Source organism: Notothenia rossii, assembly GCF_949606895.1.
Source record: "Notothenia rossii genome assembly, chromosome: 2".
NCBI lineage: Eukaryota > Metazoa > Chordata > Actinopteri > Perciformes > Nototheniidae > Notothenia > Notothenia rossii.
In genome coordinates this window covers 48,181,652-48,242,599 of record NC_136904.1, presented here as the reverse complement: position 1 = coordinate 48,242,599, position 60,948 = coordinate 48,181,652, and the positions used below count along the sequence as shown (strand labels likewise).

At 40.3% G+C, this 60,948-nt stretch overlaps 1 protein-coding gene across 1 annotated transcript; it reads right to left on the bottom strand.

Moving 5' to 3' along the window:
• Positions 1 to 23,815: 23,815 nt before the first annotated feature.
• On the bottom strand, positions 23,816 to 26,001 carry LOC307030316 (general transcription factor II-I repeat domain-containing protein 2B-like). Its single transcript, XM_079666658.1, has 2 exons — positions 24,711 to 26,001; positions 23,816 to 24,507 (listed from the first exon to the last, which is right to left on the bottom strand). The coding sequence occupies exon 1, from the start codon at positions 25,984 to 25,986 to the stop codon at positions 24,715 to 24,717; it is 1,272 nt and encodes a 423-aa protein (XP_079522784.1). The 5' UTR covers positions 25,987 to 26,001; the 3' UTR covers positions 23,816 to 24,507; positions 24,711 to 24,714.
• Between the last annotated feature and the right edge of the window lie 34,947 nt (positions 26,002 to 60,948).

Genomic DNA, 60,948 nt, shown 5'->3' with positions numbered 1-60,948 from the left:
AAACATCTGACAGACTGGTGTAACACCAACAACCTGATCCTGAATGTCGATAAAACAAAAGAGATCATTGTCGACTTCAGGAAAAAAAAGCACTGTCACCCACCACTCCACATCAACGGCACAGCAGTGAAGACAACAGACAGCACCAAGTTCCTGGGGGTGCATATCACAAGCAGTCTGACCTGGTCCACTCACACTACATCACTATTTAAGAAGGCACAGCAGTGCCTACACTTCCTGCGCAGGTTGAGAAGATCACAGCTCCCCCCTCCCATCCTCATCACGTTCTACAGAGGAACCATAGAGAGCATGCTGACCAGCGGCATCTCCATCTGGTCGGGAGACTGCAACACCAAAGACTGGAAGTCTCTGCAGAGAGTGGTCAGGACAGCAGAAAAGATCATCAGAGAAGAACAAGAGGTTCCGCAGCATTAAGAGCAAAACGGTCAGATTCTGTAATAGCTTTTTCCCCCATGCCAACAGACTGCTGAATATTAAGTAGACCAGTAACACAGATTATATTACGCTATGTAAAGCGCACATATTTTCTATTTAGTATGTCTATTTTATTTATATGTATAGTAAGTCTTTATATATTAAACACACACTTGATCTTTATTTATATGTACAATTTTAGCAAGTTTTTATATTGTCCTGTTCCTGTAAGCCAGTACAATGAAATGTCGTTTTAATAGTACACTCTGTGTCTTAATAAAGTATGTCTAAGTCTTAACCACTAGGCGGTGCGGGTTGAAAAACGGTCAAGTTTACAGTGTTAACACAATAAATTATACTTTCCAGTATAATTTCCAGTTTAGTTTATGACGGATTTATTTTGTTATCCACACATATATTGTTTTGATATTTGCAACACCAAACGGACAGAAAAGATGGTCTCAACATGACCCAGTGGTCTAGTTAATAAAACATAATAATATCAGACATAATATTACTATTAACTTTATTGTGAAATTAAAACAGTACGGTAAAGAAAAATACAGTTTCAGTCTCTCGATTTGAAGCTTATGCATTGTACCATGAATCTGTATTGACCTGTAACAGTCAACTGGTGAGGAGTTGGAAAGGTAGTTTCTGAAGATGTTACAAATAACACACAGCATACAATGCCATAATAACTTTGTATTATTAGTAACCCTAACCCTAACCCTATAACATCTGAAGATGTGTAGTTTTATTCATGTTTTCACATAATTTTACAGGATATTGCTGTACTATTTCACATATTGTTGAATATCTGATTTGTAAAACATCTCAGACAGAAAGGTATATCCGTCATTTAATGGTAAGCTATTGACATTCTGATTGCATAGATGTGTCTCCCATCACCCAAAACCCCTGGCTATTCTCTCAACTCAGTATTTACATTCTTATATTCAAAGAAAATCATTAATATCTTTAAAAACGACAAGTCCCTTTCTATCAGCTGTGCACCGTTATGGTGTAAATAAAGCCTATCTACCATTTGGTACCGTATTGTGTGAAGAGAAATTGAAGATGTTGTTTAATTGCTGATATATTTATGATCCACGTCACGTATTCAGTTTCCGTGGCAGTTCTTCCAATTTGTCTAGAAGTCTTCGAAACAGGGCTCTATAAATAGAGAACTACGGTAGATACAGATGTAGCGATTCATTTCAGACAGTTTGAAACGCGAGGGCCGTGATTGGTACGTGATCTGCCCTCGCTCAAGGGAAAACCTCCAGCTTGACTTGAGACCGCCCCCGTGATAGATAAATGTAATTATAATGAAGCCAGCTGCAATGGATCATTGATCCACCAGGGGGTGCAGTGGGGTTCCACACTGGAGCTCATGTGAAATAAAGTGAGATACAGTATGCTGGATGTACAGCGGAACTTTGTTAAGATCTATATGTCACGGATATCATACTACTGTGCTAAATAAGAGACATGTAATCATTTACAAAACATCACCATATTGTTATTTAACAAAATAATTGTGTTATTCGAAAAAAACGAACGGGAGGAAATGCAGCCCGGCTCTCGATTTTTAATCCTAATTTAATCATCATCTTCACCACGATCATTTATGTTTATGTTCGCCGAATTGACATGAAATCACTGACACATATGAATATACTGTATTCAACTTCATTAAAACGTTATTAACGTGCCTAAACTCAGTAATTCACCAAAAATATGTATATTTTAATGGAGTTTCGTTGGTCGATCAGGATCCCAAAGTGTAGCGGAGGGATCCTCATTTGGATGAAGGGTGTTATTTTCCCCATAAAGAACAAGTCGCTGCAAATTATCCCGCTTATTACATGGCCACATTCTCAACAAAGTAACGACATGACTCCCAATATTAATTGAAATGCTTTTATGGATTTAGAAAATGTTTTTATTGATTTAAAAAATAGTTGTATGTATTGATTTAAATTCACATGCATCCGCTAAGAAAAATAGTCCGTTGTTACAGTTTTTTAAACAGACTGAATGAAACGGCAGCTCTCAGCTGTGTATTTACACAACTAATGGCCCATCAACCACAACAACAGAAACGCCAAAGAGTCACATCTAATAGAAATATATAAAAGCATTTATTTTAAATTGTGGAGCAGTCAGTTTATAATTTTGGCAGCACTGTTGAGCATTTTGAAAATGTATTTTCATGCCTCTGTGCAAGGCTTAAGTATTTTTATCTTTATAGTCACATGGTGTAAAGTAACTACGTTCATAAACTCAACAAGTACTATACTTGGGCACAATTTTGAGATACTTGTACTTTATTTAAGTATTTCAATGTTTTGCTACTTTGTTCTTCTACTCCACTACAGTTCAGAGGTACATGGTGTACTTTGACTCCACTACATGTATTTAATACCTTTAGTTACTTCACAGATCTGGATTAATTAAGTGAAATATAATCAAGTGTTAAATCAGACTTTAGTTCCACCTAGAGTAAATCCACAAGCTACCCTGCAGTATACAAAGTCATTCAAACTAGCTGCACCTTTAGCAGCTTTGAGAACACTTTCATGATCAATCATTATAAAACAAATCATATCTATTATTCTGAAATGGACCAATCTGCACAATGACTACTTTTACTGTCGCTACTTTCACTATATTTTGATGATAATACTTTTCTACTTTTACTTGAGGAACATTTTGAATGCAGGACTTTTACTGTAACAGAGTATTCCTACACTCTGGGACTATTACTTTTAGTCAAGTACAAGATCTGAGTACTTCTACTTTTACTCAAGTACAAGATCTGTGTGCTTCTACTTTTACTCAAGTACAAGACCTGAGTGCTTCTACTTTTACTCAAGTACAAGAGTTGAGTACTTCTACTTTTACTCTAGTACAAGATCTGTGTGCTTCTACTTTTACTCAAGTACAAGATCTGAGTACTTCTACTTTTACTCAAGTACAATACCTGAGTACTTCTACTTTTACTCAAGTACAAGATCTGAGTACTTCTACTTTTACTCAAGTACAAGACCTGAGTACTTCTACTTTTACTCTAGTACAAGATCTGTGTGCTTCTACTTTTACTCAAGTACAAGATCTGAGTACTTCTACTTTTACTCAAGTACAAGACCTGAGTACTTCTACTTTTACTCAAGTACAAGATCTGAGTACTTCTACTTTTACTCAAGTACAATATATATACTTATACCACCTCTGTTTATAGCCTATGAAAAAAACTATTAGAAATAGAAGGCTTAAGCTAACATTAGCAGATAGTGACAATGTAGGCTAGCTAGCTAGCTCAACGATTCCTTAAATAATATTGCCACAGAAAAACTTTTCAGTTCACATCACGCTCTGCCGCTCCGACAGGGAGCTCTGCTCTGAACACCTGAACAGCCCGTTCTAACAGCTGTTCACCAGCGGTCCAGTCTGTGCCACAGTGACTCCGGACGCACAGTTAATATTAACGAACGCACCCGTAGGTAATGTAGCTGCTGAAGCTAGACCATCATCTCGGAGCAGCAGAGCCTTATTATACATCCATGAGCAGAGCCGACAGGCAGGAAGACTCGAGCACACAGCTCGTACTTCATTATAATATATAAAAAAAGAACACCATGCGTGTCATGATGGCACATAACAGCTCACGGCCGCAGATTACTCCGGGTCCCAGCCCCCCCCATACCCCAAAAATATTTGTATTGCAGATCTACATGAATCACACAAACGACTTATTTTCGATTCAAAACGGCGAATTTCGCCGAAAGGTGACAAGTTTGCATCACTGAACATAGACAGAGCACAACTGAAACATAACATCTGAAACGATGTAACAACATAATACACTTGTGGGGATGCTTGGGATGTGAGGAGTGAGGGACACGGATTAGAACGGGCGTGTCGCCTGGCAGGACAGGAGAGTGTGTGCACCAGTCTGCCTTGATCTATGAATTCATGTCCGTGACACTCACTGCTGCCCACAGCTGTTTTATAGAAGGAAATTCCTTCACTTCATGAAAGTGTTTTAACCACACACACCTCTACACACACATGACGGGTGTTATTTTCCCCATAAGGAACCAGTCGCTGCAAATTATCCCGCTTATTACATGGCCTAATTCTCAACAAAGTAACGACATGACTCCCAATATTAATTGAAATGCTTTTATGGATCTAGAAAATGTTTTTATTGATTTAAAAAATAGTTGTATGTATTGATTTAAAAAATAGTTGTATGTATTGATTTAAATTGACATGCATCCGCTAAGAAAAATTGTCCGTTGTTACAGTTTTTTAAACAGTCTGAATGAAACGGCAGCTCACAGCTGTGTATTTACACAACTAATGGCCCATCAACCACAGCTCTCTCCCCCCCTCCCCCCTTGATCTTTCTTCTCCAGCAGCTAAATTAAAGGTAGGTTACTCTGAGTGACAAGCTTACAGTTAGACACAACACTGTCATTGCAAGTGACCCTCAGTTAGTTGACTTTTATGTTCAACTGCTAAATTCGTTACTGATAAAAAAGGGCTTCTACTGTACCTAATTACCTTAACACTAGAACCGCCAGAGGTTTTTGTATAGGCCTACCTAAACCTGTCAAATCCCGCTATTAGAATGCAATTTTTAACAACATAGGGTGCTACATAATACACTTTCAGGAAAAGTCAGGGACTGGGAGACTTTAATATTTTATTGAAAAAAAGTTACATTGCACACACACAACACACATCACACAAATTGACCCGATTGGCGGTTCTAGTATTAAATAGACTCACTAATTAATGAAACCAGTTCAATACGCATTATTCTTATTCTTATCATTCTTTATGTGCGCAGAAATAGTCTTAAAATCAGATCTGTTTTTTAAATGAAATCTGACGGCAGGCAGTTAGCTCTGATCACCTATGACAAATGCGCCGCACCTAATCGCTGGCCATTCAGCCACAGACACTGTTCGAAATGGGGGGGAGCTAGGAGGAGCTTGGCTCCCCCGAAGAGGGAGGGAGCTCCCCTGAAGGCTGACTTTGAGATAAATAGGGGGAGCCCAAAACAATCGTGCATATATGTGTCACACAGATTAGAAATGTTGAGTTTCTGTAAATAACAGTTCTTGAAATAAATAATAGTTATTATTCATTACAGTTTCTGAATATTTGTTTTATATTTGTGAATATGTCTGGGTGTTGCCATCTGTATGTGGCGGCGTTGCATTCTTACTTACGTTGCTATGATTATGGCGGTGATGCCGGCGCGGTATTTGAAATGTTCATATTGACATTTTTTTAACTCTGGCTGTGTAATAAAAGAATATGGCGAAACGAAAACAGCCAAGCGTCACAGCTTTTGGATTCACAAGTAAAGAAGCGTCTAAAAATGACAACGTGAACGGAAAACAACTTTTAGTTGGCCGGCTGTAAGCGGCGTTAGGGTCGAGTTTGACAGCTCCACACCGAGGGAGAGGCCTGCCGATGCGGAGCCTGAAGAGGCTTCAACAACGGCCACATCCGCCGGCATAGTGACACCGTCTGTATTAGTAGAAGAGTGTTTTTTATAGCAATTGATCGCATCCGCGCTGCTGCGCCAGTCAACAGAGCGTGCGTGTGACATATTTAGTAGCAGGATGTGCTCCGAAAAATAGGGCTCCCCGAAAGCAAATGGGTAATTCGAAAACTGACAGAGCTCCCTCTATACAAATCAAACTGTAGACGGTGTGAAAGCACCTATTGTTTTAAATAATGGTCGGAATGTGACCTGTGAGCCTTCTGAATTACCGTGGGACAGCACATTCTAAACTAAAATGGTCAATCAATAAAGTAACATCTTATCTATTCTTAATAATATCTTCATATTAATAATAATAATAAATCATACAGTATGTGTCCGAAAGGGAGCAGGAGGAAGCAAACACAAAAATATACTGCATATTAAAGCAAACGATTGTAAAGGTTAAAGTATGAGCATAACAAATAAAGAAGTGTAATGTAAACATTTACATTATAATTATGATTATTTAATATATAAAGACTATATATTATTGAATTACAAGATTAGATACACTTTAGTTGATCTAAAATATTGATGTGTTCAAATGCTCTTCAAAACACAACAAAAAGTCCATGAAACTTGTCTTTCTGTATTTGTGAATGAAGCGCCATCTCCTGGTTAAAACCTGAAATTGGCAACGCCCTCTTGGAAAATAGTGGGAGGGCTTAACATTCCTCTATACTGGTCTTTGGCAGGCCGTAGGCAGGAAGCTGTAAGCTGGAGTCCGAAATTCAGTGCTACATCTGTATGTAATATTTAATGCAGCCGAACCGTGTATTACAATGCCGTTATGTGATGACTTTCAAAGAGAAAAGCAAGCACACTCGGAATAAAGTATTATTATTTTTATTAAATGTTTTCGGATTTCACATTGCATAAACACCATATCCCAATGTGCATTGCGGCTAAAACATCCAAACACAGAGCTTCAACGATAGCTGAGGATTATGGGTAGTTCGATGTTTTAGCCTAACAAAACCTCTGAAAAAGGAAATGTGTCTCTCAGAATCGAAAGAGAAAAACCTACGGGAAAAGTGTACACAATTTAAAACAATTAATGTTCTGTAAATAACAAGGAAAAACTGTTTTTTAGTGGATGAGTACTGCAGATATCACTGTGTAATCATTTGACAGTGAGGGGAATAAGGTTTTATTATGAAAACTTCGAGACCGGAAATACTGTTTGTGAGGGTTGACGCCAACTTTACATGGATGCTGCCCTCAATAGAAATGAATAGGGGGAAAGACGTAGCATATACACGTTCTCCAGGCGAGACCTCAAATCATCTTCGTAATATCTATCAAACTATAGATCCTACCCATCCACTGGATGGGGATTCTAAAAGTGCAATATGTGACCCGCTCTATCGAAATCAGTCGGAAGTCGCAACGGCTCATTTCAAAATAAACGTGGATTTGCGTAAAAAAATAGTTTTTCGGGGTTCAGGTGTTTTGTTTGATTTTAAATGAACAAAGTCTTGGCTTTCAGAATATACATTTTTTATTTCCAAAATCACACAATAAATACATGTTTGAAGCTTATAAAAGGGAAGAAGACAGCTCTCCCTCTCACTACTGCTGTTCCATAGCGCCGCCCCCCCCCCCCCCCCCTCCGGCTGAAATTATGAATGTAAGCGTATAGTAATCATAGATAACACGGCAGGGTCCGTTACAGTTTGTTTTCATCTGATTTCAAATAAACAAAGTCTTGGCTTTCAGAATGTTAAACTTGTTTCGGCAAATTCAGATGATAAATACAACTTTGAAGCTTGTAAACGGCATAATTACAAGCGGAGAACGGGGTAAGTTAACGTCACAGCAGGCATAACAACAGCCGGTGTTTCTGGTGAGTGTTTTCCCCGGGAAACAAACACAACACACACAAACGCAAAAATACACACACACACACACACACACACACACACACACACACACACACACACACACGCACACACACACAACACACACTCGCGAGCTTCCCCCAGACCAGTAATCCAAACCAAAATATCTTCCCTCCTTACTATTTTGATCATTTGCTCCGCTAATAATCAATCAGATCAATAGATTCCAGAGAAGAGAAAACTTTGAAGGCCTTTTTCTCAAAATGATGACTCGGTGACAGTCATTATATAATGTGACATATTTTGCTTAATATTTGGAGTACAAAAACAATCCCAATATCATTAGAAAGCTAGGAATCTCCTCTTTCCAACAGTGTATACAACTCAAAATGTATCTTCGGGTCAATGCGACTGATTTCGATGGAGCAGGTCACATATACACTTCTCGCTAGAAATCTAATCAAAAAGCATTTTAATGGCCAAACTATCCTACAATTAAGGATTTTCCAGAGAGGATTATTTGTGAATAAACGACCCACCGGAGCATTTGCAGTCAACGAGAGCACTAGAGGTCGAAAACCTTAAAACGTGATTATAGGTCGTAATAAGCGCTTGAACAATCGACCTATTTGGTCGTATGAGTTGGAGGACTTGTTGATTGCTGCATGTTGTAAGTTTAATCAGAAAGACAGCTTTAATTGGGAATAAATCGTTGAACCCTCTGTATTTACAGTGCAGGAGGTTCCTCATGCCTCTTCAGGTTTTTCTCTGTTGTCCATCAGAAAGCCATGTAGTTTCTTGGACCTTACGTTAAGGAAAACTGGGAGTAAGTTACAAGCAACAGCGAACATGAAATTCAACATGTTCTGAAACCTCCAAGCAAAACTCCATTCACTTGGGAGTTATCACAGGAGATTAGCTTAAGGCCCAGGAACATCAGCAGCGCCTGTATTACAGAGAGAATGTACTGGGAGATAAGGTATTTGTATGACTTCCATTCTCTAGCTCAAAGTGAGTGTCTCCTCCACAATGAAACGGCCCCAGGAGTGATGATGCCGGCTGCCTGAACACAAGAGAAAAATTGTTCAGGCGGAACTTCCCAATATGTTAAATGTGAGAAATCAAAGGGTCCAACAGTGCACTCTAAAAACGAATTCAGGCGACCTTTCACCTCCACTTAATTAAATGCATGGTTGCAAGATAAAAATGTGAGTTCATTGATTTAGATAAACATTTTAAGTTGCAAACATTAATTTATAAGTTGTGTTGACGTAATAATGTTGGTAATTACATCAAATTAATATTGTGTGTAATTTGAACTCTGATTTCTGCGTTAATTCTCTGAAAACTAAATTCAAATTGTAATAAGTAATGCAATTGGCTTGATAACTTAATTGTTCTACACCTTGAGTTAAGGATTTCAAGTCCACTCCCACTTAACATGCCTGGACAAGTTCCGACAGTTAAGACAAATAGAAATATACAAAGGACATTTTAAGGTGAGTGTCATCTTTTGTTGTTCAAATACAGTAGATAGCCTTGTAGTTGCACTGTATAGGCAAATTGCTGTTTGACCAAAATTAGCAGCCTTTGAACTGTGAATAGTTATGTGAGAGAATACAAAGTAGAGGCTACTGTGAGAGTAAAAAATACTTTGGTTACTATTGTGATATCGCTTTTTATTAAACATGAATCTCGGTGAAGCAGATCAAGGACATGCTTCTTGAGGTAGGATCGTTATTTAGAGTTGTCATGGAAATGCAAGTTGTTGGCAGTCACCCATTCAGAATATATTAATTTAGGTAGTTTCTCTTTTTTTCCTTTTTCAAAAATAGCACAATACAATTGAAGTACGCAGAGAACTATAGCCATCCGCTGCCTTGTCGTGTACCTTGGAGAAAAGGAAGAGGACCTTTTCAAGGAGTTTAGCGACGTAATTCAAAATCTTGAAAAAAAATAAAATCCATGGGCACATTGACACAGGACAAAAGCACTGCTCTCTGTCAGTTGCATTTTGAAGCATATTGCACTTTTGGCCACACCCCGATCAATAATATCTTAGCAACGTTCAGCATGGATAGGTGTTGACAGCAATAGCATGGGAAAAGGATTGTTTCAAATGTGACAAGTGGCTTTTGCTCTTCACTTAACCAGTTCACATATTGTTTGGAACCTGCAAAAAAAAGATGAGAAGGTACACTAAAACTTGCACGGTTGTGATTGAAAAAAATCTGTCCACATGCATTTAAACACGAGGCAAAGTACTCAAAAGCACCTCTGTGCGTCTTCAGGACCACATTGCCATGGTGACACACACATGCAGACTCAATAGGTGAAAACAATACCAGCGTTGCTTTAGCAGCTGGTATTAATGGCTCTGAATTCGCGAAGAGCGACAGTTTAAAAAGTATGCAATTACCTAAGTCATTATCTCGAATGCGCTAACCTATTATTTAATGTGCTTCAAAAGGACATGAATATCGCCTTCATCAGTGACCGGTCCACCCCAGGATCTGACCATACGATGGCAACCATCGTGGTCGAGGGAAACAAATGAATGAGCAAGCGTTCTGCGTTAAATGTGTTCATACTGTTTGAAATAATGAATGTCTGCAGTGTAAACCTCTTTGTTACATCCTTTGTCAAATTGATGTGTGTGATCTGCAGATTGATGGCCATTGAGAGTTTGTTTCTGTAGTTCTACAAAAACTTTACAGATTTTACATATTTGGCACTGGTTTTAAATATGCAAAGGCCTCGAACTTCGTTGTGATAGCAGCATTTATTTTCTGTGTCCCCATTTCCCATGGTAACATGGCTAATGTGTTTATTTATTATTTGTGGGGCAATTTTTATTTGTGTTATTTATCTTTTTTTTCAAGATTTAAATGAAGCTCAGCGCAAGTTCTTTCAGGAAGACTGGGTGTATATACATTCACTCCGCAGCTGCATATAATCAGCTCATCACAGGCGTTCTCTTTAACCTATTACATTTCATCTCAATCTCCAGCAGCCAATCAACGTGCTGCAGCCACACTATGAAATGGTTCTCCTCTCTCCTGCAGTCAGCTGTGATTTCAGGTGTTCATGCACCTTATCATATGCCATGTGTCAATAAATGTTCAAACTAAATTAATTCTCTCCTGATTGAAATATCATATGTTGAAATAAACAACTGCAGTTCAAAATAAAAAGTGAATTGCCTAATATTTTTGGTGTGGAATCAATTAATTTCTTTCTTTAAAGGCAAAAACATGAAAAAGCTAAGAAAAAAACTATTGAATACAATATACCTGGAGCAACTTAATTTATAAATGGTTGTCAACTTAAAAACGTGTGTTCACAATGATGGTAATTAAGTACATACAACTTAAAATTCCTCTTAAATCATACGGTAAAACAAGTTGGAACAACTTAATTTTTGGAGTAATCAACTTCCAAACTTGTGTTTATGCTACCAATCATTAAATAAGTGGTAATTAAAAACACCTCTGATTGTAGAGGAAAAGCCTTCTCCCCTAACTCAAATAACTTTGTTGCTTTAAGACAATTTCATTAGAAGTTGTCTTAACTCAATAAACATTGATGCAAACTGTTGCGTTGATTTTCTTTGTTGAGTCAAGGCATTTGTTTTTAGAGTGTGACTGGTGTTGCCCCATGGTGCTGGTACGCAAGTGCAATGGTTCAATAAAGTTCTGTTGAGGTTGTTAGGAGCTCAGAAACCTTTCAGCAGCTCATCATCATCTGCAGCAGGAGAGGGGGGGGGTTCCCAAACTTTTCAGCCCGCGACCCCTAAAATAACAGTGCCAGAGACTGGCGACCCCCCTGTCGACGGGGGAGTTTTCCGCACTCTCGCGGGAATATCTCCGCAATGGAGCGATCTTAATTAATCGATTGCATGATATAGCCCAGCGCAACACCTCCGTCGAGCATTTTGCCACTTGTTTGTACCATTTTCAGGCGATTTGTAATCTGTTCTAGAAAAACGATGTGTTTTTTAGGATTTCAAGAAGCATATAGAAAAAACAATGGATGTATTTTATGAACATGTATCCATGCTGAAAGTAGATTTAGATGTGTTAGGAGTGAGATAGAGATTATTATCTAATATATCCATCTGGTGAAGCATTGCATGAAAACTGTTGATGATCAGAGGCTGTTGTTGGGGCTGCATAAACGTTTTTTTTATTTTTGTTTTGTAGACAGACCATGCAGGCCTCAGAGAGTTAAACTTGGGCCTGCGACCATAGTTTTATTGTATTTTGTTTTGAAAATCAACAGCGGAGGTTTGTGTCGTACTACATGCGGTGTATTCTGCATATCTCTCAGTCGCCAACAATCTGTGAGTCTGTTGGCTCGGACATAAACTCGTGTTTAAAATAATACTACATAATAAATGTAGTCTACATTTCACAATAAGAGGTGTAAAACCTGAGAGGATTTTAAATCGCATTTGAACTAAATGCTTATACAATCTGTAGTTGTATTTGTATTGTTGATTTAATGTGTGAACGAGGCGATATAGAGAAGGTTAAGCTGTCATTATTAGGCTGTAATTTATTATATACTGTTGGAATGGGTAAGCAGGCCTATTGTTTTTGGATATTTGTGGAGTTAGGTGGTCCATGAGTGTTTTTATTGCTTAAGTGGTCTTTGGTATGAAAAAGTTTGAGAAACACTGCGCTAGTGGATTGTCAAAGGGGGAGCCTCGTTGCGGGGAAATTATACAGATGGCTAGTCCGCCCCTGAAAATGTCTATGCAAACGTTATTATTAATAATAATTTAAAAATTAAAAAAATGAATCAATTTTTTTTTATCCATTTTTTTTTTTTTTTTTTTCCATTTTTATTTTGTAATCATCTCGCGACCCCCACTCGGGGTCTCGCGATCCCCCGGGGGGTCGTGACCCCCACTTTGGGAACCCCTGCCTTAGAAGAGCAGGACTCACAGCTGACCTGAAGAGGTTGAAGGTGAGTGGAGGCAGCTGTGACGCTGGCTGGCTACAGAAGCTTTATTTCAGCCTTTTCTGAGTTGATCAGTTCCCTGAGAAGTCCCCTATACAGACAGGAGGCCAAACACATAAAACCTATGAATCTCCACAATCGATCTTCAAATTATGTCGTTTTTAAAATTGAGTGAGCAAGAATTCTCCCATTCCGGTATATAAAGCTGTAACTCGCAAAGCATAATGTTTACATTTAAAGTCAGCTTTCTCCAGTTAAATTATTTTTTGAACGTCATGTAAACATGAAAGCTGGTTTCTGTAATAAGGGCAAGAATGACAGAAACATGGTTTCCCCAGCAAGAGTTCTGCCATGTTGACAGATGAGCAGTTGTATTAGAAGCTCAGAACATGTGAGCATCTGTAGGACAGAAGCCCAGAGACAGGGAGAGCATCAGCTCGGTAAAGGAGAGAGCATAACACATGTCATCCTGATGTCACACACACACACACACACACACACACACACACACACACACACACACACACACACACGAGAGGTGGCAGAGCAGAGAGGCTGCCAGGTACCCAGTGCAGAGGGAGCAGTTTTGAGGTTAGGTGCCTTACTCAAAGGCACCTCGGCAGTGGCCTTGGAGGTGAACTGGCAGCTCTCCAGCTACCAGCTCACTCCATCTTTTTTTTTGGTCTGAACGGGACGTGAACCGGCGACCCTTTGGTTCCAAGACCAAGTCCCTACGGACTGAGCAACTGTGCCGTAATACAATCTCAGGAAAAACTGACTTATTAAGAAATGTACAGTAAGCAGGTGTCTACTATGTATGTAGACAAATTCTCCAATTCCATTGTTGGTGAATTTGGAGAACATCATTTCCTGCAGGGTGATTGCAGGGGGGGCAGCACATTCTGGTTCAGTTGCACACCTAACTAAGCTAAACAAACTGGATTCAAACCAGGTTGAGAGGGTGCACCGGCCCCTGAACAACAGAATCACAGTGGAGTGTTGGTAAGACTCTCTGAAGAATGATTGCTAGGATACTCTATGATAGTAAAATATATATAAAATACAATGTCTGTCACCCACAGAAAAGCACTTTAAACTTGCAGCTGGTGTGTTGTTCAAGTGTTCTGTAAGTTTGTGTTGTCATGTCTCTGCAAGGCCTCTTCTCCCAGGGACACACCTTTAGATGTGAAGTTCAGGTACACATGATAATTGTGGGAATTGCGGGGGAGTACTGTGGAATGAAAGGTAACACATACCAAAACGGTGACAAAGCACAGGTAGCTGCAAAGTGTGTGTGTGTGTGTGTGTGTGTGTGTGTGTGTGTGTGTGTGTATGTGTGTCTACCGCCATTACCAAACAATACATGGAGGACTTAGGTAAGCAATCATTGCGTGCCTCTCACACCCACAGTGTGTGACCTATTTCTGCAGGGTTAAACATCCACAGGCCCATAAAGCCACAGGTTCCTCTGGACCTGCTGCTCTGAGCACGAGGTGTGTCTAACTGGCTGGCAGCAATTACACTAATAACATATCTAAAAGTTGTTTGTTGGGCATTTTGACATCAATAAATTGTAATCACTGTACCAAGAAGATATTTTGTAAAACACGGCTGCACCGCACAAACCATGTTCTTTTGAATGTGGCCTTACCTGTAGCACCCCTATAGGCCAACACACCAAATGTATTAAGCAGGATTTGAGCTAAATGCTAATGTCAACTAAATGCTAATGCCAACATGCTAACATGGCTTCAATGACAATGTACACAGGATGCCGCTAGACAGGTATGTTTATTGTATTTACCTTCAATCTTACTTGAGTGTGTTAGAATGCTAACATTTGCTAATTAGCAACAAACATTGAAGTAGGTTAAGTCTTAGCTGTCACACCGAGAATTCTGCATATAAAGATCGTTCAAGTCTATATAAATATGTGCAGGAACACAAATATACTGTAAAGTTGTTATACTTTAGTTTTTCTCCAAAACAAATTGGTGCTACATTCATGCACAACACATAGTCACAGTAAAAAAAACCGATGCCTCAAATACAGTAAATGGAAAGGAACACTTTGAGGGAAAAGAAATACAAAAGATGTCAGATTTCTGTATCTTACTTTCAAAACGTTTCAAATTTAATTGCAAATTGGGTGCATGGATGAAAATGTGTTCCGAGTTTTGGAGATTTGAGCTCAGGAGTTAATATATAATAAAATAAAATAATTGTTATGTTTTATTTTAGTGTGTAAAAAAACCTGTAATATGACATTTTGTTACATTATTTTTAGTTTGTTGCCTTTCCTGACTTCATGTGCCCGAGCTTCTTGCTGTTGTTAACTGTGTTCGTTATTCTCCCGACCAGGAGAGAAGCTTTAAAATAGGAGACTAAATGGAGTCTCTGTGAAAGTTCAATTGGGTACTTTAATTTAAAAAGGCGCGGTAGTGTTACAGACAGAATATTGTTCAGTCAGACAAACAGCTGTGATCTGGCTCTCCTCGATAGGGAAGAGAAGAGAATGGATCTCTCCTCCGGTGCTGTTTATATATCCTCTGCTGGCTCCTCCCCGCCAGACGGCTCGCCTCGTCTCCAATGTCCGTTATTGCATTTAAACAGAGGATAGGTTCTTTTCACATTCAATATATGCTTAACACGCCGTTTCTCCTCATATTCTCTTTCATCACTTTTCATTTAACACATTCTAAACGCTGTAATCAATACTCTAAACAATACTTCTCGGCTCGTTTGGTTTCCGGTCATTCCGGATGTTGTCACATGCTACTCTCGTCTGTAAACAATAATGTATTCAAATAAACTGTACTTTCATTTAATATTCAACATGGTAGTACCTCGACATCTATAGTTGTAGTGTTAAATCCGTAGGTTTTGGTTTGCACCACTCCATATCATTTCGCTACTCAATTCACCTCTTTAGGAAATCGTATATTAGCCACATGCTAAATGCTAACCGTAGATGAAGGATTTTCAGAATAAAAGCTTAACTGCTTGTGCACAAGAATTTCTGGTTTTTCAGTATAAAAGAGCATTAAAACTGACGGCATGTTTAAACTACATTTCCCCATTAAAACATTGATTTTAATTTCTAACAGTCCCTCCTTACACACCTAAAAGGTGTGTATAATACTGAAATCAATGAGTTATTCATCTGAAATTTGCATATTACATATCTCATATTAACAAACATACAATCAAATGGAATGGTTTTACAGCCGGCTTTACAAAAATACAAAATAAATTCTTGTCTGTGTTCAAACATAAAAGTTTTCCCTTGTGCATAACTTCTAGTGTTTACATTCAATATCATTCTTCAAAATAGCAGCAATGGCTTGGTAAAAGAACATTTCTTCGTCCCTCCTTTCACAGAAACTGTTCTCATACCACGCTCAGTGTTAAGGCACTTGTTTTTACAAAGTGAAAAGAAATAAACCATTTTAGAATAGCAATAAAATAGTAAAGTCAAATAAAATAGACCATCTTGGTATAGTATAAAATAAATTGAAAATAAAAATACACTATCTTGGAATAGTATAAAATAAATTGAAATGGATTCACTCCATTTTAGCATTTTATTTTGCTCACTTCTTCACATGATTTCATAATGTAAAGAATCACATCAGCTGGACATTCATTGATCAATCTCATCTCCGAACATCCATATCATTTAAACTAACTCATCATTGTCATCAACATCTGAATACGGGGGTGGGTCGTCTTGTTCTGCTAGCATTTGTAATTATCTCCTCATGAGAAATTTACCCTCCCTCCTTTCATACCATTTAAGGTATGAAAGTAATATGTTCTCTAGAAGGGGCCGTCGTGATCAATCGGTACGTTCTACTCTGGGGTACGGCATTCTAGACAGTCATTTCTGGGAGAAGATTTTGGTCAGTTACAACAGTTGTAGAGTTTCATCACTTAAAAGTTCCTTCTCATTACTGGTGGTCTGTTCTAATGCAGTGATAAAGTCCCTGAAATGGTGTGAGAACCAGTGGAATATCAATAACTCATTATACTCATTTATTTTCAATTCTTGTCTACTTAAATAGCTATGCTAACCCCTTTAACAGAACCTTGGGTGCTAGAGCATGTGATAATTACTCCCTCCTTTAACAATAACTTTAAAACAGAAGTCATTTCATTAATGGTTTGCAGTTCAATTCAGGAATTTACACCTATGGCAGATATGTTTCTCCTTTAAATAACATCTCTAAAAGTCAGGTCATCACTGATTGAATGGATGACCTTTAGGAGCTGGTGGCGCTTGTCTTTTAAAACTCATACTCTGGTGCCGTGCGCTCCCTCTGAAGCTGCAAGTAAGATTTAAAACATCTGCAGGGTGGGTCGAGCGACCCCTTCTCCCTGAACGATATTTGTTGTAAAATATGCACCATCACAATGAGTGATCCAAGGCCCCCCATGTATTACTCCCAATTATATTAGTTTTTTTAAATTAAAATGTGCAATCTCTCTTTTGTCTTTTTAAAACTCTACATCTTGGACAAAAAACAACTGTTATTTCCACCCTAATCTTCCCTCCTGAGGTAATAACCATGCTACAATGGAGAAATCAATACTCTAGATTGGAATACTATCTTTGGCTTGGTACTAGCTCTACCTTTAACATTTTCCATACAAATAAAGTAACAAATTAAATCTTACCCACATTCACACATGAATAAAAAAAACTCTTAAAGAATAATTTGTTCATATGATGAAAAGATTGAATAATATGTTCTACCCTCAGTGTGTTTTTAGGGTTATTTAATAGTTTCCTCTTTCTTTCTTTATAAATTCACCAATTGATTAATTCATGGCTAATAAACCTTTTTCTTTACGTATTTCTCGTTGGTGAATAAGTGTGTTTATGTGTAAACTCACTCACTCCCGTTTTCCTTCTCTCCCCCTCTGGTTGTCAAGCCACGACCCCCTCACGTTCTGCCGGACCATGCCAACTCCTCCGTCCTGTCCTCTTCTCCGTCCACCTTCTCCTCAGTCCATCTGCGCTTGGACCCTTCCGCTGTAACTCTTTTCAGTGTCCCATTTGCTTTGCTTTTCATCTCCTCCTTTAGTCTCTACTTTGTTGCATGGAGGGCGTATTCTGCTCTCATGTCCCACACTCTGCTCTTGTGTCCAAATCTTGTGGCTCAGCTTGGAACTTCATGTCCTGTGGGGGACCGATGAGAGTGTGCCTTTTTATGTCACCTGTAGTTCTGGATTCCTCAGGTGGAGATGGTTCTGGATAAAGTCTTGTCATTGTTGGTTCAGCTCTGCTTCTCTGTCTGTTCGATGGAGGAGGAGGAGTCTTCCGTGGTGAGGTCTTTTGTCTGCTTGGAAGTTGGGGTCGTAGCGTTCTGACAGGCGGAGAGATAGAGAGAGAGAGATCTCGGGACGCATTATCTATAGTTAACACACTGAGGTAAAATAAATCCAATCTTTCCCACTCTATTTTCCTAACCATACTATCTTTCTTTGATGTTAAATGTCATCTAAGCCCAGTTAATGTTTTCTAATAATTGTACAATATCCCTAAACATTGTTTTCACCCACTGTAACATGTTTACTCCAATTAACTCTTTCAGGAAACCACTTTCTTCCATAAATTTAAATACCTAGTTGCTTCAAGCACCACATATTTCACACACTATAAAGGAACGTCTCCATATTTTCTCCATCACTTTAAATCTCACTGTTATTTAGAACATAAGTAACTTTGGTGACTGGACATATCTGCAATGTCGCCACTGTCTGCTAGGAAATTTTGTTCATAGAGTTTGTACGTACAAAGCTATACTTTTGGGTTAGTAGCCTGTTTCAACTGTAATCATTTTCAATAATTCTACTCAGGTCACCGGTCGGTTGTTCATAAACTTAACAGGGGGTGTTTCTGGTACAGACTAAAACATGGATCCAGTGTATTTAGTGATTCCCCTAATCTGTAAATCCCCATCACTTACATATCCCGATCACTTAAACCCATCTCATCATTTGATACAAGAACTGCATATAGGGGGGTGAATCATCTTGATTATAACCGCCTCTTGTTTGGGAACGAGTATTTCTAACTCCTCCTCTTGTTGCTCAGCTGATCTTTTGGCTCTGAGGATAAGTGAAAGTCTGTGAAACACAGCTGGAGTCTTGTTAGTGATGTGGGCATTCCCTATGAGTGAACTAATGGTTCCATGTTTTACTTGATATTGTACTCCCCATCCAACCAACAAGGTGCCAAGTGTAATGAGCACAATCAACAATGCTATTCTGACTCTTATCCCTAGGGGACCCCACAATTGGTTTGGCTTTGTTCTCGTCATCATCTCTATTTTAAACCTGGTTGTGTCCGTTACAGAATTTAAATAATGAGTCCAAAAATAACATACAAAAAAATTGGAGTCTTTTTCAGATGTAAAACAAAAAAATAGGTTTTCACATTAATGTACAATCTATAAAAATCTATAGACAATTTGTCTTTTGAGCTGTTTCTATCTTTATCTTATTTCTATTTATTGTTTTGTTCCAGCTCTGCCAAATCAGTCCTAACTCCCAATAATGTTCTGGAAGTCGCCAGTGAAGGGTGACAATGTGTGAGGTGGTGTCAATTTGCTCCTTTTTCTTTACCTTTAAACCGGAGCGCATGTGAAGTTTGTTACAACCTTTCACGCTTCCGTCCACCGGGGATGAGCCCACTGTCTTTTGTGAACTTTCACCCTCACCCAATCACCTGGCCGAACAGGAGTCTCTTCTGGTGTCTCGTCTGGTATCTCTGTAGTTTTCCTAGCCTGCTGTGTAGACAAAACTTGCATAATATTACTCAGAGTTCTGACATATTCATCCACTTCTATTTGTCTAATATCTAAAACTGGACCACTCCCTCCTTGGAGAAGGCCCAAGCTTTGGCATACCTCTTGTTGTTTTATGACCTATTGTTGACTACATGTTATTATTTATTAACTACGTCACTGAAATCAACATATCTGTATAATCATGACACTCCCTCCTTTGAGCATAAAGTGCTCAATTAATATTGCAATGATTACCCTATTCTGAACAGGACATGTAAAACCCATAACGTTGCATTAAATAAATATAACTTCTCCGTGTACCCACAAGGCGTACAAAAATATCATATGATGTATGGCTTTCTGATGGCATAAATGCATATTCACAAAACATTTCCCATTAGCACTTCTAATAGTTTACTTGTTTCAATAATGGCTTTGTTTCAATAATGGCTTTTGTCATGGCATTATGCATCATCGTTGCTGCGAAAAACAATACCCCTGGTGTCGCTAATGCGTCTCAATAACTCTAGGATTAGAGGATTGGTTGACACTGCTGAACTAACATATGATAAAATAATCTGTCTCCAAACTGGAGGGAAAATATGAACTATTCTCACAGAGGGTGACCTGCATGAAGGGCTGGTGCTCCTCACTCATAATGAGATATTGCCTTACGCACTACACTATAAATCAGTAAAGTTACTCAAGAATAAATAAATAAAGACTGATTCTTGAAACTGTTGTAAAAACCCTACAACTTCTTCATCAGTGTTATGTTATTTAATCTGCGGCTCATGCCTTAAAACAGATACTTCAGACCGATTATAAAATTGTGTTTATGAGAAAAATGTAATCTGACTCCATAAATCACATAATTGTTTGATTAAAAACTGCACTTCTGGCTAAGAATAAATGAAGTTCCCCTTTAAACACAGCCCCGGTCTTCTGACGGGGTCTATCTATGTACTGGCTGGAAAATGTTGGGCCAGTCTCTGTCGCTCCGTCACATCTTGACCTCACTAGTTGTGTGGACACAATAGTTTTCTGTGTGGGGGAACAACATCACTTGTAATCTGTATCCTTCTCATAATTACAAAAATAGTCTGCTAAATGTTCTACTCTGCTACTTCTAATTGGTGGATGCTCTGTGTAAATGCAAATTCAAAGCAAAAGGAGCAAATTGAATTTGCATTTCACGAAATGGCGATTGCCCTGTCTTTGTTTTTCCACATGTGGGGTGTAAACAAGATGGCACCCGATTATTTCGCACTCTGACCTGTAGACAAAGAGATTTGTCCATGCGGCTCTCAGGTGGGAGTTTAAACAATGGCGAGGTGATCTTTAAAGGAACCGTAACAAAGTAACCCACTGGTGTGGTATTATAAACCCTGAAATCCAAGCCAAAAAAACACTTAGTTTAAAATAACAACATTTCTATCTAGCTTACTATGAAAAAAATGGGCTTTATCTTATTGATATCATCACTTAAAGTTAGGAACCCTTACGCACTAGCTATAAACCTGTTCACGTAATATTTGACTTTATAGTCGACTATGGGCTTTATCTTATTAATATCATCACTTAAAGTTAGGAACCCTTACGCACTAGCTATAAACCTGTTCACGTAATATTTGACTTTATAGTCGACTATGGTTAACTGTTGCTATTTGGACACGCCAAACTGGGACTAATATGGAGACCTATCAGCCACTGATAATAGACCGTCGTCTTATTACTGCACTGCTGCTGTACCTCCGATTACCGTAACCCACCCGCAATATATTTTTTTAAACAGAACAGTTTTAACCACTGATTAAGGCTTAGACCTTAACCAAGCCTTTCTTGAAAAGGACTTTCTTTAAAGCACTGACTTCGGTCTTAACCCTCAGTTGATTCACTATGCCCCGCTGGTTTTCACTTACTCGGCCCTTAACCGATTCGCTATGTCTCCAGATCTTAACAAAAAATCGTTAAATGGGCTATATACCCTTACGTCATAGGCTAAATAACTATTAACGTAACAAGAGACACCCATGTGAAAGCAGCAAGGCACCTATCCGAAGTACAATGTCCACACACTATATATTTAAAATTCAACACCCACACGTGGTTAATAGCATGCAGGGTTAATGGAACAAAAGAAAGTGTGAACTCACCCTGCTTGTGACAAAACAACGCCTCGTGGTTTTAGAGTGATTATTTTATCAATTTGGGTTGTTTTAACATTAAAATGCACAGCTATTTTCAGGATCAGCCGGCTGCCATCAAACACACAAATATAACTTTGCCTAGTTTAACTAGTGAAGAATCTTTGTCATAACAGGCATCTTCTTACCGATTGATTTGAGCTCTTGTGTGTCGAATGGCTGCAAGCGTCTCCAGGAAACAGCCGGTTGGTTTTCTCTCCTCGGTCAGCGAGATCACGTCAGGGAACTCACCAGATTGTTAACTCTGTTCGTTATTCTCCCGACCAGGAGAGAAGCTTTAAAATAGGAGACTAAATGGAGTCTCTGTGAAAGTTCAATTGGGTACTTTAATTAAAAAAGGCGCGGTAGTGTTACAGACAGAATATTGTTCAGTCAGACAAACAGCTGTGATCTGGCTCTCCTCGATAGGGAAGAGAAGAGAATGGATCTCTCCTCCGGTGATGTTTATATATCCTCTGCTGGCTCCTCCCCGCCAGACGGCTCGCCTCGTCTCCAATGTCCGTTATTGCATTTAAACAGAGGATAGGTTCTTTTCACATTCAATATATGCTTAACACGCCGTTTCTCCTCATATTCTCTTTCATCACTTTTCATTTAACACATTCTAAACGCTGTAATCAATACTCTAAACAATACTTCTCGGCTCGTTTGGTTTCCGGTCATTCCGGATGTTGTCACATGCTACTCTCGTCTGTAAACAATAATGTATTCAAATAAACTGTACTTTCATTTAATATTCAACATGGTAGTACCTCGACATCTATAGTTGTAGTGTTAAATCCGTAGGTTTTGGTTTGCACCACTCCATATCATTTCGCTACTCAATTCACCTCATTAGGAAATCGTATATTAGCCACATGCTATATGCTAACCGTAGATGAAGGATTTTCAGAATAAAAGCTTAACTGCTTGTGCACAAGAATTTCTGGTTTTTCAGTATAAAAGAGCATTAAAACTGACGGCATGTTTAAACTACATTTCCCCATTAAAACATTGATTTTGATTTCTAACACTGTCTGCAGGGCTTTGTGGGGGTCCTGTCCTGATTTTGCCCGAGCAGGACAAACTCAGCTCATTGGTCAATATAGCATACACTGAGGAAGTGATGACCTCAATTGACTAAATGTGCCAGCAACACTGATCGGGCATCCATAAAGAAGGTAACATACTGCCCTTGAAGATGGGGTATTGGACTCAATTCAATATAATTAGCTCAAATACAGATGCAACAGTTGGTAAGAACCAGACACAAAAAAAGGATGGCTCGGTAACAGAGCTCTGTTACCACGGTCCAACCGTACGATAACTAACACAATGAACTGCTGCTGAGTGAGCAAGCTCCTCTACAGTGCATGACAAATATGAGAGGCTAAATAAATTGTAGGACTCCAAATAAACAGGCCATTCTCTGAGGTGAGTGTGTGAGTGTAAGTGTGTGTGTGTGTGTGTGTGTGTGTGTTTGTGTGTGTGTGTGTGTGTGTGTGTGTGTGTGTGTGTGTGTGTGTGTGTGTGAGAGAGAGAGAGATAGTGTGTGTGTGTGTGTGTGTGTGTGTGTGTGTGTGTGGGGGGGGGGGGGGGGGGGGCAGTACAAACAAAAGTTCTGAATGGCCTGGCTTTCTCCCTCCAAATAAAAGACAGCGAGCGAGTAAAGGAGGGATGAATAGGAGAAAGCAAAGTAAGAGAGGCGGCTGTGTGCTGCTCCGGCATGCAGCCTGTGAATTACCACAGCAGATGGTGTGTGTGTGTGTGTGTGTGTGTGTGTGTGTGTGTGTGTGTGTGTGTGTGTGTGTGTGTGTGTGTGTGTGTGTGTGTGTGTGTGTGTGTGTGTGTGTGTGTGTGTGTGTGTGTGTGTGTGTGTGTGTGAAACACAAAGGGCCCAGGAAGTGGCGGATGAGTGGCATGCAGAGGCGCGAGCCACAAGACCAGGGGTCCCCAAACTTTTTTCTCTGGGGGCCACATTATCGTTCCTGACTGTGATGAGGGGCCGGGATCGATCATGTGGGCTGTATACTAGGCCACTGCCTGTTATAGCCATAATTTCTAGCACAAAATAGTTCATCATTACAAGTGATTTGCAAAAGAAGTGAGTACTTCACATGTTTTTCAATTTGAAATACCACAGGTATTCCTTTTATTTTCTAATAACAACCATGTAAAAATAGCAAGGAAAGGTTAGAAAAACATGGTGATTGACAGTTTATGAGTGATACAATAGAAATGGTAGGCCTATATTACAGTGAGATGAGAAATCATCAAGACAAGAAACTTGGTGAACAATATATCAACTAACCAACTCTTATTTGTATATTCAGGTGAGATTTTTTTTGTTCAAGGTGAAAATGCAATGAGCACCCAAACACTTTTACAGCACAATTATCATCCCTTTGAAATAGGAGATTGAGATGAGGGGCAGTGCATAAAGAGGAGAAAGAGGAGAGAGAGGAGAGAGAGGAGAGAGAGGGAGAGAGAGAGACAACGATGGAGAGGCAGATGCTGAGAGAAGAGATTGGGAGGAGAGACTGAGCAGTAAACCCTCGGCAGGTTAAACTAGAAGAGAGTAACAGAATGGGAAGTCAGCAATATGTGCAGTAGGTGAACTGAATTGGTACTTGTAGCCAGGGTGGAAGGAAGGATGGATGGGCAGTGATCTTTGAGGTCAGCAGTTGCAGTCCCCTCTCTTGCTGCCTGGAAACCTGGCATAAAGGGATGACATTGGACACATTCAGTAAATTATTTACAAATATGCTGCCTGTTGTTCCTTGTGATGTGATTTTACAAATACAGTGTAACATTATTCATTAAAATTCATTAAAAACATTAATCATATTTCATCAAAAAATCATAGTTCATGTTTACAGCCATATAAAATTGTAATAGTTAAAATCAGTATATTTACCATATCAGTGTGAACTGTGTGCTTGCTTCTGGCTGGTGAGAAGTCCGATGTCTGGGTGTAGCCTAGTGGTTGCCAGTCTCAAAGTTTGATGCAAATGTTCATCTGAGAGTCTGTTCCTCGTTGGATTTTTTATTTGCTTCATGCGGGAAAACGTCTGCTCGCAGGTGTAGGTGCTGCCAAAAACGGTACACATCTTCAGAGCATGTTGTTTAATGTTTGGGTAAGTGCCCTCTGGTAGCTCAGCATAGAACTCAAGGAGGTGGTCAGGCTTGAATGCGTCTTTAAGGACATCACAATTCTGCAGCTCGGCTAGTTCAAACTGAAGAGAGGGAAGTGCGTCGTCAATGTCAGCAGCAAAGGGGTTCTGGAACAGACTTATGTCTTTGTTGTTGACATGAAGCTCACGGAAGCGCACACTGAACTCTCGCTGCAGCATCTCCAGGGCATCTTTGCACTTCGCGACTGGGAAAGGGGCGGCTGGTTTCTCGGCGCAGTAGCTTTGGGTGGCAGGGAGATGTGTGAAGTCCAGCTTTTGGACCTGTCGCACAAGGAGCTGCAGTTTGACCTCGAATGCTTTTATGTGGGAATACATGTCGCTGATGAGATTCCCTTTGCCTTGGAGCTGTAGGTTGAGGTGGTTCAACAGTTCAGTCACATCAGTTAAAAACGCGAGGTCCCATTTCCACTCCGGGTCGGTCAGCTCCCGTACCGTTTCACCTTTAGACTGGAGGAAGGTGTTGATTTCGGGCAGCAGGTCGTAGACACGGCGCAATACTTTGCCTCGACTTAACCACCGGATTTCGGTGTAGTACAGCACATCCTGGTGAGCAGACCCCAGCTCGGAGAGAAAGGCCTGGAACTGCCTGTGTTTCAGCCCATTTTTCCGGATGTAGTTGACACAGTGCACAACCACCTTCATCACAGACGCCCACTTCAAAACTTTGCAGCACAGCGCTTGCTGGTGAATCAGGCAGTGGACTTGAATCAGTGGGGCGAGACCTCGTTCCTCGAACTCGCCGTTCAAGCGCCCTACTAGACCCCTCGTAGATCCGACCATGCTAGGCGCACCATCTGTAGTGACACTGGCAAAATTAGCCCATTGCAGACCAAGTTCGCCCATTGTTTTGCACACTTCGACAAAAAGGTCTTCTCGAGTTGTTGTGCCTTTTAGGCTTCTCAGTGATGCCAGCTCCTCTGACACTTCAAAACGTGTGTTGACTCCACGAATAAAAATCAACAGTTGTGCCGTGTCCTGTACGTCATTACTTTCATCCATGGCTAAAGGAAAACACTTGAATTCTGCGGCTCTCTCTCTCAGTTGGTCAAACACGTTTCCCCCCATCTCCTCAATTTGTCTCGTCATCGTTTGTGCTGAGAGACTCACCCCACGGAAGGCATCTGTCTTCTCGGGACACACCTCCTCAGCCACAGCCAGCATCATGGCCTTCCCGAATTCTCCGTCTGTGAACGGCTTGCCGTGGGTAGCCAGTAGGTTAGCTACTTTGTAGCTAGCTCGGACAGCAGCCAGGTTGACCCGGGATTGACGAAGGAAGGCATCCTGTTGAACAGCTAGTCCGCCTTTCAGACGCCGAACCTTATCATCTCTCGCTAGCCCGCTCAAGCTAGCATACTCTCTGTGCCGGGTTTCGTGATGGCGGCGAAGGTTGAATTCTTTAAACACGGCCACATTTTCTTTACATATAATACAAATGGCACGGTCCTTCCATGGAACAAAAAAATAATCCTTGGTCCATTGTTCTTTAAAAACCCGACACTCTCTGTCAATTTTCCTCACTTTACTGCACGCCATTACACTGCTGTTCAACTGTAGCATAATATTTTCTGCGCATGACTTCGATCAGCTTGTAAGGTGGCGGAAATTCGGTCATAAACATACGTCATAAATAATACAGACACACATATTAAATTATATAAAATATAAATGGTTAATAAAAAAATATTTTAGTGTTAAAAAAACAAGATGCAAATGTAACAGATGTCAACCAGAACGTTACATAACGTTGCTTTTAAAGCGTGATAGAGGCGCTGGCGATCTGATTGACAGTTCCACTGTTTGGCTCATGGCCACTACCAGAGCCGCTCTGGCCACTACATACTGACGGCCTCGAGTTCTAATCTCAGGTGACGGAATGAACAGCGATTACCGCCCTCGTTTGGAGAGTCATGTTATTATTTCACAAAACAAGTTGGACAACTAAAATAAAATATTTAAAAAAATACTTTATAATTTTTTTCTTTTTTTTTTTTTCTTCTTTGGGCCAGTTCAAATGGTGAGGTGCAGAGAGGTGGAGGGCCGGTCAAAGGGGCGTGGCGGGCCGTATGTCTGGGGAACCCTGCACAAGACCTACCGTCAATCACAGCGACTGTGTGTGTGTGTGTGTGTGTGTGTGTGTGTGTGTGTGTGTGTGTGTGTGTGTGTGTGTGTGTGTGTGTGTGTGTGTGTGTGTGTGTGTGTGTGTGTGTGTGTGTGTGTGTGTGTGTGTGTGTGTGTGTGTGTGTGTGTGTGAGAGTGGTGGCACACACTATCTGCTGCCATCTCTCTCACTGCCATAGCTCACTCATACAGACCAATACACTCACTGGATGTCAGATAAAACAAAGAAGTTCTGTATTTCTTCAAGACATTTCACAATGCTCCATCTGATCGTAGAGAGCAAACTGTGACACCAGGTTAAAGTCCTTCTGTCACAATGTGATCATCTGCCAACTCTGCCAAAACCAGGTTCAATTATAAACTGTCCAGTATAATAAGCGTACACATTACCTTGAGTAAATGTTTGCCACTCATTTAATTTTTATTTCATTCATTTTCATCTTATTTAATTTTGTATCATTTTATTTGTGTTCTTATTATCCCATGGGTTCTATCTGTGTTTCTGTCTTCAGAATCAGAATCAGAATCAGAATACCTTTATTAGTCCCACAGAGGGGAAATTTGCAGCGTTACAGCAGGAAAGAGCCAAAGACAGCTTAGTGTTGCATATCTTAAATGCGTTAAAAAAGTACTAAGTTATAATATAATAAACAACAACACAACAATATGCTAAAAAAGTACTAATGTATAATATAATAAACAACAAACAATATTACAAAAACAAATCAAATCTACAAATCAAATCCTGTAGCAGTTATTGGATTTAGCAGCCCGGTATATATTACAGTTATTAAAGATGGCATATGTATATAAAGTATATATTGCACATAAAGCACATATTGCACATAGTTTGACAGTATTTAACAGCAGCAAGTTACACAATTTACAAAATACAAGATACATACCCTGTAACAGTAACAAGGGTTTAGCAGCCAGGTATAAATTACACAGTTATTAATGGCATATATATATATTGATTGATTTAGTGGCCAGGTATAAATTACACAGTTATTAATGGCATATATATATTGCACATATAACACATATTGCACAAAGTTGGTTTTTATTTAGCAGCAAGGGGTGTTATAGTCTTGTTGTGGTGTGTGTGTAGGAAGGTCTACTAGGGGCAGTGCTGGTTGTAAATTCTGACCGCTGCAGGAAGGAAGGACCTGCGGTATCTCTCCGTGTGACAGGTGGGGTGCAGCAGCCTGTCGCTGAAGGTGCTGCACAATGAGGACAGGTCTTATTGTGTTGCTGCTATAACACCTAAATTTCCCTACGGGGATCAATAAAGGTCCATCTTATCTTTTTTAATCATCCTGATAGAAGGATATGTCTATCATCTTATCAATTTTTTTATGTTAAAATGTTTTGATATTTTCAAACAAAATACTGCCCTATCCAGAGGCTCTGTTACCTGGGGCTGAACAACTTGCTATCTTTGTCTCCATTCCATTGATTCTTTTTCTTATAGAAGGCTCTCCATTACAGGGATTTTAGATGTCTAATAATGTTGTATCTTTTTGTTTTATTTGAGATCCATTTGACTTTCCAGCTAGTCAGAATATTATTTGATCCCATACATGTTCTTATTGTCTTTTACAGTTTGGTGTCTCTGTACCCTGCAGCTCTGGGGCTATGACAACGGGTAAAAGAAAAACTCAAAAAAACATCAACGTGAATGATACATTGATGCCAAAGGGACAAAACAAAGAAAACATGAGAAAGAACATCCCTTCAATATTTACGACCCAACAGAGGCAAAAGCAAAGTCACTCTAAACGGGTCCCAGTTAGACTTAAAGCCCCTTGTCTTGACTTCAGTTGTCCCAAAATGAAAAACAGCTTCAGCAGGAGACCTGTGGACAGGTTTCTGTCCATCAGAGACACAAGTGTTCGAAGCCTGGCTCTGCTTGGCTTCTACTTATTGTCTGAATACTTGGTGCGATGATGTTGGAACCCAGCTGTGAGCTATCAGAAAACAACTTTTACCTTCTCTAGATCTGGTTTTCTTCTTGGATCCAGAGTAAGTTGTCGACTGCTCAGCCTAAGCACTGTACAATGTGTCATTGTCCTTTAAATCAAGGGTATCAAACTCGAGGCCCAAATCCGGCCCCCGACTTCATTCTATGGGGCCCCACAAGAGCTTGCAAATAATATAATATGTTTGTTATACGGTTACATGGCGATTTACAGAAGCACGTTGCCCATACATGGAGCACAATGCATCTCAAATTTGCTTTTCTTTTAAAATCATTTTGTGACATGCGCACTGAAGAGACTTGCAATTATTTGCCCAAGACTTCTGCTTACAGACGAGTTAATTATTAAGTTATTACCCTATCCGATAATAATCCAATGCAGAGGCAATGATGTAATATAATACATTATTTTATATATATTAAATATCTATATATGTCTTTTTATATAGTCTTAAAGTTACAACCGGCCCTTTGAGTGCAACCATAATGTGAATGTGGCCCGTGATGAAATTGAGTTTGACACCCCTGCTTTAAATCCTCTGTGCTCATCATTGTTTGAAAGACGTTATTTACACAATGGAATTTACGACAGTTTTAGCATGATCTGCTTCTGACAATATGTGTTCCATGGATACCCAGAAGCAAAGATTAGAGATCTGAAGGAGACTGTATTTCTCCTTTGCCCCACATCAGATGAGACCACTACATCGAGGGAGTGCCGCAGATTATTCTCTCGGTCAATATAGCACACAGTAAGAAGTATTGATTTGTACAGGTATCAAAATGTTCAACATCAGACATCAGGCGACACAACCTGAACAGGCTCGTTTTAACTTGTTGAGACCTTGGACTGAAAATAAATGCAAATAGATATTTACACTAATGAAACTTTCCGCAATGTGCTTTATGCTGTATGCAGGTTGTTTTCTTTTGATTACAACCTAAATATCTATATATAATAAAAACATATACCCGTAATTTTCGGACTATAAGCCGCGCCTTTTTTCCCATTTTTCGACCCTGCGGTTTATATAACGGTGCGGCTAATCTATGGATTTTTACAGCTAACGGCCACAAGGGGACCTCCTAAATCTATGGATTTTACAGGTTACAGTCCACCACCTTTAACTCTATGGGCTCTATGGCCGGTCCACCCCCCCCACCTTTAAGCGGCGGGCTCCAGCAGGAAAAGCTGGAGGCCGGAAAAGAGTGAGACAGGTAGCGCGCAAAAGTAAAAGTGGAACCGAGAGTGGTACGAGAGACAGAACGAGAGCAAGACAGACAGACATTACAAGAGCGAGACAGTTTGTCCTCGTACCACTGGTTAAAAACCACTGCTGTAGATCACTGCCGGTACTTGCGCTGGGAGCGCACCGTTTAAGTTTGAAAGTTGAAAAGTTTGTGTGTCTGAAACGCTATGTGATACAGTACAGTTTACACAGCACAGTACATGTTCTGTAGCTACTATTGCACTAAATGGTAACACTTGAATACGTTATGCAAATATGCAACTTGTTTGTTGAAATGTTAATAAATGGGAGCTTCCTCAAACAGCCATCTCTTTCCCGACAATCCCCTCTGTGCACGAACCCTTACATATGGTAATTAAACATTAAAACACCTGCGGCTTATAGTCCAGTGCGGCTTATATATGTACACATCATTCAATTTAGCTGCTGCGGCTTATATTCAGGTGCGCCTTAGTCCGAAAATTAAGGTACATTACATACATTTAACTTTACATTCTGTTCTTTTTTATCTTATTCTATTTACATGTATATAGACTCCTACATTTACTTTGTCACAAATTAACATTCTCTGCAACATTTAGCTTATTGTATTTATTTATTTTCCTGACACGTATATATTTGACTTCATCAGCATTACTTGCACATTGGACTACAACATCATCTGGACTATTCTACTCTGTTTCTCTTGCACTATTATATTGTTTTTTAAATGTGTTTTTTTGTTGTATCTCTTGTATATTTATGTTGCAGGAGTCTGGGACTTCAGATTATAATTGCCATTTCCACACTGTAGCTACTGTGCACATGATGATTGATAGTACTATTTTTAGTATTTGATTACATCTTTACACCAAGGCTTTGTAGAAGACGACACTGTAATGATCTCATCTGGAGACAGTGAGATAAGTAGAAACTATCTACAATCTTTTTCCACCTCCCAATGTTAAAACTTTTGAAACCTTGTTTTTCTCTGGATAGAGAACACAGGAACAGCGAAACATGTTTTTTATTCCAGACGCTATTGTGGCCTGTGCTGTTTATTGCTGAACCTTGGAGTGCTGGATCAGTTTTCTGTTGTGCTTTAATCTGAAAGCCAAGGGTTAATAAACATTCTTTGCCTGCTCTGTCATGTGATGTCTCCACTTACTTTTCAATAAACATCATATCACACATTTGTATTACTGGCAGCTTGGAGCACTGTTGTCCTTACGGTTGTGCAGACTCGTTTGATGGCAGATTTCCTTATCGCCACTATCTGTCAGTGCGGTACGTCTGATGCTTTTACTGTTGTTATTTGGTTTCACTTTATACAATAGCTTATATTCATTCATAAAATGCTAGTTTTCATGTAATGCTTTCTTACACTTAATATGTCTGTCACTCCTGCAGTCCATCATCAGTGTGTGTGTCCGGCCTCTCATGTGCTGGATGCCGTATCACAGCCTCCCTGGGTGGCACCCCCTCCTACATAACAGCCTGCCATGCCGGCCTCCAACAGAGCTGGTGGGCAGATTAGCAAAACAACTTAGTGAGCTCTGCTAGACCAACCTGAACATGCACAATGTTAGTGTGTAACTACAGCTGCTGGTTTACACCGGTGGTTTCCAATGGTGCGACCCAGCCCTCAGGTCTGTAGACCTTCATCCCATTAACTGATGAACCTAAAACCTCAGCAGTTAGGCATCAGTGAATACTCCATCTACTGCTTTTATCAGATAAGAACAGCAGTAACTGGGCCATGTGAAACTCCTCCATCTGCTTCGTCCACCACAGCCACAGAAGAATCATTACTACCTGACAATTATACCAGATTACCCTGTGTTTCATGGTATAACCCTCGATGTTCATGTTGTTCCATTCCTCTGATAACTTCAACAGATTTCTCCTGTAAGTAATCAACTCTGCCTCTAATTATGACTTGACTAGGAACTCAAGAATGTGGACATGTTTCAAATAGTTAATGGTGCAGTCTGCACAATCACAGAGGAAATTAGCAGATGTCCTTTCGTCTGTACTTTGCCGTTTGGAACCTTGCACAAATGCAGAAATTATACTTCCTTTTTTAAAGTAAAAAAGTCTTTATTTGTCATATGTACAACAATTGCACTTTCATTAATGACATTCCAGTCATAGGCTGCTGGTGTGCTGAGGAAGGACATTCCGTGATGGAAATGCATGAGCATACAAGTCAATCGAAGAAGGCATGTATTCATCTCAATGTTGCTGCTCACTAGCTCTGATTGTAACCCTGGTCTATACATACTATTAGTTTTCTGGACTTTATAATCAGGTGCAGATTCAGCTTTTTATTCTCATCCTCCTTTTTAACTGCTCTAAAAACACATGTTAGGTTTGTAGCAGCAAGTAAGTGTTCCTGTTTTTCCACCACCTTGAAGGGTTCTTTGTGTTGTAAATACACATAATTGAAAGGTAATATGGTGTGTCATTATAGCAATATAACTTCATGCTTGAGCATCTGTGTTTGAATAAGCAGAGAGCTCATTTCTTAGCAGGGACACATCCCCCCACCCCACCCCCACACTGGTGTGACTGGAATGTCTACAGACATCTCTGCAGATCCTCATGTTGGTGAAGACAACACACACCTGTCACATGGCACAATCACATTTCCTTTATGAGGCACATAAGGGAAATGTAGATTGTTAAAGCCAAAGTGAAGATAGAGACTAAAAAGTCAACACTATATAACAGTGGTGTCGTAGTCTTTGTTAGTTGTTTTTACATGATTGAATAACAGTGGCAGTAATTGGATGGAATGGAATTTCCATCTTTTTGAAAATAATCTAATAATTATTATTATAATTAAAAAAGTAAAGATTGTCAAGAACAGCGAAGCATCGCGAAGAGAGGTGTGAGTTAAAAAGAATGCAGTACATGCATTCTTATCTTACTGACAAGCCTCATCACTCTCCTATATTACATTCTATCTTATGCACAAGGAAAAGGAGTCACTCACAGTTTTGAAGCCACAGAGAATGACTTCCTGTCTTGGTAAGATTACCATTTTTGGACTGTAAACAAGACTGGAGTTGAGCACAATAAGAATAAGTTCAGATGGACATTAGAATCAAATAAATACAGAGGTTTCATTCATTTCAGGGAGAAATTGGCACAGTCACAAAAACACAGATACATAGATAACATTAGAGGAGGAAGTGTGTAAAGCTTTACACACATGTGTATCTCATAAGCCATGGTCCAGTTGAAAAGAAGACAGTAAGAAACTAAAAGAGACAAAAGAAAGGTACATTGCAGCTGCCAGGAACAGTGAGTCTTTATGCACACATTATTTTATGAATTGTTATTAAGCCAGGAAGATAGAAACAAGATATCCTCTGACAGGCAGAGGCACAAGCAGTTTCACACAAAAAGTCCATACCACATTTCCAGTCAAGGATTTTAAAACAGAAACATGTTTCCTTCAAGGCAGTTCATAAATTACCTCTAAAGGTATTCAAGGAACTCGGAGTACTTCTAGGGAATGATGCCTAGAGTGCTCAGACAGGGAGAGATGCTCAGAGGGACATTTATCAAAGCTCCATTAGTAGATCCAGGGCTGGTCTGAAAGAATTAAAGGCAGGTAATATAGTTAACTGCATAATAATGTATTGGCAATAAATATCATATGTATGCATTTCTTCTTCTATGGTACCAGCTTCAAACAGGTTTGTTTGGCATGCCAGTCTTCACACTTGAAGACAATTCTTTACAGTGGATGCAGATATATGGCGGGCAGTGAAATGTGCAACCTATTGGATTTAAATAGATTTAAATCAGTCTGAAGGCATTTGCATTTGCTGCTGTACATTTTTATTATTATAATCTACTATCAAATATCCACTTTTTTTTGCTTAACTTCTTGGTATTTACCCTTGTGCTATACTTAGTTTTTTGTACTATGGTTTATTTATCTGATATTCATTTGTTTACTTATTGTGTGTTTTTAACGTGTGCATACTTTGTTTATCTATAAGTCTATTCTCTTTACTGTATCTGCACTATACTTCTGCTGCTGTAATAAGGCAATTCAACGTGCTTTACAAAAAGGAAATAAATTAAGACCATTAAGAAACATATTATAGTGTACTGTTATCTTCACTCGTAAATATGGTACGTCATGGTCATGCTGCTGGCTTTATTGGCGCTGTCCTCTGTGTGTGTGTCTGCTGCACACTACTGATATATCTCACTGTGGAGACTCCAGAATCCTTCATCATACACTCTTCAACACCTACGTCTTCATCATTGCCTCGATGCTAACACTAAAGTCTGTTTGAAGTAGAGTTGCATCAAGTGGTGGTGCCTGTAGAGAATTGAAGGAAATAGGTTGCAAAAACTGCTTTGTTGATAATATTTCCATATTTTTGCATGATTTGCATAGTATTTGCATCCTGACCCTTTGGAGCTGTGCAGGGGAAAGCCTGGTGGCTGTTACTCGTTACACTAGCAGGACCACAGAGCAGCTGGCAGGAGCTCCAGCTGCAGGGGGGGGGGGGGGGGGCAGCAGCTGGATGAAGGGAACAGCTGAATTCACAGTCACTGAACTGTGCAGAACCTACGCTTCCTTTATGGACTCAAGAAAGCTTCAGTCCATGTATTTCATTGAATCAAAAAGTAAAGGAAAGGGACAAGTCTTAAAGTTGTGTAGGAAATGACGTCAGAGAACGAACTGCCAGTAGAATTTTCTTCTGATTGTCTTGTTTCTTTTTATAGTTGTTATATTTTTGACCTTCTCTCACACCTTGTTTGCACCATCATAAAGCAAATTCCCTGTATGTGTAAATGTACCGGGCAATAAACTCCACTCTGATTCTGATGTGGTGTACATTTGAACCTCATTTGAAGTGTGAGATAAACTAAAACTAAACATTACCGATATAATTCATTTCTGTTTTCATTGTGTTTACTTTACTAAACCTGAATATAACTGATTGCACTTTATAAGTTAATTGAACTAGCACAGGTACTTATTTCTGATGATCAAAAAACCTACTACTGTATCATATGCGAGGCTCCGCCTTAAATGGAGCGCGATTTTGGCCAAAGATTTGGAAATTGGTCTGCGCGCAAAGCATTGTGGGGATTTTAAGACCGCAGAGTCTACACATGTGCAGCCTCGATATTTCTCGTTACGAAGTACGCCAGGCTCGATAGAATTCCAAGTATGCTGGACATTGGAGCAGTCCTTCGGCGGCACTCGATGACGTCGTATGCTTGAAATAGTGGCTCTGGAGCAGCTTTACTTGACATTGAGAAACACCCAGTGTTTAACTTGTAAGTACCAAAATAAGTCGTTAAAACTGTTTTTCTTGTTGTAATATTGAAAGGACATACCACCCGAAGATCATATGTGATCGTTAGACCCCTTTGTTAAATTCAGAATTAAGTGCACAGCGCCGCAGTTACCGGCTGCTTCGTGCTATTTTTTGAATGTCGGACTGCCGGTTAAGTACTGTAAGGACGTTAACGTTAGAGCAGCAGCATGTTAACTCCTATCAGTCAACGGCAGCCCTACTGTTTAAAAGTGTGTTACTTACTGGTGCTTATTAACGCTATTATCTGGTAAATGTGATGTTATTCCTGAATAATCCTGAATTAAGCTAGTAGTTGTTTTCCACAATTACGTTAATGCTAGTGACAGTAAGCTTATGAACACTGCAAACTTGTATTACAACTCTGCACATTTATTTTTGCCGTAGGCTGAAGCTGGTGCATAGCAGTGAGACCTCTCAATATTCAAGGTAACTTATTGCTAACCCATACTGTGTTCTGTTTTTTCAATTAATTAATTTAGAACTTTTTTCCAGTAGCTTTATTTATTTAATTACATAACTGTCCTTTCTACATTAATCCAATCATCATGCTTTGTTGAAGTTGCATGGTTGAAATGGTTCAATGGAATAAGGACGTTAATGTCAGAGCAGCAGCATGTTAACTTTAGCTAGTAACTCCTATCAGTCAACGGCAGCCCTATTGTTTATAAGTGTGTTACTGGTGCTTAATGTTAATCGCTATAGAGTGGTGCAGTGACGCGTCCTAAAACCCGGAAGTAAGCTGCGCATGGGTTCCCTTGACAAAAAAGCAATGGGATCTCTCCATAGGATTTTGGAAAATAGCTCGAAATAAAGTCTGTGGAAAATGAACCTGTTTGATGAATGCACGTTTTGTTCAGCCGGATAATCTCCCCATGTCTACCCTACTTTTATAATGTTCGAATCATAAATCTAATTGATAGATTTATGATCGATTTGGAGAAACTCATTGCTTTTTTATCGAGGGAACCCATGCGCAGCTTACTTCCGGGTTTGTTTAAAACGAAAAGTAAACGTTCAGGGTTTTTATTAATGATAATTTTCAGACTGTGAGTTGTTTAGTGGTAGCTCCTATAGTCTTGATTATTCTGGTTTAACTTTTCGCTCCGTATTTGATGGTATAGGTGTCGAAATTAATTTGTCACTTCCTTTTCAGTTTTTTTTAATCTTTCTTTTCATTAATATTGTTACGTCCTGTCTGTATAAACGTGCTTTAAAATGTATTGTTTAATTTTACATAGTTGTCATCTAATAATCAAGATATATGTTTACAAATGTTACATAGTCTTTGTCAGCATATTTGTGCCACGCTATGCACCCCTTGCTATCTTAAAAAATAAAAGTGTCACATTCATGTAACTTGCTTCATTTATTGGTATCAGTCCTAGAACCATACCCTGAAAAATGCTTGAGGGTGGGATTAATAGAAACCTCTTTTTTGGGGGGGGGTGCATTTTATGACAGGCCTGGCCATCACAATATGTCCCCCCTTGCTATCTTACAAAATAAAGTTTCACATTCATGAAACTTGCTCCATTTATTGGTACCAGTCCTAGAACCATACCCTGAAAAATGCTTGAGGGTGGAATTAATAGTTTCCCTCACATGGCTTTATATATAAAAATGTACCAGTGACTGAGCCTCCGTACAGTTAGTGAAGGCAAACCAGCCCTTGCATACAGGGTACAGTGATGGGTTAATGCTTTACAGTTTGTCACAAATCTCAGTGCGCTGTGATACGCAGCATCTAACTTGACCAGGCAATTGGCAGGTGCATTCATATAGATCAGATCACCATAGTCCAGCACAGGTAAAAAGGTCACAGTGACTAGCCTTTTCCTGGCCTCAAGCGAGACACAGGACTTGTTCCTGTAGAAGAAACCTAGCCTAACCCTCAGTTTTTTAAGCAGGTTATTGACATGACGTTTAAAAGTGAGACAATCATCAAGCCAGATACCAAGGTATTTGTAACAGGTAACCACTTCAAGTTTTATTCCTTGCGTAGTTACAATATCTACAACAGACTCTGGTGTCTTTTTAGCTTTAGAAAAGAGCATTACCTTGGTTTTATCAACATTTAAAAGAAGCTTTAGTTCAGAGAGCTGAGTCTGAATAATGTTAAAAACAGCTTGCAATTCAACAACAGCCTCCTTAATGGAGGGACCTGCACAGTACATCACGGTATCGTCCCCATAAAAATGTAAGGTTGCTCCATTTACATTTTCACCTAAACCAGGGGTCGGCAACCCGCGGCCCTTGAGCCACATGCAGCCCTTTAAGCCCTCTGCTCTGGCTCCCTTGAGCTTAGACAAAAATAAGAAGGAAATAAAATAAAAATATTTGTAGGACTATTTATATTTTGTTGCATGTTTGAAAATGTTTCGTATCTTGTATTTTGAGGTGATACTGTGACACATAAATAAAAAACAAAACGGTTTTAATTAGGTCAACTAAAATATGCGTCACATCCTGCTACGGTCCCGCGCCAGTGCCTTTTCCTGCGGGTGAATAACCTGACCCCCGGCTCGATGAGCGAACTATGAATAAATCAAAGAAAAATACCGGAGGAACACAGGATTGAATTCTGCATGGACAGAATTATATGCTTTCACAGCAAACGATGCTGGTTTACCGGTATGTTTGATATGTAGAGAAAAGTTGTCAAAGGTGCTGCAGCCTTTACGTATCGGGAGAGGAAGACAGCTAACGATCTTCAGTCATAATTCAATGGGGTATGTAATTTATTTCAGAAAACACTTTTTGTTATATTCAATGAAATGCTCTTAACATCCCGATAGCAATGAATATATTAAATGCTTTGACAATAATTACATACACAAATTAATCTCTGGAAGCCGTAGCGCTGTAAAAAGCACGACCAATCATCTGAGCCGGCCCGGCTAAAATAACTGGATGGCCTACCTGCCTGTCAGCCTTCCATCTGTGCGCAAACTTATCTCGTGCGCTCATTGGTAATGTGCGCGTTCGTGTGTATTGGAGGAGGGGCTCTGTAAGGAAGTCTGAAGGAAGAGACAGATTTTTTCCGGTTGTGTATTTTCAAATTCTAGCGCACTCCAGCTGGTTTCTCCATTCTTACCTACCGTACCTTTAACTCTTTTTAGGGTGCAGCTATATGTTTTATTTATTTCAAAGTGGGCCCATTTTAATTATATATTTGTTTCCTTCAAATGTGCAGAGGACTCCCCAAGTGCTGTGTTTAATTTATGTTAAAGTAGGCCTGTGTACTATTTTTAATTCTCCTCATAGGAGTTCTTTGTTTCTTATTAGAGGTTAACAGTTTTATGTAACGTAATACAAAGCCTAATAAATGCAAAACAAAATGTAGTTTTTGTCTGATATAACAATAAATACAACTTTATTAGCTATCAAGCTATGAAATATATGTTTTGAGGCTCCAGACAACATTTTATTTTGGAAAAAGGAGCAAAATGGCTCTTTTGGTCAAAAAGGTTTCAGACCCCTGACCTAAACTATTAATATAGATGGAGAATAAAAGTGGACCTAAAACAGAACCTTGAGGAACACCATTAGTAATGTTTAACCACTCAGAAGACAGCCCATCAAAATGAACACATTGGGACCTTTCATAGAGGTAGTTCACAAACCAACCCACTGAATGGCTGGATATGCCAATACTGAGTAGCCTCTGCTTTAAGATGTGATGATCGACGGTATCAAACGCTTTGGACAGGTCAATAAATAGAGCTGCACAACTCTGCTTATTATCTAAAATACTCGCCACATCATTCACCACTTTCATTGTGGCAGTGATGGTGCTATGTTGCTTTCTGAAGCCTGACTGATGTTTAGACAGGATGTCATTTGTACATAAAAACACCTTTACCTGTTCACTCACTAGGCGTTCAAGAACCTTAGCCAGAACTGATAATTCAGAGATGGGCCTATAATTATTTAATGAAGTGGCCTCCCCACCTTTTAGTAGAGGCAGGACATAAGCTGACTTCCACCATTTTGGAATTGTGTTTGTGCTGAGGGAGAGGGTAAAAAGAGTAGTGAGAGGTGGAGCAATAAAATCTGCAGCTATCTTTAAAAAGAAAGGTTCTACGTTGTCCGGGCCGGCCGGTTTCTTAGGATCTAACTTGGTTAAAGCTTCACGAACAACATCAACAGTAAAAGGAGTAAAACTAAAAGGGTTTTCCAAAACACGTTTTTCAGAGTGGTGCTGTGTGGTGTTCACAGAAGCAGAGTTAGTGACAGAATCAAACAGAGAGCCACTGGACACAAAATGCTCATTAAAACAATTGAACATGGTGGCCCTGTCCGATATAGTGCCAGATGCTGTGGTAATGCACGGAGGTAGCTCATTACGGATATCACCGGTGGATATTTATGGCTTTCCAACATTTTCCAGGATTATTCAGGGTATTTGTGGTAACTGACAGATAATACTTAGACTTAGCACTTTTGATTTGCGATGTGAAGCTATTTCTTAGCTGTCTAAAGCGTAGCCATTCTACCTCTGAGCCTGATTTCCTAGCCTTTGCCCAGGCCTGGTTTCTCTCATGCAGGAGACTGGATAATTCAGCAGAAAACCAAGGATTGTCTCATCCGTTCACTCTAAATGTACGCAGGGGTGCATGTCTATCTATAATTTCCATAAAACCAAGATAAAAATAAGACCATGCAGTTTCTACATCAGAACACAATGTGTTGGACAATTGCAGGACTAGCCCTCACTCCATATTGGCTTTATTTCTGACTCGGATGATAAACCAGGCCTGTCATCAAATGCACTCCCCCCCCAACAAAAAAAAGATGTTTCTATTAATCCCACCCTCAAGCATTTTTCAGGGTATGGTTCTAGGACTGGTACCAATAAATGGAGCAAGTTTCATGAATGTGAGACTTTTATTTTGTAAGATAGCAAGGTGGGGCATATTGTGATGGCCAGGCCTGCATGTACCCTAACCCTAACCCTAACATGTCACCCATTGAGCATGTTTGGGATGCTCTGGATCGGCGTATACGACAGCGTGTTCCAGTTCCTGACAATATCCAGCAACTTCGCACAGCCATTGAAGAGGAGTGGACCAACATTCCACAGACCACAATCAACAACCTGATCAACTCGATGCGAAGGAGATGGGTGACATGTTAGGGTAGGGGTCGGCAACCCGCGGCCCACGGGCCGCATGCGGCCCTTTAAGCCCTCTGCTCTGGCTCCCTTGAGCTTAGACAAAAATAAGAAGGATATAAAATACAAGTATTTGTAGGACTATTTATATTTTGTTGCACGGTTGAAAATGTTTCGTATCTTGTATTTTGAGGTGATACTGTGACACATAAATAAAAAACAAAACGGTTTTAATTAGGTCAACTAAAATATACGTCACATCCTGCTACGGTCCCGCGCGAGCGCCTTTTCTTGGAGGCGCTCGCGCGGGGACCCCCGGCTCGATGAGCGAACTATGGATAAATCAAAGAAAAGTACCGGAGGAACACAGGATTTAATTCTGTGTGGACAGAGTTATATGCTTTCACAGCAAACGATGCTGGTTTACCGGTATGTTTGATATGTAGAGAGAAGTTGTCAACGGTGCTGCAGCCTTTACGTATCGAGGAACAACAAGGGAGAGGAAGACAGCTGACAATCTTCAGTCATAATTCAATGGGGTATGTAATTTATTTCAGAAAACACTTTTTGTTATATTCCATGGAGTGCTCTTAACGTCCCGATAGCAATGAATATATTAAATGCTTTGACAATAAATACATACAAAAATGAATCTCTGGAAGCCGTAGCGCTGTAAAAATCACGACCAATAACTGGATGGCCTACCTGCCTGTCAGCCTTTCATCTGTGCACAAATGTATCTCGTGGCCTCATTGATGATGCGCGTTCGTGTGTGTTGGAGGAGGGACTCTGTAAGAAAGTCTGAAGGAAGAGGCCTATTTTTTCCGGTTGTGTATTTTCAAATTCTAGCGCACTCGAGCTGGTTTCTCCATTCTTACCTACCCTACCTTTAACTCTTTTTAGGGTGCAGCTATATGTTTTATTTATTTCAAAGGGGGCCCATTTTAATAATATTTTTTTTCCCTTCAAATGTGCAGAGGACTCCCCAAGTGCTGTGTTTAATTTATCTTAAAGTAGGCCTGTGTATTATTTGTAATTCTCCTTATAGGAGTTCTTTATTTCTTATTAGAGGTTAACAGTTGTATATAATGTAATAAATAGCCTAATAAATGCAAAAAAACTGTAGTTTTTGTCTGATATAACAATAAATACAACTTTATTAGCTATCAAACTATGAAATATGTTTTGCGGCTCCAGACAAAATATATTTTGAGAAAAAGGAGCAAAATGGCCCTTTTGGTCAAAAAGGTTGCAGACCCCTGTGTTAGGGTTAGGGTTAGCGTTTAACCCTAGGGTTTTCGGACCCCCCCAGACCCCCCCGCAAAACTGCACGTTTCAGAGTGGCCTTTTATTGTGGCCAGTCTAAGGCACACCTGTGCAATAATCATGCTGTCTAATCAGCATCTTGATATGCCACACCTGTGAGGTGGGATGGATTATCTCGGCAAAGGAGAAGTGCTCACTATCACAGTTTTTTTCAGATTTGTGAACAATATTTGAGATAAATGGTTATTTTGTGTATATAGAAAATGTTTTAGATCTTTGAGTTCATCTCATGAAAAATGGGATCAAAAACAAAAGTGTTGCATTTATATTTTTGTTCAGTGTAGTTCCACCTCAAATGGATCATCTGCTGGGTCCATCTTGGTTGGTTCGTTCTGTTACGGTGAGTGAAGCAAGCAGGACCCAAACGCAGATAACACTGAAAAAAATCCTTTATTAGGCTACCGTCAAAAACCAGAACACTCCCCGGTGAACACAGTCACACACAAACGACGAACTAACAATGACAGACAGCAAAAACAGAACTTAAATACACTCAAAACTAATCAACGAAACAAGAGACAAGTGAGGAGGTAGGAGAAAACACAGGGGCAACAGGTGAACACAATCAAGTAAACAGGTAGGAGGGAACAGGTAGGAGGGAACACACACAAGCCTCATCCCAATACCCCTCCTGGACTCCTCTCTTCCCCTCCTCCGGGACTTGACCCGGAAATCGATCAAGACACGCCATTTTGAAGGACGTCCCAAGAGCTGAAATGCACACGGAGGAGTCGAGGAGGGGTGAGGGAGAAGGGGTGCAGGAGGAGACGAAAGGGAGGATACACACGAGCAGACTACGCGGAAGTGTTTTCACTACTCGCGTGTAAAAGCCCCGCCCCACCTTCACAGCTGGTCGATTTCAACAGAGGAAAACCGACAACTGGAAGATGAGTGGAAAAGCGTCACATAAATGTATAAGTGCTCACAGCTCCGTGGGAATTATTCTGTGCAATTCATTTCTAAAAGGCTTTCACATTACTATAATTATATTTTTATTTAAATGTAGGCTACATTTTACACCGAAACGGAACACAAAAGCAGGACCAACCATCATACATTGAATTCCTTGACTAACAAGAGAAAGATTCATTAATTTAAATAAATATTTAACAACAAATGGGCCGGTTCTAAGGGGTTATTCAGTTAAGCCCGATGAGAGGGGATACAGCTGTGCACATTTCATCATTAACAGACGTCGTTTAAGAGTGACGTTTGAGTGAACGAGGACATCCCAATTAATACCTGAGGACTCCTCTGTCCTCGCGCCACCTCCTTGTGTCCCTCGCTCGCATCTTACGGAGGCGGAGCTAAGATGCAAGGAAGGGACGCGAGTGAGGGAAAGGAGGAGTCGAGGAGGGGTATTGGGATGAGGCTACAAACAGGAAACCAAAGACAGATCTAAACAAGACAAAACACAACGCAGACAGAAAACCAAAGACAGATCTAAACAAGACAAAACACAACACAGACAGATTGTGACATACAGTTGTTCATGTGTGCACTTTAACTCCTATGGCACGCTGTTTGAGTATTTATTTCATATCCTTGATATCAACCATAAGTACCTTTTTCAAAAATAGATTTTAATTTCTAATTATTTTATTTTGAAATGTAACTTGCAATTTGATGGTCTTTTACAAAAAAACAAGTGTTGCAGTAAGACATTGCATGTTTTAGAATTCACGTTTTGATGATTGGATGAACAATTTACGACTTAATACATTTAAAAAACTAAAGTGTACAGCTGAAGTTGTCTGTGGGTTTTTTAAGTATCATGTACTTAAATAAATAAGAAAATATTGGCCAATGAGATATTTAGAAATATGTTTGTTGATTTTAATATTCATGCAATTAAGTACTTATGCATCAAACTAATTCATAATGGGGAAATTAAAAACTTAAAATGTGTTTAACAATAATTTTAAGTACAGTGTACTTAAATAAAAAATTAAAATACACTTTTAAGTTTAAGTAACTTATCATTTTTGATCAATCTTACTACTCTGAAGTTAGTTGACTTAAAACTTGTGTGGTAATCAGCTTCCAAATAAGTTTTCAGTACTCCGAACTAATGAGGTTTTACAGTGTGTTCTCAGTGGCACTAACCAGAACAGCACATACATGCGCATGATGAAGATATCAAGTGAAGAAGAGTGTGTTGCCTTCTGTCACAGCTTCCAGAATCTGACCAAATCCAGAAAAACGTTTGCAGCAGCATAATAGCATTCACCTGCTGATCTAAACATCAAGCAAAAAAAACACAAAAGCCACAAGTCATACATACAGTGGGGCAAAAAAGTATTTAGTCAGCCACCAATTGTGCAAGTTCTCCCACTTAAAAAGATGAGAGAGGCCTGTAATCTTCATCCTAGGTATACCTCAACTATGAGAGACAAAATGAGAAGAAAACAAATCCAGAAAATCACATTGTCTGATTATTAAATAATTTATTTGCAAATTATGGTGGAAAATAAGTATTTGGTCACCTACAAACAAACAAGATTTCTGGCTCTCACAGACCTGTAACTTCTTCTTTAAGAGCCTCCTCTGTCCTCCACTTGTTAACTGTATTAATGGCACCTGTTTGAACTCGTTATCAGTGTAAAAGACACCTGTCCACAACCTCAAACAGTCACACTCCAATCTCCACTATGGCCAAGACCAAAGAGCTGTCAAAGGACACCAGAAACACAATTGTAGACCTGCACCAGGCTGGGAAGACGGATTCTGCAATAGGTAAGCAGCTTGGTGTGAAGAAATCAACTGTGGGAGCAATTATTAGAAAATGGAAGACATACAAGACCACTGATAATCTCCCTCGATCTGGGGCTCCACGCAAGATCTCACCCCGTGGGGTCAAAATGATCACAAGAACGGTGAGCAAAAATCCCAGAACCACACGGGGGGACCTAGTCCTAGGACCTAGTCCTGGGTCTAGTTTCTTATCAAGCTCCACTTTTGTGGAATCAGCTTCCAGTTTGTGTTCGGACGGCAGACACCCTATCCGTTTTTAAGAGTGCGCTTAAGACCTTCCTTTTTGATAAAGCTTATAGTTAGGGCTGATTAGATTCAGCCCCTAGTTTTGCTGATATAGGCTTAGTTTGTCGGGGGACATCTTACTTCTTCCTTCTTTCTGTCTATACCTGTGTACTCTCATGTTCCGATTAACCCAGCTTCCCCAAATGTCTTTCTTTTTGGTGTCTATATACGCCGGGATCCGGAGTCATGGATGATCCTGCGGTCCTGTGTCATGGATTGCGAGTCCTGGATCTTGAGTCGTGGCTGTGGTCCTGGATCATAAGTCCTGGATGGATATACTCATGGATTCATCTTCCTATTATACACACATGCATTTCCAAACATTTGGACTACCTATGTTGCAAATGTATTATCTTTTCAATTTACACACGGCATCTATTGCACGTCTGTCCGTCCTGGGAGAGGGATCCCTCCTCTGTTGCTCTCCCTGAGGTTTCTCCCATTTTTCCCTTTAAACTGGGTTTTCTCTGGAAGTTTTTCCTTGTACGATGTGAGGGTCTAAGGACAGAGGGTGTCGTATTGTCATACTGATATTCTGTACAAACTGTGAAGTCCACTGAGACAAATGTAACATTTGTGATATTGGGCTATATAAATAAACATTGATTGATTGATTGATTGATTGATTGATTGATTGATTGATTGATTGATTGATTGATTGACCTAGTCAATGACCTGCAGAGAGCTGGGACCAAAGTAACAAAGGCTACCATCAGTAACACACTACGCCGCCAGGGACTCAAATCCTGCAGTGCCAGGCGTGTCCCCCTGCTTAACACTAGGACCGCCAGAGGTCGCTGTATACCTAAAACCGCCAACGGGTAAAATGTACACTCTATAGATTTTCAAGGTACAATGTTCTTTTATTTATCATACAGAACATCATAACATACAGAGTTTTGATCGCACAGGGATGAAACTTATACCAATAGAATATGTGGACTCTCAGCTTTTCATATGATATAGGTTGTGCAGATAGCATGAAGTTTAAAATATCACTAAGAGTGCTGATTTAAACGCTTGGTGTTAGACTTGTGTTTTGTTTAGGTACAAATCTCTCTATCTCTCTCTATCGATATATCTGTAATGTTCTGTTCTATGAACATATAATTGTCTACATAAATAATGGACACGGACTACTTCTCTCATTCCGAGTGTCCATATTTATTCAACTGGCACGTAACCTGCACACATGCATTATGTCCTCAACGTGAGCTCAGTCATCCAAGATCTTGTATTCTCCAAGATGTTACACTATCTATAACTATCTATATGTCTATCTCTCTCTCTATCCATCTATCAATATATCTATGTATCTATCTCTCTCTCTCTCTCAATCTATCTCTCTCTCTATCCATCTATCAATATATCTATGTATCTATCTATCTCTCTCTCTCTCAATCTATCTCTCTATAAGGAACCGCAGTAGACAAAAGGCGTTGCTATAGCAACACGTCATGTTTACGCTGCATTTTCTATGAGGTCAATATTACCCACTGGCGGATATAGGTATAAATGGCATTTCTTTTGGCAATTTTTTCAATCTGACTTCATATTGACAATTGCTAACAACAGAGGGTGCTACATAACACACGTTCAGGAAAAGTCACAGACTGGGAGACTTTAATATGTTATTGAACAAAAGTTACATACAATCAAAAAACAGCTGCGGGTAAAATGTACCCGTTGGCGGTTCTAGTGATAAGCCAGTACATGTCCAGGCCCGTCTGAAGTTTGCTAGAGAGCATTTAGATGATCCAGAAGAGGATTGGGAGAATGGAACGTGTTGGGAGGAGAAAGAATGCTGAGTTGCATCCAAAGAACACCATACCTACTGTGAAACATGGGGGTGGAAACATCATGCTTTGGGGCTGTTTTTCTGCAAAGGGACCAGGACGACTGATCCGTGTAAAGGAAAGAATGAATGGGGCCATGTATCGTGAGATTTTGAGTGACAACCTCCTTCCATCAGCAAGGGCATTGAAGATGAAACGTGACTGGGTCTTTCAGCATGACAATGATCCCAAACACACCGCCCGGCCAACGAAGGAGTGGCTTCGTAAGAAGCATTTCAAGGTCCTGGAGTGGCCTAGCCAGTCTCCAGATCTCAACCCCATAGAAAATCTTTGGAGGGAGTTGAAAGTCTGTGTTGCCCAGCGACAGCCCCAAAACATCACTGCTCTAGAGGAGATCTGCATGGAGGAATGGGCCAACATACCAGCAACAGTGTGTGAAAACCTTGTGAAGACTTACAGAAAACGTTTGACCTCTGTCATTGCCAACAAAGGGTATATAACAAAGTATTGAGATGAACTTTAGTTATTGACCAAATACTTATTTTCCACCATAATTTGCAAATAAAGTCTTTAAAAATCAGACAATGTGATTTTCTGGATTTTTTTTTCTCATTTTGTCTCTCATAGTTGAGGTTTACCTAGGATGAAAATGACAGGCTTCTCTCATCTTTTTAAGTGGGAGAACTTGCACAATTGGTTGCTGACTAAATACTATTTTGCCCCACTGTACATGGTGCAACATACGCATCACCTCGTGCACACTCTGATAAGATAGCATTCACTAAGCTGGTTCTGTGTGTGGGAAAACTAGATGGAATGTGCTCACATTTCCCATCGAGCTGCCTCTCCCCGCCGCAGACAGCCGCCTGTCGCTCGTTCATTCCTGCCCAGGCACATTGCAGGGCTTGGCCTACTAAACTTTAACTCTGGCATGTGGGAAAGGTTACTTTTAAAAGCTGCAGGGGCAAACAAGGTGTCAGTCAAAACATGTTCAGGAACATTTTGTCTGACAAACCCAGGCTTGAGTGACTGTTCCTCTCAACAGAGACTCTGAGGCTGTGATAAGGCCCTGACAGTCTGTGGAGCTCAGATAGTCTGTCGAGCTCGGACAGTCTGTGGAACTCAGATAGTCTGTAGAACAGTCTGTGGTCCGTGTTTCTACACGGACCACTATTGCGGTAAGCATGTTGTAACTTCCGGTTGTTGTTGTCATCTCCGGGTATCCCGTGTGCCTGTTCTGTTGCTGATAGCTTATTATCTTAAACTTAATTGATCGTTTTAAAACTCTTGATCACGGCAACTGCCTGACGTTGTAATCACACGTTACTACAGCTTAAGCACTCACAAACTCTCCTTCTCTTAGCGACTGTAACTCCACAGTTGCCTACACTCTTTTCGGGTTTGCTAACGGTAGCTACTTTAGCTTGATAGCTAGCCATGGCTCTTTCCCCACCCTCGGGTGCTATTTCCTGCTCTAACTGTCTCATGTTTGGTTACTCCCCTACCTCCTTTACTGGTACCGATACATGTGTTAAATGTAGTATAGTTGTTAGGTTGGAGGCGGGAATCATAGCCATAGAAGCCCGGCTCCGCATCTTAGAAAATAACTCAGCTACAGTAAAGCCCATGTTAGCCGGTGCGGACCGGCAAAAGGTAGCTCCTCTTAGCCGGCAACTCCCGAGCAGCAGGGAGAATGGGTGACTGTTCAGAAGGGGCATAACGCGAAACCCGCAGGTCCCCACCAACCCGTTCACGTATCTAACAGATATTCCCCACTCAGCGAGACACCCGCTGAGAAGCCAACTCTGGTTATTGGTAGCTCTATTATGAGACACGTGAATTTAGAGACCGAAGCGTCCACAGTCACATGCATTCCGGGGGCCAGAGCGGGCGACGTTGAGGCGCATCTTAGACTGCTGGCTAAAAATAAACGTAAATACAGTAGGATTGTTATTCACGTCGGTGGTAATGATGTTCGTTTACGCCAATCAGAATGCACCAAACTTAATGTGGCGTCGGTGTGTAGTTATGCTAAAACAATGTCGGACACCGTAATCTTCTCTGGTCCCCTCCCCAATCTGATCAATGATGACATGTATAGCCGCATGTCATCATTTCAGCGCTGGTTGTCTTGGTGGTGCCCAGCAAACAATGTGGGCTTCGTGAATAATTGGACAGCCTTCTGGGGAAAACCTGGTCTGATTAAGAGAGACGGCATTCATCCTACTTTGGAAGGTGCAAATCTCATTTCGGCAAACATTTCAGGGCTCTGTGGACTTAATCCATGACAAACTGGAGTTGAGACCAGGAGGCAGAGTCGCAGTCTTACACGCTTCTCTGCGCTCTCTCCTAGGCAGTCATCCATAGGAATCCCGAACCCAATAAAATACCCAATATTAACGGTGTGTGTGTCTGCCCAAGGACAATTTAAGGTAAAACCTAATAGAGGTGTCATACATAATAACCTAATAAAAGTAAATGTAACAACTACTACAGTGCAACAAAACAGGAAGATTAAATGTGGTCTCTTAAACATAAGATCTCTAGCATCTAAAGCAATACTGGTAAATGATTTAATATCAGATTATAATATTGATATGCTGTCTCACTGAAACTTGGTTGAGACATGAAGAACATGTCAGCATAAATGAGGCCACTCCACCCAGCCATATCAATACTCATATTGCCCGAGGCACGGGCCGAGGAGGTGGAGTTGCAGCAATCTTTGACTCAAGTTTACTTATCAATACTAAACAAAAATTAAATTATACCTCCTTTGAAAGCCTCATTTTCAGTCTTACGCATCCGACCTGGAAAACTTTGCAGCCAATCTTATTTGTTACAGTGTACCGTGCACCAGGTCCTTATTCAGAATTCTTATCAGAATTCTCTGAGTTTTTATCAGCTTTGGTACTTAAAACAGATAAAGTAATTATCGTAGGTGACTTTAATATTCATGTTGACGATGATAAAAATAGCCTTACTGTTGCATTTAACTCTATATTAGATTATGTTGGTTTCTGTCAGAGTGTAAATAAACCAACCCACTGCTATAATCACACTCTTGACCTTGTTCTGACTTATGGTATTGAAATTGAGCAACTATTAGTCGAACCGCATAATCCTGCTTTATCCGACCATTTCTTAGTAACTTTTGAAGTACTGTTACTAGACTACAAAGCATTAGCCAAAAGCTCCTGCAGCAGAAACCTGAAATCTGTTAGTGCTATAGCCAAATTTAAGGAAGAGATTCCACCAATACTTAACTCGATAGCATGTCTGCATGTAGGGGAGGAAACGTATACAAAATGTACACCACCCCAAATTGATCATGTTGTTGATAGTACTACAGATGCGCTGCGAATAAAATTAGACTCTGTTGCTCCTTTGAAAAAGAAGAAAATAAAACAACATAGATTAGCTCCATGGCATAATGCCGAAACCCGCAAAATAAAGCAAAAGTCGAGACAACTTGAAAGGATATGGCGTTCCACTAAACTTGAAGAATCTCGTTTAATTTGGCATATTACTCTCAATGAATATAAGAAAGCACTGCGTAAAGCGAGAGCAGCATACTACTCTTCATTAATAGATGAGAATAAGAATAATGCAAGATTTCTTTTCAGCACTGTAGCCAGGCTGACAGAGAGCCACAGCTCGACTGAGCCTTCTATTCCCATAGCACTCAGTAGTAATGATTTTATGTGCTTTTTTAACGATAAAATTGTTACTCTTAGAAACAAAATCAATGACCTCTTGCCTTTGACCAGTATAGTGTTATCAACAGCTCCCGGAAACGTAAGTTCTAATATTACACTAGATAGTAAACTAGAATGCTTTTCAGCCATAAACCTTGAACAATTAAATTCAATGATTCTCTCTTCTAAACCATCAACGTGTATCTTAGACCCGATTCCAACTAAGCTGTTAAAAGAAGTTTTTCCATTAATTAGCACTTCTTTATTAAATATTATGAATATGTCTTTATTATCAGGCTATGTTCCACAATCATTCAAAGTAGCAGTGATAAAACCGCTTCTTAAAAAGCACAACCTCGATCCAGAGGTTTTAGCCAACTATAGACCTATTTCTAATCTTCCGTTCCTCTCAAAAATTCTTGAGAAAGCAGTCGCAAAACAGCTGTGTGATTACTTAAAAAATATGATTTATTTGAAGATTTTCAGTCTGGCTTTAGAACACAACATAGCACAGAGACAGCTCTGGTTAAAGTCACAAATTACATTCTAATAGCCTCTGACAAGGGACTTGTCTCTATTCTTGTCTTGCTCGATCTTAGTGCTGCATTTGATACTATCGACCATGATATCCTATTGCAAAGACTAGAGCACTTAGTTGGCATACAGGGAACTGCTTTAGGCTGGTTTAGGTCCTATCTATCTGAACGCTCTCAGTTTGTACGTGTCAATGATGAATCTTCCATGCAAACCAAAGTTAGCCATGGAGTGCCACAGGGCTCAGTGCTTGGACCTATTTTGTTCACCCTATATATGCTTCTGTTAGGCAATATTATAAGGAATCATTCTATAAACTTTCATTGTTATGCGGATGATACTCAACTATATTTATCAATCAAGCCTGATGAAATGAATCATCTAAATAAAATTCAAGACTGCCTCAAGGACTTAAAAACGTGGATGACCTTAAATTTTTTGATGTTAAACACGACCAAAACTGAAGTTATTGTACTTGGCCCGAAGAATCTACGAAACAAATTATCTAAAGATATATTAACTATGGATGGCATTAATTTGGCCTCCAGTGAGACTGTAAGGAATCTTGGTGTTATATTTGATCAGGATTTATCCTTTAACACCCACATAAAATCAATTTCAAGGACCGCCTACTTCCATCTACGTAACATTGCAAAAATCAGGCATATCTTGCCTCAAAACGATGCAGAGAAACTAGTCCATGCATTTGTTACTTCAAGGCTGGATTATTGTAACTCCTTATTATCAGGGTGTACCAAGAAGTCAGTCAAGTCGCTTCAGCTGATTCAAAATGCTGCAGCTCGTGTACTAACCAGAGTTAGGAAAAGGGACCACATTACTCCTGTTCTGGCTGCCTTACACTGGCTCCCTATAGAACACAGGATATAATTTAAAATTCTTCTTCTCGCCTACAAAGCCCTTAATGGGCAGGCGCTTTCTTACCTTAAAGAACTCATTATACCCTACTGTCCTACTAGGGCATTGCGTTCCAAGAATGCAGGGTTGTTGGTTGTTCCTAGAGTCTATAAAAGTACAATGGGAGCCAGAGCCTTTTCTTATCAAGCTCCACTTTTGTGGAATCAGCTTCCAGTTTGTGTTCGGACGGCAGACACCCTATCCGTTTTTAAGAGTGCGCTTAAGACCTTCCTTTTTGATAAAGCTTATAGTTAGGGCTGATTAGATTCAGCCCCTAGTTTTGCTGATATAGGCTTAGTTTGTCGGGGGACATCTTACTGCTTCCTTCTCTCTGTCTATACCTGTGTACTCTCATGTTCCGATTAACCCAGCTTCCCCAAATGTCTTTCTTTTTGGTGTCTATATACGCCGGGATCTGGAGTCATGGATGATCCTGCGGTCCTGTGTCATGGATTGCGAGTCCTGGATCTTGAGTCTTGGCTGTGGTCCTGGATCATAAGTCCTGGATGGATATACTCGTGGCTTCATCTTCCTATTATACACACATGCATTTCCAAACATTTGGACTACCTATGTTGCAAATGTATTATCTTTTTCAATTTATATACGGCATCTATTGCACGTCTGTCCGTCTTGGGAGAGGGATCCCTCCTCTGTTGCTCTCCCTGAGGTTTCTCCCATTTTTCCCTTTAAACTGTGGGTTTTCTCTGGAAGTTTTTCCTTGTACGATGTGAGGGTCTAAGGACAGAGGGTGTCGTATTGTCATACTGATATTCTGTACAAACTGTGAAGTCCACTGAGACAAATGTAACATTTGTGATATTGGGCTATATACATAAACATTGATTGATTGATTGATTGTGGAGCTCTGACAGTCTGTGGATTTCTGACAGTCTGACACAGCCTAGAGCAGGGATCACCAACTACATTTGTCCACGGGCCAAAATGTATCCAATAGACCAGGGGTTCCCAACCTTTTTTCCCAAGAGCCCCCCCAAATTACTCCTGTTGGACACACACACACACACACACACACACACACACACACACACACACACACACACACACACACACACACACACACACACACACACACACACACACACACACACACACACACACACACACACACACACACACACACACACACACACACACACACACACACACATACACACACACACACACACACACACACAAGGGGGAGGGGGGAATCTGCGGTAAATATATTTTTTTAAAGTCTCAAAAATGCTACAACTACTGTCACAAACTTGATGAATGTGAAGTATTTTGTTAAAGGAGGATATAAGCGTTATTAAGGAGCACTGCTGGAGTGACTTTGATGGTTATTGGACTCAGGATTCATTCATTTGGATTCCCGCTGTATGAAGAAATTAAAGGACGACGCGGAAGTGGAAACAATTCACAAAGGGATTTAACTGTTTAAAACACATGTTCAATGTAAGCCGGATTTTGCCTATGTGTTTATGTGGATTCAAAAGTCGTAAATAATCTACAAAATGGAGGAGACCGATCTGATCGGAGCAACTGTGACAAATAATCCAACTGAAACCTGCATGGACATCATCATCATCATCAGCTTTATTTAAAGAGACTCTTGGTCCATTATTAAAAGACATACAACACTCAAAAATACAAATTAAAAAAGACGGTTATACCAATGTTTCCACAGAGATGACTGGTATCGTACAGCACTGAGACACGGATTTGACAGTAGAGTTATGAGAAGCATTCAATCGATAGATGAATTTGTACATCAGATTTCTCAAAAGAGCATGGAACGTGTTGACTCGTGCATTACAGAACATTTCACTTGCACTGCACCACCTTGGTTTTCTAAGCAGTATACGCAGACAGTCATTATATGCAACCTGGAGCTTCCGGAGGCTCGCCTTCTTATACTTGACCCACAAGGGGGCAGTATAGAGAGGAGTGCAATAAGCTCTAAAGAGGTTCACCTTAACCTTATCTGAACACCAAGATAATTTTCTAGCCAACATGTTGGCTTGCATATACAGGACTGTCTCAGAAAATTAGAATATTGTGATAAAGTTCTTTATTTTCTGTAATGCAATTAAAAAAACAAAAATGTCATACATTCTGGATTCATTACAAATCACCTGAAATATTGCAAGCCTTTTATTATTTTAATATTGCTGATTATGGCATACAGCTTAAGAAAACTCAAAAATCCTATCTCAAAAAATTAGAATAGTTCCTCAGACCAAGTAAAAAAAAAAGATTTATAACAGCAAAACACAATCAAACATTTGAAAATGTCCATTAATGCACTCAGTACTTGGTTGGGAATCCTTTTGCACGGATTACTGCATCAATGCGGCGTGGCATGGAGGCAATCAGCCTGTGGCATTGCTGAGGTGTTATGGATGCCCAGGATGCTTCAATAGCGGCCTTTAGCTCATTAGCATTGTTGGGTCTGGTGTCTTTCAGCTTCTTCTTCACAATACCCCACATATTCTCTATGGGGTTCAGGTCAGGGGAATTTGCAGGCCAATCGAGGACAGTAATGCCATGGTCAGTACACCAGTTACTGGTGGTTTTGGCACTGTGGGCAGGTGCCAGATCATGCTGGAAAATGAATTCCTCATCTCCATAGAGCTTTTCAGCAGACGGAAGCATGTAGTGCTCTAAAATCTCTTGGTACACAGCTGCATTTACTCTGGGCTTGATGAAACACAGTGGACCAACACCAGCAGCTGACATGGCTCCCCAAACCATCGCTGACTGTGGGAACTTCACACTGGATTTCAAGCAACTTGGATTTTGCTCCTCTCCAGCCTTTCTCCAGACTCTGGCGCCTTGACTTCCAAATGAAATACAAAACTTGCTTTCGTCTGAAAAGAGGACTTTGGACCACTGTGCAACTGTCCAGTGCTTCTTTTCCTTAGCCCAAGTCAGACGCCTCTTCCGTTGTCTTGAGTTCAGAAGTGGCTTGACCATGGGAATACGGCTATTGTAGCCCATTTCCCGGACACGTCTGTGAACAGTGACTTTTGATACCTGGACTCCAGCTTCAGTCCACTGTCTTTGAAGCTCCCCCAAATTCTGGAAGCGACTCTTCTTCACAATGCTGTTAAGGCTGCGGTCATCTCTCTTGGTTGTGCAGCGTTTCCTGCCACATTTCCCCCTTCCAACAGACTTTTTGTGGATGTGCTTTGAAACTGCACTCTGTGAACAGCTTGCTCTTTGAGAAATTTCTTTTTGTGTCTTACCCTCCTGATGGAGGGTGTCAATGACGGTCCTCTGGACAGCAGTCAGATCAGCAGTCTTCCCCATACTTGTGATTTAGTTTACTGAACCAAGCTGAGTGTTTTTCAAGGCTCAGGAAACCCTTGCAGGTGTTTCGAGTTAATTAGACGATTCAAGTGATTCGTTGAACACCCTACTAGTATACTTTTTCATGATATTCTAATATTTAGAGATAGGATATTTGAGTTTTCTTAAGCTGTATGCCATAATCAGCAATATTAAAATAATAAAAGGCTTGCAATATTTCAGTTGATTTGTAATGAATCCAGAATGTATGACATTTTTGTTTTTTTAATTGCATTACAGAAAATAAAGAACTTTATCACAATATTCTAATTTTCTGAGACAGTCCTGTATAAGATACGCCGCTGTCTATACATGTCGTCATCATCAGCCATTTCATCTGTGATGATATGTCCAAGATACCTTGTTTTACAGCAAACCGACAGCACCTGTCCTGACAGACAGAATGTTGGAAAACAAAGGTTCTTATCCCCTTTTGCTCTGCAGATCATTACAGCGCTCTTCTTAGCATTGTATTTAACGTCAAATTTGACTCCGTAATCAGAATAAACATTTAACAACTGTTGAAAAACAGCAGTGCTATGAGAAACAATTGCCAGATCATCAGCATACATAAGATGGTTTACAATCACATTACCAATCACACACCCGGTTTTACAGACACTTAAATAATCTGATAGATCATTCATATAGATATTAAAAAGGCATGGTGAGAGGAGCCCCCCTGGCGGACTCCATTACTAACACCAAATGGCGCCGAGACTGCATTCCCCCATTTTATCCACATGCTCTTGTTGGTATACCAATAAGCCAGGATCCTTATTATACTGTTGGGCACACCCCTTTGTCTCAATTTTAAAAACAGTTTATGATGGTTAACTCGGTCAAAAGCCTTAGAGGCATCAATAAAACCAATCAGAACAGTGGAATTCTGTCTTCTATATGTTTCTACCATTTCCTTCAAAGCATAGATGCATAGCTCAGTACCATGCTTAGCCTTGAAGCCAAACTGGTTATCTGAGGTACATAAATAAGAACATAGTCTATCTAACAAAATTCTTTGCAGGAATTTGGATAACACACTGGCTAGAGCAATTGGTCTATAGTTATCCAAGCTCCCTACCTTGCCCGCGTTGTCCTTAATGATAGGGACCAAAGTAACAGTCAACATGGAGTCTGGCAACACACCATGAGTCATGAGGCCGGTAAAACAAATGGCAAGAAGAACTGCAACCTTCGGGCTTGCCAGTTTAAGGTGCTCTGCAGTGATTTGGTCAGAGCCGCATGCTTTGTTATCAGCTAGCTGTGCAATTGCTCGATAAACCTCTTCCCACTGTGTCACTTTTCACAACATTACCAACTTTGTAGGGGTCACTTTTAACACAGTTAAGTATAGTAGAGTAATGTTGCCTCCACAACTCAGCTATGTTATTGGCTCCAGATACTCCCTCTATGGTACATGGTAACGATGTACTGGCCTTGTTCAGAGCTCTCACCTCCTTCCAGAAGCCAGTCACATCATTATGAAGGAGCTTTTCAGCCATAGAATCCGCTCTCAATGTTTCTGTATGTTTGTTGACATAACGAACTATATATTTAAATCTAGCATTTGTAAGATTTTTGAGATCCAGGACAGGACCCTCTCTGGGCCTTCCTGCCCGGATCCAGGCCCTAAAAGCATTCTTAGCTTCAGCATGTTGACCAGCAACATGTTTATTCCACCCTGGCTTGACGTTGTGTCTCTTCCTAGAGTAGGTATAGCATGATCTACTGGCATCCCATACAGCTCCCACAATACAATTATACATGTTACAGAGGTCTTCACGGTGAGAGCTTTCATTACAACCCACATCAACATAGATATACATCACTCAATAGGACATCAGTTCTCCCATAGTACAATAGCCTATCCTCATTTGTGAGCTTGGACAAATCCACTTTAGTGGTACAGGCATTTTTAACCTCCTGAGACATCTCAGGGAGACTATCATAATCTATCGACATTATAAAAGGAATGTGATCTGACATTGATGCCTCATACACAATCTCAATTGATCTTACAATGTCATGGGCATTAGCAGTGCTTATGCAATGGTCAAGCCATGAAGTTGTATGCCAGGCCTTGCTTATATATGAATAGCTATCTGTAGGCAGAAATATTTGGCTTGATAATATAAGATTGTTATTTTCACAGAACTGTAGCATATGCTTAGCAAACAAGGATCTTTTGTCTGATATGTCAGCATTCATATCACCCACTACATAAACAATGGTGGAATGATTATCAACAATAAAAGAATGTATAAAAGCAAGTCTGTTCAGGTATTCATCTTCATTATGCTGTGACTCATATGGTGTATATACATTGAGAATGCTAAACTCCTTGTTATTAATTTTGATCTGGACAGCAATACACCAGTCAACTTCAAGCCTGATGACATTAATGACAGCGTCCAGCTTTTTGTGCCATAGGATAGCCACGCCCCCTGCTACCCTTCCTCTCACTATTCCCAGAGATAGGTCTGTAGTGGACTCCCCAGCCCCGTGAAAATTGTCATTAAGAGAGTTCAACTTTCCCAAGTCCTGCTTTGGTAAGAAAGTTTCTTGCAAGAATAAAATGTCACATTTTTGTAGCAAGTTGTCCACCACTACACGTCGGATCCTATCAGCAGCGCTGTTGCCCAGTTGCAGCCCGCGACAGGTAAATGATCCAACCCGCATAACGTTTAGCTAAGCAGCTCAGCCGTAGCCCCATTCAGTACCCTCGCATCAGCAAAAGGTCTAGCTCTTTCAGCCCCTATCACCTCCGCTTTACGTGATTCATAGTATCGCCTCACAACTGAGCCTTCAGGCCAGAGTTCTGGGTTAAACATCTCTGCAACTTCATTGCACTCAGCACACACTTTAAACAAGCGAAAAAGAACACTCACCAACTTCGTACGGATCACTTTTATATTCCCTTGTGCAGCAGTGCCAAGAATAGGCTTAGGCATCCTCCGTTCAGGTTTCCCAACAAGCTGTTTCGATAAGGCAGACTGGCCCTCGGCCCTATTCCTCCGACCTCGGCCCTGTTTCACAACTTGACTCCATACCTGAGAATTTACCGCAGTTCCTCCAGGGCTCACACAGGCACTCTCGGTCCCTGACGCAGCAACCGGGTCAACACAGTTGGGATGTACATCAGTAAAAGAGCCGGGGGGGCTCGCATCCTTCACCGACACCGCACCATCCTGGCCATCACCCTGAGCGCTCCCACAGGCAGTTTCAGCGTCACTTGGTACAGCCAGTCCTCCACCATGACTCGGCTCCAACTGGCGTTCTATGGCAGCAACTCTGTTGTCCATGGTCGCAGCCACAGCACGCAGGTCCTCACCAATATCTGCCTGAACTTCCACTACGTGTCTTAATGCGCAAACCTCGCTGTGCAGTCGCTCCATCTTGCTCAGCAGGTTGGACACATCCAGGTTGTTAAACGTAACAGGCGGCAGCTCATCCAGGTAGTGGGAGACAAAACGGGGGATGTTTTCACCGCATTCATTTAGCACTTTTAGGCAGCTTTTGATATTATTTGCATCCTTCTGGTTGCCTTTAAAGGCCACACACCGCTGCTTGGTTTCATGACAGAGTTCAAACAACGTCTTTTTAGAAGTCTCGATCCATTCGGAATCGAAGGTGTTAGAGGCTACAAGGACTAGCTCGTCCTGGGTCATAGTTTTAATTTTAACCGCCAGGAAGTTGAGTAACTCAATCTCTACAATAACTAGGCCGTCAACAGTCTTGTATATTGTAGGTTTTAGTCGAGGCCGGTGGTTTGAATCAGGAGCTACCTAGCCACGACACACACCATCAGCCATCTTGGAAATCACTTGGACAATGACTATTTTTTTTGAAATGCGCTTATCCAGACAAGCCTGGTTTGGACACTTTACAGGCATAAGAAACATTTCTATTAAAGAAAGAATGATACATTTCTTTCTTTTTATGCCTTTAATACTAACTTGAATTTTTATTAAAATTAATTAATCAATTATTTGTTATATTTTATTGTAATGTAGAGACAAGGCTTTTAGTGACAATCATGTATTGTCACTCAAATCTGAGGCCTGGCGCCCCCCCCTGCGATCTTTGGCGCCCCCCCAGGTTGGGAACCACTGCAATAGACACTATCGAGGGCCAGCGATTGTTATATTGCCCAGAATGTTGAAGTTGGGGGGGAGCACGCTCAGGTACTGCGGACCGCATAAAGCTTAGCAGCCTCTTCACGCTAACGAAGGATCCCTTCTAGACAGGGTTGGGATGGTTACTTGTAAATGTAATCAGTTGCTGAATACTGAATACATGCTCTGAAAGTAATCATAATACAGTTACAGTCACGTGTCTTAAAAATTTAACGTATTCAGATTACTTTTAGAATACTTTTGGAATACTTTCTTTTTCCATAACAGATGGTTATGTTTTGGTGAACAGGAGACACTTGTGTCACACGCTAGTGTGAGGTTCCTTTCTATATACCAGCAAATAATTTCCACCGTCAAAGAATAGAGTACCACAGGACAGATTTGAGGTAATTTATTATACTCAATAAATTACAGTTTAAATACTAAAATAGATCTATCAATGAAAATGGTTAAAAACAACAAGGTAATAATACAAACGTAGACAATACTAGTTAAAATAGCTAAAATAGCACTCCCAGGTAAAACTGGTTGGAACCGAGACCAAGCAGAATTATTGTCTTTAAGAATACTGTCTATGGCAGAGTCCAGTAATCTTCCACGCGAGGAGGAGGGGCTTGTCACCGAGTCAATCCGTCAAGACCGTCAGGACTCGCTGCCTCGTCTTCCTCGGCGTCTCTCCTAGGCTCCGCCTCTCGTCACTCCTCCACTCTGCAACACTGATGCAGCGGGGGTGAGAGAGAGAAAAAACCCTCAGTGGCGCAGACACAGACGCTCAACAGCAATAACACAACACAGACAAACAGCTGGGTTTGTCGGGTGACTTCCCTTTACTTAGCCGTTTTCAAGCGTTTTATGTGGTCTCCCCCGGTCCGATAGCTCCCAGCGTCTCTGCCGTCTTTCCTCTGCTCTGCTCCTGGTTTCCGCTTTCCTTTCGTTTCTCCGTTCGTTCCTCTCCTTACACCTCTTCCTGTCTTTTTCCCCCCTTCTCAGCTGTGTCTGATTGCTTAAAAAGCAAAATGCCGTGCACTATCGGCCAATGATGCGCCATGGGGGGGTTTGTCCAGTCTGACGCAGCCGGTTTCAATAATGCCAATAAATGTCAATCCCAAAAAATACAAACAAGATTCACAGATAAAATCATGCAATAATCACTCCATTAAAAACCACACAACACAAGTAAAAAAATCATGCAATGATCCTTATAAAATCACACCTTAGAATAATGTTGATTAAAACCAAACTTGAATAAATAATTAAAAACATGCACATTTTGGGATTTCAGGCCAATAGAATACTGCCACTCCGACATTTCCCCCCCTCTTTAACAATGTTCGTCCCGACCAATTAGCTGCGATACCTGGC

Excerpts from the sequence above, each read along its gene's own strand:
- LOC307030316 (XM_079666658.1), bottom strand. The coding sequence starts at position 25,986 with ATGGATGAAAGTAATGACGTACAGGACACGGCACAACTGTTGATTTTT.